This window comes from Coffea arabica, chromosome 5e (assembly GCF_036785885.1).
Source record: "Coffea arabica cultivar ET-39 chromosome 5e, Coffea Arabica ET-39 HiFi, whole genome shotgun sequence".
Classification (NCBI taxonomy): Eukaryota; Viridiplantae; Streptophyta; class Magnoliopsida; order Gentianales; family Rubiaceae; genus Coffea; species Coffea arabica.
Window position 1 is genome coordinate 1,061,829 of NC_092318.1, and position 72,089 is coordinate 1,133,917.

Here is a 72,089-nt window from a genome sequence, read left to right on the forward strand (position 1 = left end):
TAAGACATCAAGATACATTGCATCAGAAGACACCAACATCCAAATCCAAAACAATTCCAGTCAAAACAGACGATTACAAGCGCAGTTCGCACATTCTGATCACCCAGAACAGCAACAGTAAAATCGACATATCTCACTCTACACTACTCCAAATGACCTGAAATTTTGTAGGCACCTCAAACACATCAATACCTACAACTTTCATGTTTTGAGCCAAGGCCAATTCGGCCTCTATCTATGACCTAAAATTTCGGACAGAATGAAGAACCAAGAACCCTAATTTTCCAGAATTCCTTCCAAATCCAAAATTGATTGCAATTGCCAATCATTTACATCCACTAGAGTCATAACCCCTTATTACCAACCATCATAAACAACCACAATATCAAGATCACATTAAACCAGAAAATTCCTCAAAAAAAATAAAAACTTCACCATATCATCCATAAGCAAGCAATAAACCACAATTTCCAACTCTATAGCCACCATTAGGCATAAATTCAACATCATTAGGTGTAAGAGTAAATTCACACACCACTCACCTAGTAACAAGAGAGGTAGAGATGTTGGCCACCTTAGCTCTTCAAACAAGCTTCACTAAACCACTCACTAGCACCAAAGGGATAGAGTTTATGGAGTAGAAACTTGATCAAGCACTTGGTTGGATGATTTGAGCTAGGTAGTTACCAAGATTTTGAAGAGTTTTCTCTTCCTTTTTAGCTCAAGAGGGCCGGCCACCAAGAAGGTAAGAAATGAATGAATTTTGGTTCATTTTAGGATATTTAACCAATTGGTCAAAATGTCAACAAAAATGAATAGTAAATCTTAAGTTACTTCCAATACAATGGTGACACTTGTCACCTCCATTAATGCACTCCTATCTTTTCTTTTTCCTCTCACATCAATCAAATCACCTCCTCTACTTATCTCCTAACACCCGATAAATTTTACACAGTATCCGAAACTTAACCTTATTGGCCGAATTTTTCCGAACTTTTCGCACTAGTGGGTCCCACGTCCAATATATATTCTTAATTTCTCAAAAACTCTCCAATACTAGAAAAATCATTTGAAAACGATATTTGCTCATAAACTTTATCTGGAAAATTTTCTAATCAAGAAAATGTAGAAAATGCGGGCGTTTCAAACTCATTTTTTTTCGGGGCGTCACAATCTCCCCTCCTTAAAAGAATGTCGTCCTCGACATTCCCTCTTGTACCAATCAAGTCAAGACATCCCGCAAAAATCTCTCAAGAGTCAATTCAAACCCACAGTCCGGCATCCTAAACTTCAAGCCTAGGATACACTACAGAGATATGAAGCCTAAGCTCTGATACCACCTGTAACGACCCCACCTCCCCCTAAGGCGAACCAAAGGGTTCGGCGGGCCGCCTGCCCAGCTCTCGCCGGGACTCAGTCGTTCATTACAATCCTCAATTGAATTTCAAGATACAATCTCAAATATAAATCAAATATTCCAACATTTACATATCAAAAGCGAAGCGTCCACGCTTCCACTGCGCCACTCTGATCCTTGATCACAACTATTATACAGGAGGAAGTCCAAATCTAGACTATTACACATCCAAGCAATTCTAAACGTTCAAAACGTTCAATACAATCCCAATATGAACGATTACACAAAAGGAAATCCAAATTTAGTCCATACATGAGATAATCCATGATTAAGCACTACAAGCCCTTCCTTCGCTTTGAGCCCTGTGGAGGGGAATAAAACATTTTTGGGGTGAGCTAGAAGCTCAGCGAGTAACCAGTAAAATCAGTAATCAAATCGGTTGAACTATAGTTCATTTCAATGATGTTCAATTCAAATCAAATGATAAGTCCAGAAACAATTTCAACATTTACAAAACATTAAATATGGAGTATCAATAATTCAAGAAACATGTACAATGAAAAGCGATAGTAACATTCATGAGAAGGATACGTTCGTTCTCCTGCCATTTCATTGCATTTTTGGTTTCATTCGTGCATTCATTCACCCCGTCCCTGGCTTTTGGCCAGGCTCCACCAACCTACAAGGTAATACTCGAGTATACCGAAACGTTCACCCAAGTTCCTAGTCGCCCGACCGAGTCCGCTTCTGGCTCGAGACGACCGGTAACAAGGGGCAATGGCCAGTTCAGCCCATAAGGCTTACATTCATGCGCAAGTAGCATTTAATCATTTATCATGAAAATTTCACATTGATTTAGGTCGAGTGCGATAAAATACACACTCGCCTAGAAAGCTCGTTTTGGAAATCATTCAATGCACGTAACACGGTATCAATCAATAATACAAGTCATGAAGTCAAGGAAATATATCAAACAAGGAACACTTTCATATAAACACGCATGATATGCAAGAAAACAGTTCAAAAGTAAATAATGTAAGAAATATTTCACAAGTACTTTGGAAATAGTTTAGGGTCACTCACCTCCATGGCTCAGAAATCATCCAGCATATAACATTGCCTTGCTCAAATCCAAGTCTTAAATCACAAACTCAATGCAAACGAGTTCCTTCAAAGTTCGGACAGCACTTCCCCTGAATTTCTTTACTTTTCCAGCCATCATGGCTTCATTATTTCCTTAGCCAGTCCCAAAGGTACACACACAACAACAAGTTCATCCAATAGCCATTCAGCAAGCTCCAAGTAGTACAAAGACAGGTCAAGCTAGGGAAAAGTCCGGAAATGAAAGTTAAGCTCAAAACCAGAAAACAGTTTTGACGTCATTTTGCGGTAATGGCACAACTTGCACTACGATTATAGGATTAGGGTGTAAGACCCACCATTTTGAAGCTAAGAGATAGGGCTACAACAATGTAGAAGGTCACTCAGTCCAAATCCTAGCACAACTAGGTCAAATATGCAAAATACCAAACCAGAACCGTAATTGCAGGTTTACAAATCACACTATGCTGTAATTAGTCCAACTCAGTCTATACAGGTCCAAATGCAGAAATTCCAAAGGCATGCGGTAGCTAAGACATCAAGATACATTGCATCAGAAGACACCAACATCCAAATCCAAAACAATTCCAGTCAAAACAGACGATTACAAGCGCAGTTCGCACATTCTGATCACCCAGAACAGCAACAGTAAAATCGACATATCTCACTCTACACTACTCCAAATGACCTGAAATTTTGTAGGCACCTCAAACACATCAATACCTACAACTTTCATGTTTTGAGCCAAGGCCAATTCGGCCTCTATCTATGACCTAAAATTTCGGACAGAATGAAGAACCAAGAACCCTAATTTTCCAGAATTCCTTCCAAATCCAAAATTGATTGCAATTGCCAATCATTTACATCCACTAGAGTCATAACCCCTTATTACCAACCATCATAAACAACCACAATATCAAGATCACATTAAACCAGAAAATTCCTCAAAAAAAATAAAAACTTCACCATATCATCCATAAGCAAGCAATAAACCACAATTTCCAACTCTATAGCCACCATTAGGCATAAATTCAACATCATTAGGTGTAAGAGTAAATTCACACACCACTCACCTAGTAACAAGAGAGGTAGAGATGTTGGCCACCTTAGCTCTTCAAACAAGCTTCACTAAACCACTCACTAGCACCAAAGGGATAGAGTTTATGGAGTAGAAACTTGATCAAGCACTTGGTTGGATGATTTGAGCTAGGTAGTTACCAAGATTTTGAAGAGTTTTCTCTTCCTTTTTAGCTCAAGAGGGCCGGCCACCAAGAAGGTAAGAAATGAATGAATTTTGGTTCATTTTAGGATATTTAACCAATTGGTCAAAATGTCAACAAAAATGAATAGTAAATCTTAAGTTACTTCCAATACAATGGTGACACTTGTCACCTCCATTAATGCACTCCTATCTTTTCTTTTTCCTCTCACATCAATCAAATCACCTCCTCTACTTATCTCCTAACACCCGATAAATTTTACACAGTATCCGAAACTTAACCTTATTGGCCGAATTTTTCCGAACTTTTCGCACTAGTGGGTCCCACGTCCAATATATATTCTTAATTTCTCAAAAACTCTCCAATACTAGAAAAATCATTTGAAAACGATATTTGCTCATAAACTTTATCTGGAAAATTTTCTAATCAAGAAAATGTAGAAAATGCGGGCGTTTCAAACTCATTTTTTTTCGGGGCGTCACAATCTCCCCTCCTTAAAAGAATGTCGTCCTCGACATTCCCTCTTGTACCAATCAAGTCAAGACATCCCGCAAAAATCTCTCAAGAGTCAATTCAAACCCACAGTCCGGCATCCTAAACTTCAAGCCTAGGATACACTACAGAGATATGAAGCCTAAGCTCTGATACCACCTGTAACGACCCCACCTCCCCCTAAGGCGAACCAAAGGGTTCGGCGGGCCGCCTGCCCAGCTCTCGCCGGGACTCAGTCGTTCATTACAATCCTCAATTGAATTTCAAGATACAATCTCAAATATAAATCAAATATTCCAACATTTACATATCAAAAGCGAAGCGTCCACGCTTCCACTGCGCCACTCTGATCCTTGATCACAACTATTATACAGGAGGAAGTCCAAATCTAGACTATTACACATCCAAGCAATTCTAAACGTTCAAAACGTTCAATACAATCCCAATATGAACGATTACACAAAAGGAAATCCAAATTTAGTCCATACATGAGATAATCCATGATTAAGCACTACAAGCCCTTCCTTCGCTTTGAGCCCTGTGGAGGGGAATAAAACATTTTTGGGGTGAGCTAGAAGCTCAGCGAGTAACCAGTAAAATCAGTAATCAAATCGGTTGAACTATAGTTCATTTCAATGATGTTCAATTCAAATCAAATGATAAGTCCAGAAACAATTTCAACATTTACAAAACATTAAATATGGAGTATCAATAATTCAAGAAACATGTACAATGAAAAGCGATAGTAACATTCATGAGAAGGATACGTTCGTTCTCCTGCCATTTCATTGCATTTTTGGTTTCATTCGTGCATTCATTCACCCCGTCCCTGGCTTTTGGCCAGGCTCCACCAACCTACAAGGTAATACTCGAGTATACCGAAACGTTCACCCAAGTTCCTAGTCGCCCGACCGAGTCCGCTTCTGGCTCGAGACGACCGGTAACAAGGGGCAATGGCCAGTTCAGCCCATAAGGCTTACATTCATGCGCAAGTAGCATTTAATCATTTATCATGAAAATTTCACATTGATTTAGGTCGAGTGCGATAAAATACACACTCGCCTAGAAAGCTCGTTTTGGAAATCATTCAATGCACGTAACACGGTATCAATCAATAATACAAGTCATGAAGTCAAGGAAATATATCAAACAAGGAACACTTTCATATAAACACGCATGATATGCAAGAAAACAGTTCAAAAGTAAATAATGTAAGAAATATTTCACAAGTACTTTGGAAATAGTTTAGGGTCACTCACCTCCATGGCTCAGAAATCATCCAGCATATAACATTGCCTTGCTCAAATCCAAGTCTTAAATCACAAACTCAATGCAAACGAGTTCCTTCAAAGTTCGGACAGCACTTCCCCTGAATTTCTTTACTTTTCCAGCCATCATGGCTTCATTATTTCCTTAGCCAGTCCCAAAGGTACACACACAACAACAAGTTCATCCAATAGCCATTCAGCAAGCTCCAAGTAGTACAAAGACAAGTCAAGCTAGGGAAAAGTCCGGAAATGAAAGTTAAGCTCAAAACCAGAAAATAGTTTTGACGTCATTTTGCGGTAATGGTACAACTTGCACTACGATTATCGGATTAGGGTGTAAGACCCACCATTTTGAAGCTAAGAGATAGGGCTACAACAATGTAGAAGGTCACTCAGTCCAAATCCTAGCACAACTAGGTCAAATATGCAAAATACCAAACCAGAACCGTAATTGCAGGTTTACAAATCACACTATGCTGTAATTAGTCCAACTCAGTCTATACAGGTCCAAATGCAGAAATTCCAAAGGCATGCGGTAGCTAAGACATCAAGATACATTGCATCAGAAGACACCAACATCCAAATCCAAAACAATTCCAGTCAAAACAGACGATTACAAGCGCAGTTCGCACATTCTGATCACCCAGAACAGCAACAGTAAAATCGACATATCTCACTCTACACTACTCCAAATGACATGAAATTTTGTAGGCACCTCAAACACATCAATACCTACAACTTTCATGTTTTGAGCCAAGGCCAATTCGGCCTCTATCTATGACCTAAAATTTCGGACAGAATGAAGAACCAAGAACCCTAATTTTCCAGAATTCCTTCCAAATCCAAAATTGATTGCAATTGCCAATCATTTACATCCACTAGAGTCATAACCCCTTATTACCAACCATCATAAACAACCACAATATCAAGATCACATTAAACCAGAAAATTCCTCAAAAAAAATAAAAACTTCACCATATCATCCATAAGCAAGCAATAAACCACAATTTCCAACTCTATAGCCACCATTAGGCATAAATTCAACATCATTAGGTGTAAGAGTAAATTCACACATCACTCACCTAGTAACAAGAGAGGTAGAGATGTTGGCCACCTTAGCTCTTCAAACAAGCTTCACTAAACCACTCACTAGCACCAAAGGGATAGAGTTTATGGAGTAGAAACTTGATCAAGCACTTGGTTGGATGATTTGAGCTAGGTAGTTACCAAGATTTTGAAGAGTTTTCTCTTCCTTTTTAGCTCAAGAGGGCCGGCCACCAAGAAGGTAAGAAATGAATGAATTTTGGTTCATTTTAGGATATTTAACCAATTGGTCAAAATGTCAACAAAAATGAATAGTAAATCTTAAGTTACTTCCAATACAATGGTGACACTTGTCACCTCCATTAATGCACTCCTATCTTTTCTTTTTCCTCTCACATCAATCAAATCACCTCCTCTACTTATCTCCTAACACCCGATAAATTTTACACAGTATCCGAAACTTAACCTTATTGGCCGAATTTTTCCGAACTTTTCGCACTAGTGGGTCCCACGTCCAATATATATTCTTAATTTCTCAAAAACTCTCCAATACTAGAAAAATCATTTGAAAACGATATTTGCTCATAAACTTTATCTGGAAAATTTTCTAATCAAGAAAATGTAGAAAATGCGGGCGTTTCAAACTCATTTTTTTTCGGGGCGTCACAGAAACGGTCTCAATGGTAAGAAGGATTTTCAACCAAAATAGGCTCAAAAAAACTTTGAAAAGCAAATGGGAAATAAAAAATCAAGCCCAAAAAGGAAGACTTAGGAGACTGAGGGACCATGGGGTCTAAAGTCAAATATTGTTGTGCTTTCATGTGTAAAGACAGATGTAGTAGACATACGACCTCAACCTCAAGAGAAACAAGGTTGCCTTCTTGATGTAGAGAACATGAACTCTTTCCAAATCCTACAAATAGAGGATTCACAAATTAAGGAAGGATCGAAAATAGAGGTTCATAAGGGGATTCAGAAGGATACATCAACAGGGAAATACAGTGCAAAAAGACCAAGGAAGAATGGATTTCAACTTTTTATCGAGGAATAAAAACTCCTTTACTCAGAATTGCAAGGATAAATGAAAGGAGAAACTTACTGAGCCATATCCTTCCAATTCTCCAAAGTTCAATCACAATGTCTTATCTACACCGATACCAATCATACATGGAAGCAGCCCTTTACAGAGAATGTAGCCTACATATGGGATACATAATGAGAATGTAGCCAATGTTGGATGCATCTAGACACAAGTAGAACTTGACAAATTCCTTGAACCACAGGAAAATGGGAAGGATAATGAGGAGACAGGCAGTGTACCTACCCAGGTTAAATCACTGGATGAAATTTAGCCAGATGAAAATTATCTCATGGAACATGAGAGGAGCTACCAGCTCTGTTTTCAGAAACCACTTGTTGGATTTATGTGATATTCACAATCCATCAATGGTTATTATTGCTGAAACTAAGATTGGAGGTTAGGCAACAGTGAATATGTGCCACTGCTTGCCCTTCAATGGCTTTGAAATTGTAGATACAGAAGGAAGGAAAGAGGGGCTCTGGCTGCTCTGGAAGCTTCAGGATGTCAAAATCAACATCATAACCAAAACCAGTCAGGAAATACATGAGTAGTTCAAGTATCTTTAAACTCACCTGCTTAGTTCTTATTTGCCATTTATGCTAGTCCTTGTTTCAATAATAGATTTGTTCTATGGGATAATCTCAAAAGAGTTGCGGCCAACTCAAATCTCCCCTGGATCTGTTTAGGTTATTTTAATGAAAAACTTTCCAATTTGGATAAGTTGGGGGGGGGAGAGGAATATGATAAATCAAAGGCATGCCATGATATTTAAGGATTATATAGATGAGTGTTATCTTATGGATATGGAACTCTTAGAACCTAGATTCACGTGGGTTAACAAAAGATACAGAGAGGGAGGCAGAGACCTTATCTTTAAAAGGGTCGATAGGGCCTTCTATACTCCTAGTTGGAGTAACTGTTTCCCTAATATGTCTATCTTGCACTTGCCTAGGTTCAAATCTGACCATTGCCCTATTATGGTCAACTTAATCCATTCGGCCAGGAATGAAAAAATCTTTCACTTTGAGAAATTCTGGCTAAGTCACCCTTCTCTAAAAGAAGTAGTCAAAAACTCTTGGGAACCCTCTACTCCTTTAGTCTCAACCATTAAAAAATTCACCAAAGTTATCACCATGTGGAGTAGAGCCACTTTTAAACATTTTTGATGAAAAGAGACATATTCTAACAAGACAACTAGGCATCCAAAAAGCCCGATAGAGAAATTTCTCCCACCAACTGTCTTGTTTAGAGTCTTAACTTCAAGAGAACTACAATGCCATTCTGAAAAATGAAAAGGATCGTTGTGCTATGAAATCAAGAGTGGATAGCTTGATTGGGAATGATATGAATATAAAAGTCCTCCAAACTATCACCATTTATAGGAGAAAGAATAATAGAATCTTTTCTCTCACAAATTCTTCTGGTGTTTGGATGAATGATCCTGCGGCTCTAAGGAAACATATCAAACTATATTTTGAGAACCTCTATACTTCTGGCAATGTTTTATCCTATCTTGATCCAGAGAAATTTCCTGCTCTTGCAAAAAGCCTTGAGCCCTCCCTCTTGAATGCTCTCCAAGAGGCTCCAAATTTAAAAAGAAGTTGAGCAAACTATCTTAGATTTAAAACCTTTAAAATCCCTTGGACCTGATGAATTGCCTCCTGCATTCTTCCAATCTTTTTGGATTGAAGTGAAAAAACCTATTTTCCAGTGGATTGAGAGTGTCTTTAAAGGAGAGAAAATTCCAGAAGGTATCAAATGATACCTTCATTTGTCTCATTCCAAAAACCAACCATCTTGAAACCATCAAGCAATATAGACCCATCAGCTTGTGCAATCCATCCTTTAAAATCTTGTCTAAATTACTAGTTAATAGGATCAGGCCTATAATGGATTCTTTGATCTCCCCTACCCAAACTAGTTTCATTCTAGGTAGGAGAGGAGCTGATAATTTATTCATTGTTCAGGAAACTATTTTCAAACTCAGGACAATGACTGGAAAAATGGGCTTTTGTGCATTGAAAATAGAAGAAGCTTATGATAAGTTGGAATGGAGCTTCATCAGAGAAGTTTTAATCCACTTTGGTTTTCCCCCAATCCTCATTAATGTGATCATGAACTATGTGGCATCCACTAGATTAGCCATTCTAGTTAACGGAGCTCCATCATAATTGATTTTGCCTTCAAGAGATCTAAGATAAGGGGACTCCATTTCTCCACACCTGTTCTTAATCTGCATGGAGTACTTTTCTCTCAGTATTGAAAAAGAAATCTTGAGAAAGAAGTGGATCCTTAAAAAAATTGGTAGAAATGAACCTTTTTTGTCCCACTGTATGTTCGCAGATGACATCCTTCTCTTTACTGGCTGTAAACACTTTTCCATAGATGCAGCTAGGAATACTTTGGATGATTTTTGTCTGACGTCTGGTCTATTTGTTAACTTCGAGATGTCTAGAATTTTCTTTTCCAAAAATACTTCCTTCCATCTTCAAAATGAGATAGTCTCCAAACTGGGTATTGCCAGGACAGAGAACTTAGGTAAGTACCTAGGAATTTCTTTGTACCACTCCAAGATATCCAAGAGTTCCTACTTCTTTATCATTGATAAAATCCAAACCAAATTGATTGGACGGAAAGCTAACTTTCTCTCTTTCACTGGTCGAAGAACCATCATCCAACAAGTTACAGCTGCTATCACTTCCTCTTATGCTCAAAATATTGCCTTGTCCAAAGCCACATGCAAGGAAATAGACAGAGTCCAAAGGGACTTTGTGTGGGGGTCTACTGAGAGTAAAAGGAAACTTCATCTAGTAGGATGGGAGACAGTTACCAAACCTAAATCTAAGAGTGGACTTGGAATTAAGAAAACAAGTGACATGAATAGTGCTGCCATGAGTGGGCACTATTGGAGGGCCATGAAAAATAAAAACCAATTATGGTCTCAAACCTTGAGCTCTAATTATGTTAATGAGAAGGCGACAAAAAGCAAAGACAATTGATGTTAAGAAATACTCAAGGCTTTGTAAATAAGAGGTGGCTACAATTGGGGAAGGTTTTGTACAACAAAGGAGTAACCTGGACAATAAATAATGGCAAAACTGTGAGGTTTTGGTTTGATGACTACACAGGACTAGGAGCTTTAAGGAAGGTAATAGCTGGCCCATTACAAGAGGATGAATATGATATGCTGGTCTGCCAAAATTTTGGAGACCAACTGACCTTGGATCTAAATGGGATATCTATGACCCTTCTCGAAGACGTGGTAAATGCTATTAAAGCTAATCCAAGATCAAACTCTTGTGAGCAAGAGGATACTATTTAGATGGAAGTTGAATTCTAATGGCCAATTCTCTATGAAATCCTCAATTCAATTCGTCTACAATGAGAATGAGGCATTTCAAAATGAAGTTAATCAAAAATGGACCTGGAAAGTCCAAGCAAATAATAGAATGCATCACTTCCTTTGGCTGGCATGTCTAGATAGACTGGCAAATAACCAAAATCTCAAGAGAAGAAACATCCTTTAGGATGACTCCTGCCCTAGATGTAGAAACCAAATAGAGGACACTCTTCATGTCCTTCTCTGCTGAGTACCTCTGGTGCCAACTAGGAGTTCCTCCTTTGCTCCTGGGAAGAGAAGACTAGAGCCTTAATTTTCGACTAAAAGAGGCTTGCACAAACTCTAACACTTCTCCCTACTTCCACTGTCCATGGGCTATGGTGATAGCTTTTGCCTGCTGGTCCCTGTGGAAACTAAGAAATTAGGGAATTTTGACCCTCTACTTCCACCTACAGATCCATTAAAAGAAACTCTCAAAGTAATTTCAGAGTACTTATTTATAGGACCAGTAAATAACTGATCTTACAGTTAAATCAAAGCAGTAGATAAATATCCACTGGATACCTCCGAAAGTTGGCTTCTATGAGCTAAACATAGATGGTTCATCCCTAGGGAACCCCGGAAAAGCAGGAGCGGGTGGATTAATTAGAAACCACTAGGGGGAATGGATAGGAGGTTTCTACAGAAATCTAGGAGTCACAACTAATCTTGTTGCTAAACTTTGGGCTTTGAGGGGTGGACTGATGCTAACAAGGTCTCTAAACATCACTCACTTGCTAGTAGAACTGGATGCCAAAGTGGTTGTTGAACTTATGCAACAACAATCTAACACTTCTCACTAATTCTTTCCTATCATTTCTGATTGCAGGACCGTCTTGCAGAGCTTCTAGATGGCCGTTATTAATCATGTCTTTAGGGAGGCTAATAGGTACGTTGATCTTTTGGCAAAAAGGGAACAATGGCTAAGCAAGACTTCATCTTCCAAGATTGTAAACCTGATGTTATTTCTAAACTCTTAGAAGATGATTTTACAGCCTTTTGCTTACCTCGTTTTGTAATTGCGAACTAACATTATTGCTTTTATCTATTAATCAAACTATCTTTCTTACGAAAAAAAAGATGTTATTGCTCATGTGATATTGTAATTTTTGAAGCTTAGATTTTTAATTTTGTTTTCAGCAGTAAATTCACTAAAACAAATATAATGTGGTAGCACATATGTTTTTTGGAAGCATTGGAATTACAATTCAATTCTATGTGTATGGTCTTCAAAAAATTTTTTTACAAATAATTTAGCGAAATATGCATTAAATAAATAACTTTAGTAAGCTATATACATAAAAGCACAATAACTAACATTAAGCTTAACATATGCCATGCATTGGGTTTAAAAATCTTTTTTAGAGACTAGGAATGTAGATATCTTTAATTTAAAAATTTTTAAGTTGAATTATATGCACGTGTGTGTATATATTCATTCATATATTTATACATATTTTTTAAAAAAAAGTATAATAAGTTCTTCTTAAAGATTTATATCCTACTAGTACGTATTTGTATTGGAAATGTTCAAACAATGTAAACTTTTAATTTCCTTGAGAAATAGTGCATTGCTAAAAACAATCACCAATAAAGAAAACGTATCCATCTTCAATAAAATATGTACAGAACCTTGGTAGTTTGTGCACATATTGTGCACATAGATTAATACTAGGTATTCTGCCCTGACGCTATGTGTCAGGTAGGTAGGACCTGGTATTTTATTATAATGAGTATGAGTTTGAAAAATTGGAGGGAAGAAAGAATTATTTAACCGACAGGAAAAGCAAGCAGGGAAAAGTTAGGGCCCGTTTGGATTTTCTGGATTTTTTGTAGAAAAATTACTGTAGCGATTTGATATATGTGAGGTAAAAAGGTGATAGAGAAATGTGTTCACAGAAAATGTAACAATTTTTCTGAGGAAAATTGCAATCCAAACGGGGCCTTAAATTTCTATTGAAACCAAGTATACATTTGTTAACAATGTTTCACCAGAACAAGCCAGTGACCATCACAGAAATAGTTCCGATATAGAAGCAACTATGATGCTCTGTAAGATATGCTTCATAAACACTAATTCCACGAGAAATTCAGATCCACGAAAAAATCAATCCAATTACCTATATAAAAACAACTCACCTTTTTTTTTTTTTTTTTATAAATCCGGCTAACCTCGAACACGAGGGGGGACGCCACTCCCAAATTTATTCAAAAATAGACACAAGAGATGTTCTGTTTTGAGATGTTCGCCAGAAGGGCTAAGACAACCGTACATAAGGCATTCGCATCTTATCTAGGCGGGCTAGCCCCTGTATGTAGTCCGGGAGGGTGGAGGCCCCAAAGCTGTGATCGACACCCGTGGAACTTGCTAGATTTGCCAGGGCGTCAGCCACCCCGTTTGCCTCCCGATAGACATGAGAGAAGGTAACCTGGCGGCCCAGCGCTAAGGCTTGGATGCGTGAGATAGTCTTCCATAGCTTCCAAGGTACTCGTCCATTGTCATTCACCATAGCCATCAGAACCTGAGAGTCCATTTCAACTTGCAGAGAGTGGTAACCTGTGGAGAGCAACATAGCCTCCAGTAATGCCGAGGCCTCCGCTTCCATGTTTGTCCTTGAGCCCAAAAAATAGGAGAAACCACGGAGGACATTACCCCCCGAGTCACGAAACACACCTCCCGCACCAGATGAGCCTGGATTCCCTAGAGATGAGCCATCAACATTCAATTTTACAAACCCCTCAGGTGGTGATTCCCAAAGGACCCAGCGTGGGGCCATCCGCTTCGGTGACGTCAGTCGGAGAAACAAGCCCGAGCGGACCAGCTCCCCGTCATCCTGCGTCACTCGAGCGAAAGGCCGGACCTGGGACAAGTGATGCAGCAGCGTTTGAATATTCCAGCAAACCTGAGTTGGGGTTAAAACAACGCCCTCAAACACCGCCATGTTCCTAGCTTTCCAAAGGCCCCAACAGATTAGCGACGGCAATACCTTGCACAGCTTACCCCGTGCAGAGCCTGGAGGATGACATAGCCACCATTGCTGTAAACGGGAGATAGTGTCGGCCGTAGGCGACTGAGGAACCCACATGGCCCTGGCGAAAAAACTCCAAACCTGAGATGCTAGAACGCATTCCGAGAAGACGTGATCTTGAGACTCTCCATTCAAGCAAAACGAGCACTTTGAGGGGAGTTGGAGGCCAAACCGCTGAAGGGCATCAGGGAAAGGGAGATACCGATTGAGCAGCTTCCACATAAAGACAGCAATCTTGCAAGGAGCACTGGCACTCCATACACACTTCCTAGATCCAAGGCAAGCTCTTTTGGGCCGCAAAGCGTCCCAAGCTGAAGAAATGGTGAAATCGCCAGAAGATGTGAGGGTCCAAGCTGGTCTAGCTCTGTCGTCTAACTCAATTAAGCGGGTGGACTGCGTCACCATATCAGAAACGGACAGCATTCGTCGCCAGACTCTGGATGCTCCACAGACTACCCCATTGTCCTCACTATAACGGGATCGCATGAATAGTGCCCACAAGGAGGAAGAATGGCGGAACTGCCACCACAGTTTGCAGCTGAAAGCCCCTTGTATGCTTTTAAAAGAACGTATGCCAAGGCCATCCTCCTCCACTGGATAACATAGGTTTTTCCAGGAACGCCAATGATGTTTAGGGCCCAGCTCCGTCTGCCCCCAGAAAAAATTGGCCATAAGGCGTTCCAGCTCCTTTAGCACCCCGGATGGCGGGTCCATGACGGCTAACACGTGCGTAGGTATGGCAGAGAGCACATGCTTAATAAGTATGAGTCGCCCCCCCTGGGAGAGGATCTTTTTCTGCCAGCCCGCAAGTTTAGCAATGAATTTATCGATTAGAAATTGGAAGTATTCTTTTTTCCTACGTCCTGCATATAGGTTGCATCCCAAATAAGGAAGCGGCAGAGTTCCATGCCTGAAACCAGTCATCTGTTGAATACGACGAATCTGGCCAGTTCCACACCGCCTCGATGCTATGAATAAACTCTTGTGATTGTTAATCCGCTGGCCTGTTGCAGTTTGGTATAAATTTAAGAACCGAACCAAATTCCCGACCGACCTTCTATCTCCGCGCGAAAAAATGATGATGTCGTCAGCAAAGGACAAGTGAGTGACCCGAACGCAACCACGTGACGTTGCATAGGGAACCACTCTGCCCCCCTCGACCTGTGCATTCAGTCCCCTACTTAGAGCCTCAGATGCCAGAATGAAGAGGAGGGGGGACAGAGGATCGCCTTGCTTAATCCCACGGGAGGCCTGGAAAAAACCTTTGGACCTGCCATTGACCAACACAGAGAACCAGCTGTGGGAGAGGTTATTTAAAATAGGCAAAATGAATCGGTAGTCAAAACCAAACTTGCAAAGTAGCTGCCGTAGGAACCACCATGACACCCTATCAAAAGCCTTCATCATGTCCAGCTTGAAGATGCAGTTATTTCCCCGTGCCCTCTTGTCAATGGAGGCAATCATTTCTTGCGCCAAGAGCACGTTTTCAGCAATATCACGACCAGGGCAGAAAGCGGATTGCTCCGCAGAAACAATGCCCGAGAGGATTGGCTGCAAACGATTAGCAAGGACCTTTGTAAAAATCTTGTTTACAAAGGTGCATAGGCTAATGGGCCTAAAATCGGCAAACGTAGATGGGTTTGGCTTCTTCGGGATTAGGACAATCAAAGTGCTAGCAATTCCTTTTGGGATCGGAGTCCCAGCTAAAAAATCCTTAGTCGCTGCTAAGATGTCAAGAGCTACGATATTCCAGCAGTGACGGAAAAAAATGCCAGTGAATCCATCCACACCCGGGGCACTATCCTTATCGAGGTCGAAAACCACCCTCTTGACCTCCTCCATGGTTACCTCCCCCAATAAGACATCGTTTTGATGCTCAGTCACGAGCCGCGGAACGTGTACCAGCAGATCATCCACGTCGCTAACCTCCTCAGCTGTAAGAAGACTCTGGAAAAAATCAACCGCTTCCTGGCCAATGCTGTCTTCATCCTCAAGCCAACTCCCCCCCGCATCCTTAATGCGATGTATAGCCATCTTCGAGCGCTTCTCCCTCACTAAAGCATGGAAGTAGCGTGTATTGCAATCCCCATCCTTTAACCACCGTAGGCGGGCCTTTTGACGCCAGTAGTCCTCTTCCACCCGAAGACTGCGCAATAGGATGCCTTTGGCCCGATGGAGCTCAGCTCTCGCCTCGTCCGTCGGGGCAGCCTCGAACAAAATTTCCTTTTGCTGGACCTCAAACTCGTTCTGCCGAACAGCTTGAAATATGTTGCCAAAATGTTGCCTGCTCCAGTGGCGTAAGCATGCCTTCAAGCGTTTTAGCTTGAAAGCCAACCGGTACATACCATATCCCTGCGTAGGAAGTTCCCAATTGCTCTGCACCGTCGATTGAAACTCCGAGCTAGAAACCCAGAAATTTTGAAACTTAAAAGGCTTGGGAGCACTAGCATCAGCCCCCCGCAGATGCACCAATAAGGGCGTATGATCAGAGGTGGCCCGATTTAGATGCTGGACCGAAGTATTTGGTAGGAAACTGAGCCATTGGTGATTGGCCAGGACCCTATCCAACCGCTTCCATATCCTAGATCCTGACCGAACGCCAGACCAAGTATATGAGCTTCCAGAGTAAGGCAACTCCTGAAGATGACAGTCTGAGATTGCTGTGTTAAAATCAGAAATGGCTCCCAGGTCCTGATGTGCTCGACCCGTATACTCTGTCAGCGTACGGATAGCATTGAAGTCCCCCTACCAACCACGGCCTTGTGATCGAGCTAGCAAGAGCGCGGAGTTCCGACCACAGAGCATGCCTTCCCACCCTTGTACATTTAGCATAAATGAAAGAGGCAAAGAAAGTCCCGGTCCAAGAGTCATGACCCGCCATGACATGGAGGACTTGCTCTGAGTTGTGCATGACATTAAAATGAAAACCACACCGCCAAAAGACCCAGATCTTATTTGAGGGATTAAATAAACAAAAATCAAAAGATAACTTCAACCGCAAGCTTTCAATATTGAAAGCTTCAGCCATAGGCTCTAAGAGTACTAAAACAGCAACTTGATGAACACGAATTAATAAACGCAAGCGACTTACAGAGAGTCTGTTCGTCGCTCCCCTAATATTCCAAATAAGCAAATTATTCATTGGAGGTAGAGTGAAAAGGTACCGTAATGGCTTTAGCAGCTTGCCGTGTCAAGACCTGTCGGGTCAGAGGGATGGTAGCTCGCTTCTTCCTTGCCTTTCGCGAGAGTACCATGGTGAAACCATCTGCCTCCCGTTCAGCAAACTTCTGCTGAACCCGAGGCCCCAGTGCCTTGCTGAACTGCTGAAAAGAGGCAACCAGTGTCTTCCTATCACGCGCACCCACCTCTGGCAAATCCTCTCCATCCGAAAGGGAGCCTTGGGGGGATAGCTTCTCATGCGCAACTTGCTGGATTTGCGAATCATCGCAGATACGACCCAAGACTGGAGAGGTTGCAGAAACTTTCAAGACAGGAGCGGGAGCACCGCTATCCTCAACCTGGCCCGCCGCAACCTGCCCACCATCTAGGCACACGCAACTAGAGCACTCAACCTGACCGCTGCCCACCTGCGCCTGTCGAGCCATAGAGACATGTGATGGCTGCCCCAGTTCTTCATTCTTCTGGTTTGGGCCAGTTCTGGTGATGAGATACGCTAGTTGTGGAGCTTTGGATTGCTTTGCACCAGTCGTGTCTTCGTGGGTCTGGGCTACCGCCGCCGCCGTCAGAGGAGTGCCCCTGGATCCATTCCTGCGATGTTTGTGCTATCGACAGCCATCACTGGAGTGCCCCTGTCTATTGCAAAGAGGGCAATACAGCGGCAGGTTCTCGTAGAGGAGGCGTTGCCAGATGCCAGAGTTGCATGTCCCAATCCAGATACGCTCGGGTAGGTCCTGTGAGACATCAAGATCCACGCAGATGCGTGCCACACTGGGCCTCGACAAAGATGCAGTTGCGGTATCAATTTGTAGTGGGTTGCCAATGGTGTTGGCAATAGAGAAAAGTGACACCTTATCAAAAAAATGGATTGGTAAATGCTCTAACGCAATCCAGACAGGGGCTTGTGAAGATTCACTTGAAACTGTAAAATCTAGGCTCCATTTAAAAACACGCATTGGGAATTCTGCAACGTTCCAGAACCCCTTTGTCCAGCACCGAAGGAAATCTTCCTCCAAGCAAAACCGTATGAGGATATGCCTCTGATCTAGCAAACCGACAGTGAAAGTGGACTTGAAACCGATCGCCAGGAGTGACTTACGAGTGACATCTAGACTTGGCCTGCCATGGGAAAATTTTCCGACCACAGCAAAAGTGAAAGGAGCAGAAAGCTTTGCAATATCCTCTGCCGAGAAAAGGACGGCCGGCTCTCCACGGTATTGTGCAGCAGTCTTGATCTTGCAAGGAGATGATGAGGGTGAAGGCTGCGCCTGGAGCACAGCCGCAAAGGAGCGGCCAGCCCCCCTCCAGGCGGCTGAAAGCCAGCCATGCAGAAAACCTAAACTACCAAAAATAGACGCACGGCAACCCTATGCTAGAGAGAACTCTAGTGTAATATTTTAAAACAACTCACCTAACAATATCAACTTATGGTTGTATATGTGTGTGAGAGAGAGGGAGAGAGAGAGAGACAGAGAGAGAGAGAGAGTTTGTTCTTCTCAGAGGGAGCAAATTCAAAAGAAAAAACCCACACCTCAACAGTTCTTGATTTCTGTAGCCAAACATAGATGGGGAAGGAAACAAACTATGAGTAGTTCTTCACCAAATTCTGGATCCTGGTTGGCTCAGAGAATTCATACTTATCTTCCTCCTGCAATAATAAACAACAGTTTCAGATTGCTTTTGATGTTTTACCAAGTGTGCATTAATTGGCGGATTCTACTCACTTTTGAAAATTTGTATTGATTGCAGGGAGTTGAGATAAAATATGGTAAAAAGGCACAAACAAGGCATAAATAAGGGAATTTGAGTAGCAGTCAACAAGATGGAGACTAATTCAGTTCCGTTTCCTTATCTATTGGAGAATATGCATCAGACTTGGAGTAAAAGGAGGACACTTCCTTTCTTTTGGTAGTTTCCAAAGAAGGAGGAAGTCAAAAAACACTAGAACTCCCTTTGTTTTTCTTAGGCTGGCAGCCGTATGAGAGTAGGCAACTAGGTAGATAGGAATTAGATAGGAGAATAGCATACCATCTTTATTACTTTGACTTTTTGACTTTTTGTCTTATTCGGGCTATTGTTCTTATTCCATCGTTTTTGTTTATCTCAATGGGAGACATTGGATGCACCAATTTTCTCTGCAAATCTGCGTGCGATTGACTCAACAGGGATGAACTAACTCCCTTTTTCTAGTCAAGGAATCACGGAGGTTTTGGTTCATCTAAAAATTGTGAGATCGAATTAATTTTATTTGTTCCTCTTATTTACTAGTATTTGTATATTCTCTGTTTGTAATGTTTATGGTTATTTTGTTAATTAAATATCCTGGGTCCGAACGTTGAATTAATTTAGCAACCTGATGTCAATTGGAGAATTAAATCCGTAATTGCTTAATTGTTCTGAAATAGTGACAACTGACATGATTGAATTTGTGTCAGGGGAATACACGAGCTAATCTAAAATAACACTGATAGTGTGTTATTTGGTTATAATAGGGCTCCTCTAATACGTAAGGCAATTGGAGAATTAAATCTTATGGGCGTACCTAAGGTTATTTCCCGATTAGAATAGTGATTGACGGGCGTACCTCAGTCATCGAAATAATAAGGAGGAGTTGACTGTCATCGCTTGTTTGACAGTTATAACTTATTTATTAGTTAATAATTGGAATTATCTCTGCATCGATGATCAATTAGTTGAACCATTGCTGAAGTTATTTCTTGACTAGAGCTTAGCTATTGTTAATTTGGTTTTAGTAATTTGTCATTTAATCTTTTGTTGGCTATTTATTTTTATTCAAATCGTTTACTTATTGCCATTGCTATAAAAAATTTCCCATAACCTGAGCTTGAGTAGAAACGAATTACTCCCAGTCCGTGAGAATATGACCTTACTTGCCCTGTATACAAATTATAGATTTTTTGTAAATAAATTCTGATATATCGGGTTAAGCAAATTCTTCGGAATCAGGGTGAATCAAGTAACCCATTGCACATTTAGAGTCCCTGCTCCAGTACTAGAATTGACACGAAACTACTTTGTTGGCACTTAGGATAAATATTATTATTGTTGCATAGGCATCGACAACCTATCAATTTTTTGCGCCGTTGTCGGAGACTGGCGTTAGTTGTTTGTTTCTTTTTAAGTTCATTTTCGTTCTAATTTTCTGGTACTTTTCTAGTGTATGCCTCGTTCTTCTCATACAGGTGAATTAATTAACAATCCTCAGATAGAGAAGACTGCGCGAAGAACACGAAAAGAGACCGGACAGCTCAGAGAGGAGCAATCTAGTGCTGCATCTCAGAGACGTGATCCGAAAGTTGAAGCAACAAATTCGCTTGGTGATACTTCGAGTGACTTGGATCAAGAAGAAATCACTATGGCAAATGCACAAACACTAAGGGAGTTGGCTGCTCCTGATTTAAATCAGCAGCCCGTATGCATTACTTTTTCGCATTTAAATGATAACACACCTTTCGAGTTAAAATCTGGTCTAATTCATCTTCTATCATCTTTTCATGGTTCATCAGTTGAGGAGTCTCATAAGCACTTACAGGAGTTCGATGTTATTTGCAGCAGTATGAAACTCCTGGGAATCACGGAAGAGCAGATAAAAATGTGAGCATTTCCCTTCTCTCTCAAAGACTCAGCAAAAGACTGGCTTTACTACCTACCTCCAGGTAGTATCACCACTTGGGAGCAGTTGAAGAAAAAATTCTTGGAAAAATATTTTCCTGCGTCTCGAGCTGCAAGTCTGAGAAAGGAGATATGCAGTATCAAGCAAAATCCAGGAGAATCGCTCTATGACTATTGGGAACGATTCAAGAAGTTATGCATCTAGTGCCCTCGACACCAAATAAGTGAGCAATTGCTCATCCAGTATTTTTACGAGGGGCTATTTTTTTAGAGACATGAGTATTATTGATGCTGCAAGTGGAGGAGCGTTGGTGAACAAGACTTTTCAAGAAGCGTGAGAGTTGATTGAAGGGATGGCTAAGAATTCATAGCAGTTCAGCACAAGAGAGGATGTCTCAATACGCAGAGTGAATGAGTTAGAAACATCCTTCATTCAACAACAGTTGTCCGATTAACATTCTTTGTTAGGTAATTAGCTGTAAGAAATACACCACAAGCCAAGGTGTATGGGATTTGTACTGCCATGGATCATTCTACAGAGATGTGCCCAATGATTCAAGAAGAGAGTGCAGAGTAAATAAACATGGTTGGTCATGCGCTCGCACCAAGGCAGCCATACGACCCGTACTCGAACACGTACAATCCGGGTTGGAGAGATCAACCTAACCTCAGCTATGAAGGAAATAGACAATTGAATTTTGTGCCGAATAGACCACAAGGGTACCAACAGCAATATCAATCTCGCTCGCCACCACCTCCTCCAAGCTCAAGCCCGTCTTTAGAAGAAATGATGAAGCAACTAATTGCTAGTAATACGCAATTAATTACTAGTCAACAAAAGACGGAATCTGACCTACAAAATATAAGAAATTAGATGGGTCAGATGCAAGCGATGCAAGCGATGCAAAGTCAGATAAGTCAGATGGCAATATCAATCAACCGTCTGGAGTCTCAAGTAAGTGGAAAATTGCCGCCCCAACCTGAATTGAACCTGAAAACGTAAGTGCAATGATCTTAAGGAACGGGAAGGAGATTCAGGGGCCCGAACTTGCGACTTCAAAGGACAAGGATGAGGAAAAGATCGAGAAAGAGGTTGAAGAGGAGGACAGAAACAGTAAAAATCAAGTAGTACTCCCTAACCTAATCATTGAGGTTAAAACTAATTCGCCTCCCTTTTCTAGCAGGTTGGAGAAACCGAAAAAACAGGACAAGAAGAAAGAGATTTTGGAGGTATTCCACAAGGTGACAATCAATATCCCTTTGTTGGATGCGATCAAGCAAGTGCTAAAATACACTAAATTCTTAAAAAACTTGTGCATCAACAAGAAGGAGTTGAGGAGGGATGAGCATATTGTGGTAGGTGAGAACGTTTTAGCGATTTTACAAAGAAAACTACCACTTAAATGCAGAGATCCAGGTATATTTACTATCCCCTGTAAGATTGGACATTCTAAGATTAAAAATGCCATGCTCGATTTAGGGGTTTCTATTCATGTAATGCCTAAATCAATCTGTGATTCCCTAAATTTAGAACCTTTAAAAGAAACAGGGATAATAATTCAATTGGCTGATCGTACATTTGCTTATTCGGATGGGGTAGGTAAGGATGTTTTAGTGCAAGTAGATGGATTAATTTTTCCTGCTGATTTTTATGTGTTTTACATGAATGATAGAAGTGCCCCAAATCCATCACCTTTGTTGTTAGGTAGAACCTTCTTGAGTATTGCCCAGACTAAGATTGATATTAGTAAGGGTACTCTAATAATGAAATTTGATGGAGAAATAGTCTATTTTAACATTTTTGATACAATGGAACATCCTGTTAACTCTCATTCTGTGTTTGCCATTCATGCTACTAATCCCTCTGTGCAAGAATTTTCTGAATTCGATTGTAAGGATAAATTCAAAATTGCTGCGAACAAGTATCATGGGATGAAAGCACTTTATGAGGTGAAAAAGAGTAGAAAATTAAAAAAGATGGTTGCATTCAATGACTATTTGGATCCCAGAGAAATGTCGCTGAATGCAAGAAAATCTGAATTACATCCAGATTGAGGAGTGGTGTTTAATGTCTAGCAAAACACGTTAAAGAAAGGCGCTTTTTGGGAGGCAACCCAAATATTATTTTGTTTATTTTTCGTTATTCAATGCGTTAAATTTGCCCTTTCTCACTTGGTTACTGATTGATTTCGATATTTTCATCCACTGTGACCAGGACAAGGAACAAGGCGTGCCCACGTCACAAGGGCACTCGTTAATTTGTAAGTCCCAACCTCATGGTCAGGAGACTTTTGCAAAACATGGCGTGCCCGCGCCATGTTAGTAAAACCTCAACATTTCACAACATTGGCAGGACGTGGAAACTTGGCATGCCCCCACGCAAGGAGTGCACGCGTTGATTTACAAAAAGTCATCCCCAGGATTAGAATACTTTTACAAAACTTGGCGTGCCCACGCCATATTTGAACAACCACATTTAAAAGAACAAAAAAGAAACTATTCTTTTTCTCTTTTTTCTTTATTTTTCTTTCTTTTCTCCTCTTTTCCTTCTTTCTTCTTCCCCTTTTCCCCTGCTCTCCCTTGTTTCTCCTTCTCTTTCGGCCGCAAACCCTTTTGCCCACCGCCGCTCATCGCCCTCTTCACTCGACCATCGTTCCCACCTATCCCATAGTCGATGGAGACCCTCCACCACTTATTCGGGGAAGTTTCATTGTTCTCTTTATTTTATTTGCTCTATTACCTCCATTGAGAACAATGTCGGATTTAGGTGTGGAGGGGACAACTGTGGTACTAGTATTTCTAGTTTTTAGTTTTTAGAGGTTTTTCCTCTATTTTTCTTTCTTTGTTATTTGTTCTATTTTTCATTAATTTTTTTTTTACTTTTATTAGTGATTGGCTCTTCTGTGACTACTAAGGTTTGATAATAGTTGTTGACTCTAATTCTACTATTGTCAAATTTTAGTAATAAAAGTATATCAAGTTAATTTGGTTGAATCCAAAAATATCTCTTTGGTGAATATCGATAATTTTGTGTCTCTTATAATTTTTGGTTAACTTTTCTAGGCATAGGGAATAACTGGTTGGCACTTTTATGTGAGTTGGTCCAATTATTAACTTTAGTTCTCCATGTTTGAAGAAATGAGGCTAGTTGCTGCTGTTTTATGTGATAGTTTGAGTTATGTTGCCTGGCTGTGATTAAAAGTTGGTTGTACTCCGCTAGTTATTACTGCTGAATAACCGGGGATTTTCACCAAAAGTGTTGATTCTCGCATCAAAAAGTGATAATTTCTATGAGTACGTGGTCATGTACCGATGGGAGTTGAGTAACCGGGTTCCTTCATCTGACAAATGTTGGAGTTCGCATCAAAAGGTTCTAATGGCTAGAGACTAAATCTATTATTACTATTGAAAAGAAAAAAAAAGAAAAAAATAGAAAAGCGTGATAAAAAGGTGTGAAAGTTGTATAGATATGTGCTTAAAGTCAATTTGCCGATCTATAGATTCAATGTTGAGATTTTGGTTAATAGTTGGACCATTTGCTGATAAATGCTGATCTACCATTCTTTTTTCTTAGAATAGTTAGCCATAAATTGGAGGAGTCTACGGTTTAGAAGCTAACCAGGGAGATTTTTTTGGATTTTAACCATTGATGCTTGATATGTGTTTTTCATGATATCTTGGCAATAAAGTAGATGGAGCAATAGCCATTATCAGGAATTGGAGTTTGTTGGCTATTCTCATGCTTGAGGACAAGCATGATTTAGGTGTGGGGGGAATTGATAAGTCGCAATTTTATCATTTATTTTATAATTAATTTCCTCCTATTATATTACCACGTGTGCATTAATTGACGGATTCTACTCACTTTTGAAAATTTGTATTAATTGCAGGGAGTTGGGATAAAATATTGTAAAAAGGCACAAACAAGGCGTAAACAAGGGAATTTGAGTAGCAGTTAACAAGATGGAGACTAATTCAATTCAGTTTCCTTATCTATTAGAGAATATGCGTCAGACTTGGAGTAAAAGGAGGACACTTCCTTTCTTTTGGTAGTTTCCAAAGAAGGAGGAAGTCAAAAAAGACTAGAACTTCCTTTGTTTTTCTTTGGCTGGCAGCCGTATGAGGTTAGACAGCTAGGTAGATAGGAATTAGATAGGAGAATAGTAGACCATCTTTATTACTTTGACTTTTTGACTTTTCGTCTTATTCGGACTATTGTTCTTATTCCATCGTTTTTGTTTATCTCAATGGGAGACAATGGATGCGCCAATTTTCTCTACAAATCTGCGTGAGATTGACTTAACAGGGATGAACTAAATCCCTTTTTCTAGTCAAGGAACAACGGAGGTTTTGGTTAGGGATGGCAACGGGGCGGGGTTGGGGCGGGGGACCTGGCCTATTAATCCCCCCCGACCCCCGCCCCGTCCCCTGCCTCCCACTCCCCCCGCCCGCCCCCGCCCAGCCCTGCTTCCTCCGCGGGGGCACCCGCGGGGTTAATAAAATTTTGTTATAGTTAAATTTTAATAAATAATCAAATACTAAAATATCAACACATCATCAAGTTATTATTCATTGTAATTTTACAATTGAAATTCATAAAAACAATCAAACAAAAGTTATTTGAATACAATCCAACATGATGAAATAAATACAACTAAAATAGTCAAGTTTTCACTTTTGGTACAAATACAATCACTAATTCATTATTGTGTTTATGCTTTTTTTTTTGAGAAAAAAGTGTTATTCTATTAAGTGTAATTAGAAATTTAGTATAAATGTATTAGTAAATTTAGTATAAATAATTAATAAATTCTATTAGTAGACATGTCTAATTATTCGTATCATTGATAATATCAATTATATTACATACACTAATATACATTATATAATACATCTAACTAATAATATCATTATCATAATTTTATAACTAATTAAATTACATATTATATATAATTGTATATATATATACTTTTTTTTTTGCGGGTGGCTACCCCCGCCCCGTTACTAAACGGGGGGAAAAAATTTCCCCTCGCCCCCGCCCCACCCCTCGCCCCAACTCCCGCCTCGAGAGCCCCCCGCGAGGCGGGCAACCGCGGGCACCCGCCTCCATTGCCATTCCTAGTTTTGGTTCATCTAAAAATTGTGAAATCGAATTAATTTTATTTGTTTCTCTTATTTACTAGTATTTGCATATTCTCTGTTTGTAATGTTTATGGTTGTTTTGTTAATTAAATAATCTGGGCCCGGACTTGAATTAATTTAACAACCTGATGTCAATTGAAGCATTAAATTCGTAATTGTTTAATTGCTGTGAAATAGTGACAACTGGCATGATTGGATTTGTGTCAAGGGAATATGCGGGCTAATCTAAAATAACCCTTGTAGTGTGTTATTTAGTTAGAATATGACTCCTCTAATATATAAGGCAATTGGAGAATTAAATCTTACGGGCGTACCTAAGGTTATTTCCCGATTAGAGTAATGATTGACGAGCGTACCTCAGTCATCGAAATAGTAAGGAGAAGTTGACTGTCATCGCTTGTTTGGCAGTTATAACTTATTTATTAGTTAATAATTGGAATTATCTCTGCATCGACGATCAATTAGTTGAACCATTGCTCAAATTATTTCTTGACTAGAGCTTAGCTATTGTTAATTTGGTTTTAGTAATTTGTCATTTAATCTTTTGTTGGCTATTTATTTTTATTCAAATCGTTTACTTATTGCCATTGCTATAAAAAATCCCCTATAACCTGAACTTGAGTAGAAACGAATTACTTCCAGTCCCTGAGGATACGACCTTGCTTGCCCTGTATACAAATTATAGATTTCTCGTGAATAAATTCTGGTATATCCGGTTAAGCAAACTCTTCGGAACCAGGGTGAATCAAGTAACTCATTGCACATCTAGAGTCCCTGCTCCAGTACTAGAATTGACACGAAACTACTTTATTGGCAGTCAGAGTTCCAAATGCCATGACAATAGAAGTGGAAAGATTTAGATAAGATCACCTCACAGGTTCTCGAAAAAAAACTTTCTTGTGGCTGTAAAGACTATGAACAATCAAGTCCAGCAGGCGACTAACCTGCAATTTGTCCAAAGTTATCAACTTTCAATACCCACATACAATCTCCAAACTTAACAAACCAAGCGACACTCAAACAGAGACCCATCAGACAATAGAATACAGAGTTGTCCAAACAGCCTACCAATCGAGTTGCTATCAAGACCAATAATCAAATCTTTAAAATTCATTCAATTTTTTTTTTCAGTCCAAGAATCAATATTTTCTTCAACAAACTAATAAATTGCTATGCACAACATTGCTCAACATCGCAAAATTCAAACTTTCTTATAATTTCAATCAATTCATTCTTTGTTGTATCAAATAGAAGAAAATCCACAGTCCAAAATCCCAAAAAAAAAAAAAAACTTTACGCCAAAAAAGAATAACAATCAAATTCAGAAAGATAAGTAGGGAAAAAAAACCACCTCAGCCTGGTATTCATGGATTTCCCCAGAGACCTCAGGAGCCTCCTTTTCAGCCATAGTAGCTCCCCCTTCACACTTAACCACCACTCTGCTTTCTCTCCTCTCTAGCTAGCTTCCACTTAAGCCCAGATGATTTTAACAAACTATTTCTCAACCCATTTCTAGGCAAAAAAGCACTTCCCAATACCCCTACTCTACTGTTCTTAGTCTCCACTGATGAAAACGGGGCCTTTTGATAAGGAAGTGAAGCCACAGAAGCAGATGTAACACTTCTGCTCAATACAGAGGCCATTATTTCAAAAACCCAGATGGGATTTTCACCTTCAACGTGTTTTCTTGCTTGTAGAAAGAATCAACAGCTTATTGACTACTGTTTACTCGTTAGTTAAGGGGCGTGAATTGCGACGGATGAGGCTAATACGTGACTGTGTGTTAAAACCCTTCCATATACTCTATTCCTAGACTCAATTATCTGCAATCTAGTAGAAAATTCAATAGGAAAACAAGGGAAAGAAAAAGCACTGGACAGAGAAAGCTAAGAAGAAGAATGAGGAATGGGAAAAACACATCTGGTAAAGAAGGCGAAGAAACAAGACCGACAAAAGAATAAGAAAAAGTAGCAGCTGCCAAAACTCTGAATCGGTGCTCTCAAAACCAAGAACAGAACGAAGAAGAGAACGAGAGGAAATTGCTGACCTCCAAAACGTACCCATCCAAGAGGGCCACGCGGACAGAAGCGAATTTCCAGCAGAGCCATTGCCACTGAATGACAAAAGACCAAAACGCCCCTCAAAGTCACAGCAATCATAGTATAACTGGTCCATTGTCCACTATTCATAAGCGATTCACGCTTTATATATGTACTAGTTTTTTAAGCCTCGCGCTACGCGCGAGGTTGCCCCAAATTTGTGTTACTCTAATGTAATTGATAGTAGGTAGTTTGGTGTTAACGATTTGTGTTGTCAAAATGTGATGGACTGTGTCAGGTTTCCGTGTGCGGTGGCAGGATTGACGTTGTTTGTGTTGCATGGGTGCCATATATTTGCATTGAAGTTGACACTTGGCAGTTTGGGCTGTAGTTGTGTGGCAACTATTTGCCTTTTTTTGTGTATCAGAGTGGAGGTTCTTGCTGGAAATCGCGTGTAGTAGTAAGAATTTGAGAAGGTGCACTTACCGCTGCATCTGCGAAGATATATTTCTGATATGGAGTGCCAGTGTCTTTGCCATAACGGATAGGGCTCTTTTCTATAATAACAAGCTTTGCAAACCTGTTTCTGTTCGTATCTGTTAGCTCGGGAATGAGAATGCATTTGGTTTCTATGCTTGATCTGAAATTTTCATGGTTCATAAAAAGCAAAACTGATAAAATATCGCATATTGTAATTTGTAGATTTCTAGATAGGTCAAGTAAATAACTGACTTAAGGACTATAAAATCATGAGATACCTGGCAGTAGTCATTGCAAGTGTTTTCGCAATGCTTATCAATAACAGATCGTAGTAAGTTGCTTATTTTGAAGTCTGGAAGATATTAAGCAGAATTTCATATAAATGGCAGTGAGATGAAGAAAATAACGAGAAATCAAATGTTCATGGTAGATGTTTTTATATTTTATATATAAGCATTAGCTTGAAATATACTTCGAAGATGAACACAATTCTTGTGTTTTAATCAGCTACCCATATAGGTAGCTGCGAAGGATTAGCAGTAGGTCTGATCTATGACGACATACAAAGTAGTAGTTTGGACGAAGTGTTTCACAAGAATACAAGTTCTGCAATTATCCTCTTTTGAAAGCAAAGGTTCAATATAGTCATCAGAGCTGCGTTTTCGTACTTGGATAACGTGGAAGAGCTACCTATTGTCTTGCGTTTAACACGATCATTTAACAGTCTGATTTGATTCAGATATGCATTGATGCCTCTCGCATTGGAACTATCTTCACATTCTTGTAGAACAGGGGAATATGTTTTCTAAACACTGGGAGGAAAAGATTGAAACCAGTAATATATCTCATTCTAGGGATATATAATAACCTTTCAGCTGTCACAATATGGCCAGCCTGTTTTTGTTGAAATTCTAAACTTTTTTGTTTTTTCTTCACAATTACTACTAAATGCTGTGTGGGAAATCACGTGACCGGTTAAAGTTTTAAGATAAGTCTAAACATCTGGCTCACAAGATTTTTCTAGCGAAAGTTTTTCGTCCCAACCTTTCAACATCTTCATTAGGTTATCTAATATTCTCAATTTAGCATTAATCAGTAAGTCATGATAACAATTAAGTAGAATTATCAGGCATGGTTATCTAACCTTTTCAATGTAGTCTTAATTACTAAATAATGTCTAAAATTATAAAATGGTTTTATCATTTTCCATTGTTTGCTATATTGGATGAGCTCTTAAACATATTTAAAAACTATTTTTAGAATAATGTAAAAATATATTAATTTTTTTTGTATAGTTAATAGCCTTTTTTTTTCATTAATAGGTCTGGATGCGTGACATATAATTTTTATTTAACTTTATCCTACTATGAGTTTGGTTCATACATAAGAATGAAGAAAGCAAAAATGGTTCATCATTAATTGAAAATAAGTCTCGGACTTTTAATATCGAATGGTTCCAGCTTGCAAGGATAAATATACATATTTTCTTATTTTTTTTCTTTCTTTCCCTTTTTTGGTTGAACTAATTCCTTGGTTAGGGAAAGCAGTTTTTTCAACTAAAACAAAAGGCATTGCCGCTTATACCACAATACCAATAACAGGATAGGGAAATGGTGCCCCAAACCTTACCCTGGCTTTTGAAGGTTCCGTCCATTAGTTCGATGATTTTTCTTCGCCTTAAATTAAAGGCTTGTTCAATCAATCTCATAGATTCTTATGGCTCGTCCTATAGGAAAGGGGATATAGCATAACCATAGAGAAGCAAAGGTGCGATAAATAAGCTTTTTCTGAGCGTATAGTCCTTAATGCGCAACAAGGGAGCAAGAAAACAGATGCGCCTTACTAAGCCAGAAAGGGGCTGCGCTTCTTTGTTCGCTAGGCTTTCGTGCTAGTAGCTTATGAGTCAGATGCCTCTTCTATTCTTTTCCCTGGTGCAGCTGGGCCAGCCATTAGTTCTTGTTGGCGTGTCCTGAAGATCTTTGCAACAAAAGGAAGTTCCAAAGCCAGGCCACGCGGACAGCATCGAAGTTCCAAAGCCATGCAGACAGCTGATAGCAACAAACTTACATTTCCAGCAAAGCCACCACCACTGAATGGCAAAAGATCAAACTGCCCCTCAAGCTCACACAAATCACGCTATAACCTGCCCATTTTCACTGTAGCAAAGCCAACTGACGCTTTTAGTATAGTAAAGATAAGATATATGTATTAAAAAGGATAAATATAATATATTATCATGCATCCTACTTCATTAGGAAAATTACTTAAATAGCACGACAAGTGGATAACATGGTTTTTTTTTGGCCTACTTATCTATAGGTAATCGCAGTAATAAGATCTTTTTGTACAACAAATGGTACATCTACCGTAAAAAAGTACTTGCATTGTCATAGACTTCATATATCAGATAGTACTTCTTATAAACTATACAAGTTCATTTAGTACGCTATGCAAGTACTTTCATGAACTATATGTAAGTAAATTGAATAGATCACACAAGCATAATTTCATACAAAGTAAATTATGGACAAAAGAGTAGATAGCAAGCTCAACTATTGAAAATTTTCTAGCATTAAAAAATAAAAAAGAATTTTCAAAATCTAGCAACTTATGGACTTCCACTGTACATGCATGTTTGTGAACCACACAAAAGGTGGTAAATATATTAATACTCTTTCAAGCCATGAACTGGCAATTAGGCACCTAAAAGAAGTGCAATTGCTCAAGTTAAATAGGATAAAGAAATAGCCAACAACGCAATCTAAGAGTATTCATGACAAATAAAATTACCTGAAATTACTTATCATACCTGTGCATGTTATGGTTTATCCCATTTTATATGAAATCGTTGAACAAATAATTGTAAACCCACGGGAAAAATTGGCTTGATACTCAAGTTTGAAAATAGAAAATAGTGGTGCAAATGTCGTTTGAAACTTGTTTGTAAAAACAGCATCTATTAACTTGAATGTCTAAGAGCCGCTTGTGATCAACTAGCCAGAACAATAGTGGGTTAAACTAAGTTGAAAGAATGATATATATTTTCTTAACCCCCAACCCTCCCCATTCCCCTCCTTTTTCCTCCCCAATTCACAGACCTCGAGTTCGAACCTGAGACCTACCAGGCTGAAGCAAGGTTCCTGGCGGGTGAGGATGATAACTAATAGTGTAAATCTCCAATAACTAGTTATAAACTAAAGATATCAGTGTTGAATTGACATTTAGATGTATAAATGATATTCAGTGGTGTGAACGTCTAATAACATATTATAAATTAACAAGAATCGATTTAGCAGTTAACAAGTCTCTTCCAATGTTGCGCCCCTAAAAGTGGTACACACTAAGATCATATAGTCCTTACACACCTTTTCCAACCATTAGGTGTGAATCATAAAATTTGTAATGCATGATTTTTGTGATCATGGGATACAAATGCATGTTAGATGTTTGGATTGCCTCTACTTGTTTAATTCAATGCCTTGCTGAGCTTAATTTTGCTCTAAATTTGTGGAACATGAGTTATACAGTAGGGGTTTATTAAAACCAAATCCAATCTATGAAAGACAATCGAATAGGATGATATCTATCTAGAGCTTATATAGTCATGCACAGAAAGAGGCTGAAAAATTGTAATAACTAAGTTTTCATTCTATTTCTTCCATATGTACTCAATTGGTTCTGAACTTGGGTTTGCATTTCTTCAATTTGTAAAATTTGTAAGAATAGACTGAAACGGATTAGAAGGGTGCGGTGAGTCCAAATATTAGAGCTTGGGGATGCAAAATGGGAGGTGACGTAAGATGACTGTCGGAAAACCTTAATATCTCAATCCGTTACATATTCAACGCTTTAACTTCAAATGGAAAAGGGGGGAAAAAAGAAACTGCATGAACCAGGTATGAAAATTGATATATGCCCTACAATTAGATCTTTATTTATAGGATCTTGACCTTATTTCTTGGAAACTTTAATGTGACTCCCATCTCCAAAATTTGGTAGTGGGGTACAAGTAACATCGGTGGCTTTCAGCAATTTCCACCTAGAATAAGGAGCCTAAAAAAAATTATTGTTAGAAATAACTATATACATAACTCACCATTTTCTTTTTGCAGAGGAGAGATGTGATTTAAGAAGTGGAAGAGAGAGAGAGGGGTGAAGTTGAACTCATGACCTCAAATTCCTGAACTATGAACTTTTAACTATTAAACAAAGGATTCTTCAACATGTAGTTTAACAAATTCATCTTTTGATATTTTCTTGAGAATAAAATGAGAAACTAGAAAGGAAAGAGGAAAATTCAAAATTAAAAGAATTGAAAGGTTAAAAAAATTGTATTTTAGGAAAGTGATTTGAATATTTTTTTAATCATTTAAGGAGAAGATAAATCTCTGCAATTCCTCTTTTTTAATTTCAATCATTAAGGTGAAGATTTTTGTGGGAAAGAGGAAGAATTAAATAAAGAAGAAAGAAAAAAATAAATAAAAGAAAGAAAAACAAGGTAAATGAAAAGTCAAAATAATGCAAGGGCAATTTTGTCCTAAAGGGGGTTAAGTGAGCAAAATTAAATGTTAGGGGGTAAACTGAGAAATGGGGTATTCTTTAAGGAGATAAAATGTGATTAACCCAAATAAGAAAGTGCACTGGGGTTTTTTAATCTGGAACATTGGAACAAATGATTAGAGTGCGGAGAAGAATCTTGATGCTAAGTTCTGAAATTCAACCTTTTATTAGGTACCAGATTGGTAGTGGGGAAGACACTAACTTCTTAGTATGATTCCTGACATCCTATTGATCCACTATATCAGTACTTTTTTGAGAACCTCTTACACAATTTTGGGCTGGCTAAGAATGCAAGGTTGTTAGCACTATACAAAAAATAATCAGTGGAAATGGTGTAAACCTATTGGGAGGAAAGTGGATTGGTATAAATTAGTATGAGGTAAAGGAACTGTACCACGGTTCTCCTTTGCTCTGTGCCTGTTGTGTAAAAAAAACTACCAAGCAAAGATAGATTAACGGCTTGGGGACTTCAGCACACTTCAGATCAATGTGAGCTATGTCATAGAGCAGTGGAAACCGTGGACCATATCTACTTTGACCGTCTAACAACTAGTAGAGTTTGGCAGAAATTGCAGAGGCTGTGTTTAATGAGTAAGGAACGCATGCAGTGTGGGATGCAGAACTAAAGTGGCTACATGAGCACTGTAGTCTACTCTTTTCCTGATCAGGTCAGAAGGCTAGTGTTTGTTGCTGCATTATATCAGCTATGCAAGTGAGAAACCAAGTAATCTTTCAGCAGAGACGTGTCTCTGCTTTGGTGGATATTGTAGAAGATGTGCTAGCAAGTTGGAGAAGAATCCCTTGGACTAAGTTGAATTAGGAAGTAGTTATATGAAACTTGGCATGACCAATGATAGTTTTAGTTGGTAACTGGGAACTGGTTATGGAACTTGGCTTGACTAATGATTGTTTTAGATGGTAATTGTTTTGTGTCTTGTATTTTGATAGGGTTATTCTAATGCAATTGGAATGTTAAATTTCTGATGTATATGCCTTACTTCTGTCATCAACAAGATGGTTATATTGCCCCAAGGAAAAAAAAAACTTTCTACACACTTGCCCATCTCAATTAGTTTTTTTTTTTTTTTTTTTCTAAAAGGTGACCAAGTTCTTTTATGGATTAATATATCCTTTGTCATTCTTTTATTGAAAAAATTACAAGTAATAGCTATTAATTTGTCACGTCCTATAAACCTGTTAAATCACTTAAGTCTCAACAGTTAAGTCCAACTATTTGCCAATAAAATTACAAGGAATAGCTATTAATTTGTCACGTCCTATAAACCAGTTAAATCACCTAAGTCTCAACAGTTAAGTCCAACTCTTTGAATTCTGTTCTCGCTGGTCGAAAATAAATATTCCAAATTGGACTTCAATTAATGCTCCGGTTTTATTTTATACTAGTGCTTGAAATACACCCTTACGTGTGTGTAGTTTAATAAAAAGATATATTTATCAAAATTATCTCTTTGTAATATTTTTTTATTGGTCAAATTCTTTTATAATGTAGATAATTGTATAAAAAGATGATGAAAGTTAAGCTAATAATGTGAGAGTTGAAAGTTACAGTAAAAAACTCCCGCTAATTCAAATAGTTCCCTGCTAATTGTTGGGAAGTTTTTTTTTAATGAACTGGGACAAATTTAACCTTATCATTATACCTGGCAATTGGGCGGGTTGGGCGGATTGATATTGAGTTTTTACTTAAATGGGTAATATCCAACCCGCCCAAGTTTAGATTGGGTCAATTTTGGGTGGGATCATATTGGGTCATTTCAAACCCATGACTTAAATATGACCCAATATATTAATTAATAGATTTTTATATATAAATTCTCTTTAATACATTTTTACATACAAATTTTTTTTCACACACATAAAATACATTTTCACACACTAAAACATCTTCACAAATACAAACACACACTCACTTCTTAAGCTCTTTAGAAATAAATTATTTTTACACACTAAAATACACACTAATATACTTTCACAAATACACACACAAACTAACTGTTTAAACTATTTGGATGAACTCATTATTTTTTATACAAGTAAGGATTTTCAAATGGACAGTGGATATAGCTTTGATCCAAACTAAGAGATTGAAGCACCAATTTTGGTCCAAGTTGGATATAGCATGAAAAAATGGTATGCCAATATACGATTTTCCAAGTCTTGTTACTTGATTTAGCATTAGTTGTACCAAACATTTTTCTAGTCTCATAAAAAATCCAATCACGTCTTAATTAAATTGAAATTTTGATGAGAGAGATACAATTTTCAACCAATTAGTTCAAATATCACTATCTATAGTAGAGCCAAAGACCATACCAGGTCTGCTTTATCCTCAAATATATTTAAGTACCTACATTTTTTTCTTGCACTACAGTCATGGAATAAGAATGCGATGTTGGAGACCTTCGGGGATAATGCCATTCTGCTTCATGTGTATGCATACAGACCATCCTCCAATGCACAAAATGCTAGATTGCAGCTAACAAGGCTACAATACAGCTTACGTCGACACGAAAAGGATTATGACCAGCAGCTTCTCTTATCCAAGATGTATCAACCCAAGAGATCTTGATTGTTTCTTTATGCGAGATTATATCAACCCAAGAAATTTAATTTCTTTATTTATTTTTAAAATTTAAGTTGGATAATGGGTGCGCAACATAAATACCCAAACCGCCCAAAATATATCTGGATTTTTATTACCCAATCCAAAATTGACTCAACACCTAAATTACCCAACCCAACTTCTCAAATTAGTGGGTGAGTTGGGTGGGTTGTTGGGTTTTGGGCATAATTGCCAGGTGTACTTATCATTAATGGTAGATTTGAAATTTTAAAAGATGACGGTATGTGCTTACACCATACAGAGTGATGCTCTCGCTTTATATATTGTATAGATATTGGTCTATAGCACTTAACTGTTCCAATGTACAAGGTATCACAATATCAACTGCAAAGAGCTACTCATAGGCCAAACCTCAGTTGTGAGTTGTGCTCATATATTTACAAATCTGCCTTAAAATTACTGGGAATAACGTAATATGTTGGTTTATCTTTCGGTAGTTGTAACTAATATGCTGTCTTATTTTTTGATAATTGTTTGTTGTATGAAAAAAAAATCAAAATGATCAAGACTGCTTCTACATGTTTTCTTATGCAGAGAGTCATTTGTTTCACCATGCCATTTCAAATATCAAAAGGTCCTTTAAGCTTAGTTTGGCCCATTCTGTGACATTATTCCATGTACATGACAGGAGCTCCCATTTGCTTCTGAAAATGGAAATCCTTTTTCGGTAATACTTCTTTATCCTAAATCTCTAATGTCATCTTATCTAGTATATTATACTTCATTCCCAATTCTCTGGACTAGACTTCTTGATCAATTTATAAAAAGGCGACCTATCAATTAGGGATATATTTGTTAAAATAAGTATTTTCAAAAATTACTTAACTGAAAAAAAATGTCCAAAGTATCAAAAAAGGATGCTTTCAAAACATGATTCAAAGTTTTTTGCAAAAAACTAACTTGAAAATTTCACTTAATGGGAAATGGAGATAGTTGACTTTTTTAGCATTTAATTTGTTTTATACATCAGAGAGGGGTAACATGGAATATTCATTAATTTTTTTTGCTTACATCACCAATTGTTACCAAGACATGCTCTCTAAGGAGGTTTTCATAATTTGTCAAACCTTAGAAGAGGTGGCTGCAATTGTCCAAAACCTCAGGAGAGGTTTTTGAAATTATCCCAAAAATAATGACATGGTCAAGAAAGTCAAAATACTTGGATAGAGATCCCCTTCCCCCTCCCCCCAGCGGGCAGAAACGGTCATACAATTATTAAGAATAATTGTGCATGCTTAAAAAGAATCAATTATTTTAGGTAGAATGGATAGACAACTTTGTCCTTCCTTAACTAAGGAAGAAGGTAGATATTTTGATTGAGGAAGAAAATTTAAGATCAAATTCTGACCGGCGCAATCTATGAATGGTACAAGAGTATTGCGTTAATGGTATGATTGGCTAACATTTCATTTCTTTGTTAGTCAACAACTCATCAATGGTGCAAACCACCCTAGCTATATGGGAACATCAACAAGGGTGGTTTGTACCATTGATGACTACCATAAGAACTTAAAGAGAGAGAGAGGGAGTTACATATATCAGGTGTGCAAATAACAATGTGCCAATTAAAATTCTTAAGTATTTCTCAATCTATCTTCGAAGAACGGTACGTGTTTATGTTAAAGTTATATTCAAATATCTGATATTGGGATTCTAAAAAATTCCACAAGTGATAACCAATATCAGATTCTAAATCGTCAAGTTTTTGAATCTATAATTTGTAGTCTTTTAAAGTTTTTCTAAAAATTGCAATTATGAGCGGTTTACTACCATGCTGTTTGTATTGGATCTTTTGGTTTTTGTTTTTTGTCTTGACCATAGAAGGAATTGAATTCGTCCTAAAGAAGAAGCAATTGATGTAAATCATCTATTCTGGTTCTAGCATCACGAGTCTCGCATCAGATTTGAAATTTACATATTGTAAATATGATCCGTCACAGTTTGACCATAGTAAACTAGCCATGTTAGATTCCATGACCGCGAGAAAGTGGTCTCGGGAAGTGTTAAGAGGGGTGAGGTCTTGGTCAGTGATAGGGGGGGGTTTTTCCCTTTGAGGTTTTGTTGAACACACTTCTTTCCACCCGACTGAGTCCGACCGAGTTATTTGCCGTGTTCTTGCCTTGTACAGGCTGTCCTCTCCTCTCCCGAGTTGGTGAAGGAGTTTGAGTTTCTCTCTTCATCTGGTCGGAGTCTTCTCCCTGCATAAACTTGTCGGTTCTCAACCAAAGCTCATTCAAAGTAATTGGATAATCTCTATGCAACTCTATATTGAAGGTCTCGACTTTAACCCATGAATGAAGGCGGGCATAGTGACTTGATCCACTGGATCAGGAATTTGAATGCTTTCTTAATTGAGGCGAGCCAGATAAGAACGCAGAGATTCATCCGGCTGTTGTTTAATGTTCATTAGATATGCTGAAGTCTTGGTGATGGGCCGAGAAGAGATGAAACGGTGGACGAACTAGTGATATACTCTCCAATTCCAATATCCAGAACCATTTTCAAGCATTACTCTGCAAAAAATGAGGAAATGCCGATACATCACGGCATCAGAGATCCCATACAGTCCGAATGCTGATAAGAACACATCGATATGGTCTTCAGAATCTCCCTTTCCATCGTAAAATGGAACATTGAGCAACTTTAAGTTAGCCGGAAAAACTTCTTCGTTAATGTCTGGGGTAAAGGGGGAGGCCCTCATAAAGTCCCCATAAAGGGCCGATCTATGTCTAAACCCTTCACCATTGTCCTTTCTTCAAAATGGGTTCCTAAGCAACGCTCGCAAAACTGAGGACACCTTAGAATGAACCTTACATTTCAATTTCATAAGGTTTTCTTTTTCTTTCTTCCTCTTAGGATGATGATCATCCGAGTCATCCTCGGAAAAAGAAGATGGAGGGGTATCTTCAAGGCGTCTCTTAGAAGACTCGGCCCTCTTCATCCCTTTCATATGCCTAACAATCTCTTCGACAAAGCCATGGATTGGACGCTACGAACTCGGCCACCTAAGCTATAGCCTTTCCATGAGGCTGGGAGTTCTTAGGAATTCCCTGGTCCCTCAAATCAGCCGCATGACCTTCAGATGTCTGAGGGTTTTGATTTCCATGATTAGAGCGAGTCTTAGCCATTGGAAAGTAGAGCACTCGGATTCAACTTTGTTCCCACAGACGGAGCCAATTGTAGAAACCCAAAGTCAGACTCCTGAGAAAGGTTGAGATCGGCAAGTCCGAGCCTGGAATCCCGGCATAAAACCAAAGGCAAAGACGAGGCTGAGCCCCTTGTTTGACTCCAACGGTTAAGTTAGCAAAAAGAGCGAGCTTGGTAATAAGCTTGTCAATCGGGCCTAATGAGCTGGACTTTCATAAGTTCGAAATCAGTTTATTTAATTTGTAATACCTTCAGGTTTTGGGCTATGAGTTTCGGATTATTAAATGTGAAACTCATATTCAACTCACATAATATTCGGATTATAAACCTTATTCGAGTTTAGCCCAAACTCACTTATTATTAATTTTCTTAGTATAAGTGCTATAACTATTAAGTTGTAAAACTAATTTGACATTCACAAGAATACAACATTAAAACTAAATATGAACGAGTAATAGTTCTTAAAAAGTATACAAATGAAGAATTTTTTCAACAATATTTATATTTAATTCGTTCAAAGTACATAGAAAATAGTAATAAAATATGTGATCATAAACCAATATATTTTCAAATATTGGAACTTCTTCATAGTCTTGTGACTTGAATCCAAACATGTCAACACAAAAAGAAATCAATCAATATTATGCCAACACAAAAATTTACTCAATTAATAAGAAACAATTTACTCAACATAAATTTACTCAATGAAAATATTATATAATTGGATATAGAATTGATTAATTGTATATAATCTAATATCAAAACATAAATATTATATATAATAGCTATATATATAATTATATTACCAAAATATAAATATTATAAATATTACCTATTTATATTAATATATTATACATATAGGGCTGGGCCTACATCGGGCTTGAGCCTAGTGAAGCCCAAGTTCAGCTCATATTTAATGTGAGTCTAGTTTTGAGACGCAAACTCAGCCCAACTCACTGATATTATAGGATCATTGGGCTTTTTATCGAGTCGAACAAATCAGGCTCGAGCTGGCCCAACCCTATTGACAGTCTACGTGGTAATAAATAACTAAATAGGAGTATTAAGAAGCGGTTAGCTTTGGAGATCCAAGAGGAGGGGTATTTATAGTAGAGAAAGAGGTGGGTCATTGGACTTTGGATCACTTTAATGAGGTAGGATGTGGTGGTAGGTTGGCTATAGGCCTGGCTGCACGAGGGGTAAGTCTGCAAAAGCCTATTTGGATATCATGTCAATTACTTCCGGTCAGCCAAGTACTCAGCTCGCAAGACATCCTGAGCAAAATGGTGATGGTTACAGATGATCAGTAAGAGTTCGTCTCGAGAGGAGGTTCTCAGGAGGATCTTGGGTACCTCAGACAGAAAATTAGCCATTGGTAACCATGGCGCTAACTCTAGCATGTATTAAGCGGTAGAAATTAAAAGATGGGAATAACTACAAAAATCGAGCCTAGCCCTAAGAAACCTTAAAGCCAGGCAATTAAGAAGCAATAAATAAAAGTGAGAGGAACTTCAAAGATAATCGCACCTGACCTCTTAATTAGATTGTCAAATCTGGATAGAAATAACTTAAATTTCTCTACTGAGGATGTCATCTCGGGGTTCGTCTTACCCGAGGTTATGTCACCTCGTCCGTCACGGTGATCGAGAACGTGTCCGGCATCCCATCTCAGCTCCACGCGGGTGATGTCAGACCACCTGACACCACACTCAAAGCCGTTGCTTTATCTGAAAAGCTGCTGATACTCTTAATGGCGGCGGCACAGTGCCGCCTGTCAGGAGGCCCAGACTGCTGCTGTGTCAGAGACAGACCTCCAGGCGCAGAACAGAGCCGTAGTATTCAAGACATGGGACCCGCTAGCATGAACCCATCGTTCTGTACTGTCTATTCCCACTCTATAAATACCCCATGTTCGCTCCTCACAAGTAAGCACACTGTTGCACTCATACTGTTCATTACTCTTCATTTTCCCTCAATATACTGACTTGATTGTCGGAGTGATCCCAGGGGACGAAGCCCCGCCTCTCACTCCGGAATATCAACCCTATCTCCGCATCACAGCACCGAAAGAGGGAGCTGAATTAGGTCAGCTCGACTACCTAACCAGAAATCACCTCTTCAATTGGCGCCGTCTGTGGGAACGATATTACTTTCAAGATGAGACCTACGCGCTCTAGAAGTAGGAAGGTTCCCTCAACCGGAGCTGAGCCCAGTTCGGTTGCTCAGCAAGATCATGTTTCCGAGGGGCAGGAGTCCCCGAGGACTCGGCCTGCAAATGAAGACGCCATCGCCAAGATGGCCAAGTTTGTAGCAGACAATCCCAACATCTTTGAGGAATTGGGAAGGTACTTCAAGAGGCAGGGAAAAGAAAAAACTGAATCTTCCAAAAGGAGATCAGCAAAATCACCCGAGATGCCCTCTGGAGAGGACTCCGATGACGACGCTCATCTTGCCCGGAGTTCCTCAAAGTGCTCCCCCTCTAAGGCAACCTCCACAATTGCCTCCATCTCCAGAGCGTTTTTCCGGGGCTTACTGGGGAGATGAACTGAGGATACACGCCGACGGCCAGAGGGTCTGGCAGCCGACTACATGAGGGCTCTACCCTTCACCAATGACATAAACAGGGAGATGGTTCCCCCAAACTTTAAACTCCCGGCGCTGCTACCTTACGATGGCCGGATCACCTCCGTGCTTTCATCTCGGCCTTCCGGTTGTACTGCGTCCCTGATGCCGTCATCTGCCGAGCCTTCCCTATTTTCCTGCAACGAACTGCCCGAAAATGGTTTTGGAACTTAGAACCTAGGAGCATTTTGACGGGTGCATGGTATACATATAACAGTAAGCTCATCCTAATCAAGTTTTACATTTATAAACTCCTAAATACCCCACACGCGATTTATCGCAAGTATACGAATCGTGAGCGAGTATAGGGTATTAAGGATCGATCCCACAAGGAAGATTGCAATTACCGGCACTACTAAAGTTTCTCTATTATTTAGACTATCAATGAATTATAACAAGTAAAACCTACTGAACTTATGCAAGAAAATAACAAATGAAAGCTCCTTAGGTTGTGGTATCCCTAACTACTCATGCAATTGCCATTTTTGGATCATTGAGTACTACTATCTAGGCTAGTTATGGTGTAATTTCCTTAAACATGTGAAACCTACTTTCGTAGTGAATCAACTATACTCATAACTAATCCATACCTATTCTAATGGTTATGAAATTAGCTACAAGTTCATTTCTTCAATGAAATTACATGAAATTAATCACTGAAACCACATAGGTGCACCTCTACTCTCGTGAGTGTACTCCCTATGTTTAGCACTTCTTGAACTAGTGTTAAATCTCAATTTTCATTGCAGAAACAACACCTTAGACAGTCACAATTAATGGTACCAGATTAATCATGATTTAAAGGGCCAAAGTGCTAAATAACTTGCTCAAATAATAGCAATCAAATAACCAAATAATAAATATTAACAATTATAGAAAGTTCAACCAAACCCAAGGCATAAACTTTAGAGACACATATTGAACACAAAATCCAGAACTTGCATATCAACTAAACTTAGAATCCAATACAAAAGATAAATAGTTGGAAAAGAGATAACCCTTGTCACATGAGTATCAACTCCTCCTTCTTCATCTCCATTTTCATCATAATCTAGCTAATATACAAGAATGGAAGAGCTACACTATTCTAAACTAAACTATCCTACTACTCAGAAAATGCAAGAGCTACATCTCTGCACTCCAAGTTTCTCCCGTACGTCTCTCTATTCCCCCTTCAATCTTGCAAGTTTTGGCTATATAAAGGTGAAAGTTGGTCAAGAAGTGAGGTTTACACCTCCCTTTTACAGCTGGGAATGTTTCTCACATAGCATCACATGTGACTTAGTGGAGGTGAAATTGAGTTTTTCGCGTAAAGAGCAGCCTGCTCTGACCACAATCCGGCCAGAAATCCGGCCAAGTTCCGGCCGGATTGTTACAGTGACATTTTGGTGCACTTTTGTTCAATTTCCAGCTCTGCTCCGATTTTGCGTCAACTTCAACTGAACTTTTCTTGATGATAAAAGCTGATTTAGCTCTTGACCAAAACATAAAACTTGTAGCCCTTTGAGTTATCTTTCCAATCATCAAGAATCACCTCATTTGGATCTGTGTAGGCTGCGAAATGACTGAAATACCCTTTACTGCTCACTGCCCTGTTTCAACTTCGACCAATAGAAATTAGCTACTGTAATTCGGCTTTTTGACCTGGAAAACCTTCAAACTGGATTCAGATGTTTTCACCAAAGTTGTAGATCTATCTCTTATCTTCAAATTGGTTTAAGAATCATCTCAATCCGATCATTATAACTCAAGTTATAGCCGAAATATGAAAATGTGTCAAAACTATGAAAATACACAAAATCCAAGTAAAAAGTGATAAAAACATCATTTAACCACTTAAAAGCATTTTTCACCAATTATAGCCAAAATGATTCATTTTCTTCCAATAATATGCCCAAAGTGACTAAAAATAATATAAAATGTCATACAATTAAAACGTAGGTTAGTCACTTATCAAACTCCCCCACACTTAAATCATTGCTTGTCCTCAAGCAATCCATACATAATCAACTACAATGATTCAAGAGGTGAAACAATATATGCACTTTTGTCAAATTTAATTCCTCAAGACTTGGAAAATAATCATTATACAATTGTTCAAATTACACTAAATACTCATAATATCAAGTAAAGGAAAGATAATTATATCCTAATTTAACAAGTTAAACTTAATCTCTCACCCTAACCTAATTTCACAAATAGGCAAATCACATAGTCAATTTATAGCCTTTCTCCTCCTATAATCATCTTTTTCTCAAAATTTTACAACTAAGAGGGACTTATTCTTATTTGATTTTATTTAAATAGTGAAAATGGCTTTTGACGCGAAAATCGACACTTTTATGTGAAAATCCCCGGTTACTCAACATTTCACTTATTTAAATTGCTAGCATACTCTTAATTCAATTACCTTTTTATTCGAAAATCGATATTTGTGGATGCCAACTCCCGATTATTCGGTACAAAAATCATTGGAGTAGAATAATTTTTACTTTCTTTTCTTTTTTTTTTATAAGACAATAAATAGATTCTTCTCTCATAGAAAATTATATAAAAATAATCAAAGGAGGAGTATAACCTTTATCGACTATATCAATCACTTACTTGTAAAATTAAGTAAAGAGAAGAAATCTCATTAAACATGTAAAATTTATAGACATAATTTTCCTCACTTTACCAAATATACTTTCTAAAATGCAAAAATCCTAATTGCATAATAATCATTTCCAAGTTAAATGAGAACTAAACCTTCCAAAATACACATAAAGTTTCAACAATCGGAAGAATCAAACACTTAAGGTTGGAACAAATTAGCCCTTTTTGAATGAAAATGCAAAAATTTGAAGAACTTTTGGGCCATAGTGAAATATTGAAAAAGATTTTAGAAAATTTTTTACAGAGTTTCTCCTTATAAATGGATGAAAACTCCCTGCCAACAAACCCATTTTCAAGCAAATTATCCGCATGGCATTATTTCTATGCACAATTCCAACATTTCTAAGCATTTATATCTACAAAATATCATCACATAGCATTTAAAATGCAAATTCAAATATTTCCTCCCCCACACTTAAACATCACATTGTCCTCAATGTGAGAAAAGAAAAATAAATAAAGAGTAAAAGAAAATACTCCCCTTATGACTTGTGCGATCCAAATCCATGGCAATATGATGAATTTCCAACCGTATTTGAGAAAGAATGAAGAGTTCACTTATTGCACCCTGAAAAAGGCAAAATCAAAATAAATAAATTTCTTAAAAATAAAAGGTTGCAATCAACAAGAAAAAAACATGCAAGTCAAGGTAAAAGGAAAAATGATCAAGCATGTGGAACCATACAATATTCATGGGATAAAAACATGAAATGAGCTAATCTTTGCTAATCAAATATATGCATTAGTATCCAAAGCAAAGGGAAGCTAATTTCACACAATAAATCCACAATCATGAACAAAATAAGTTCCATTTATATATTTTGTCATCAATGATCAAGTCCCATCAAGTACAAAAGTAATCTCAAAATGGAGGCAAACACACCAAACCAAAATATAAATGACCTTCATGAGAATACTAAAAACTATTGAACCACAGAGATTATAAGTGCATTTATGAATTTCATAAATTAAGGCCATCTTCAATTCACCTCTTCTTTTAGAATTACCTAAGAATTCAAGAAATCATTCAATCAATCACCTTTTCATTTATTAGGTAATCTAAATTACTTACATGAATATCAAAAACTCCCACTAAGCTAATTAAAATGCTACATTTGGCTACTTAATATGCAACTTTGTCATCAAGCCAAATTAAGCATAAAATTAGCAAAAATTCACCAAATAATCACGAACTCATGAGTTAAACATCACCAATAATCATCAATAAGCTCAATAACCATAATAAAAAGCATCAAACTTCACAAAATGAGAAAAAATCCGAAATTGCCCAAAATTAGAAAAAAAAATGATAAATGGCAAAATTCAAATGACAACATTTGGTGAAGATTTGTTACCTCAAACTTGTTTGTTGATGATTATGGATGCAAATGTTGAAGAAACCCCTAAAAATTTCACTCTAATTTGGCCTCAAATGAAGAGTTCAAAAATGTAAAACCCTTGTTCTTCTAAAACTCAATTCCGAATTAAAACTTTTTTTTGAAGAAGTTTTAGCTATGAAATCATCTCTCAAGTGAAAGGGGAGTGTTTTGGTATAGTTGGTTTGAAGATTAGATGGTGAAAAGAGTGAGTTTAGTGAGTAGTGTGTGTTTTAGGTGTGAGTGTGTGTGAACGGATTCCTCTTGAATCTGAAGAGCTGCCAGAATCCGGCCAGATTCTGGCAGGATATCCGGCCGGATTGTCGGTCGGATTCTGGCCAGTGAGTAAAATAATTTTTTTTACGAAGTCCCCTGTCAATCCAGCCGTAAATCCGGCCGAAACTTGGCCGGATTTCTGGCCGGATTTTGCTGTAAAAAATTTTCTGATTGCAGAAGTGGATCCGAGCTCGGATCCATTGAATCTGCACTTATTGCACAAGTTTCTGCAATTTTCAGTTTGACTTCGAATCACACTCTCCAATTCGTGCTCTACAATGATATTTTTAACAATTCAATACTTCACACACATGGAAAGTGACTTAAACATGAATCTCAACACCTCAAAACAAATAAAAAACATGTAGAATGGAAATTGAAGGTTGAGGTTCTTGGATCAAATAGTCCCCTCGACACTTCCAATGCATATGATGGTGCTCAAATGGTTCAAAAGAGTGCAAATAGGTCATGAACACAATTAAACACTTGAATGCGCTTCAATTTCATGCAAATAATTAACTTAACCTCATAACATGAAATTAAGCATTGTAAACTCAAAAATGAAGGTTAAGTTTCCTTTTTTCACATCGGTCTCCACTCCTTATAAACTCTTTTGCACTTGAAATAATTTGCATGAACCCTTGCCATTGCCACCTATAAAACACACAAAAACACTAGTTTAAACAACTTAAAAGCTACTAAAAACAAGAAATTGTTGGGTTGCCTTCCAACAAGCGCTTCTTTATAGTCATTAGCTTGACTGTATCACCTCATTTTTCAAGGAGGTTTAGTTAACGAATAATCCACCATTTTAGGCCTTGGTGGATCAATAAATGGTGACTTTATAGCAAAAGTCACATGATCTAATAATGTGAGAAATGAAAGTGACTTACCTATGCCAAGTGTTTCATAGATATTATCTTGAATATGCACCACTTGAGAATTTACCAAAGGAAATGCCATGAGAGTATCTTGGGCAGGAATACCTTTAAAACCTGTACTTTTTATACACTCCTCAAGAGGGGTGAAAAATGAGTCATTAAACCTCATCTCTTGAGATTCAAAGTTAGCTCCAAAGATATTATTATGTGAAATGGACATTTCCTCATTAAAACACACTTGAGATTTATCATTTTCATCAAAATGCAACCCATTTTCACATACAACATTCCCACCATTCATGCTAGGATCATGTTGCAAATTATTAGAGGAAATAACTTCACACAATGCATTCAATTGCTCATGTATTCTACCAAAGTGAGAAGCTAATTCATCTATTCTTTTCTCAATCCTATCAAAACGGTCGGAAGTTGCATTTGTTAATTTTTCTATTGTTAAATCAAATTGATTAGAAAAATTTTCTACAACTAGCTCCCAAGATGCATTAGAATCATTAGCTAATGGTTCACTTTCTAACTCCCAAGGTAGAGATGCATTAGCTAACTTCTCTATTGCCAATTCCCAAGATGGTTTTGATTCATATTGGACACTTTCAGGTTGGTAATCATAAAAATATGAATAATCACTATAAGTACATTGATTATCCCAACCATAAGCAGGAGAATTGCTCCAATTAGCACTATATCGATCAAAACAGGGATTGTAATGCTCTAATTCATCATAATAATCCACATTTTGTGCTTGCATACATGTATTAGTAGCATGATAACTTCCACACAAGTCACAAATCACATGATAAGAATTAAAAGCATTAACATTCCTCCCTTGCTCAATTTCATGCATAATTGTGTCAATCATAACATCAAATTTAGCCTTTAAGCATCTTAAACCATCTTCACAAGACATATATTCAGTAAATTCTTGGTTACCTCTGTTGAAGGAGCTTTGCACTTGATAACCATCCATTGCCAATATTCCATTTCTCAAGCATTGTCCTCCAAATTGACCTACCCTCCTCATTTTAAACAGTTTAATAGCAAGATTAGTAAGAAAAATAGGTGATAAAATACATATACACATAAAACACAAAATAACAGAAAATAACATTCACACTATAACTAATAAAATGTCTAAACTAATAAAGTTACTTTTCACACCGATATTGCCAAATCTTCCCCGGTAACGGCGCCAAAAACTTGACGGGTGCAGGGTATACATATAACATTAAACTCATCTTAATCAAGTTTTACATTTATAAACTCCTAAATACCCCACACGCGATTTATCGCAAGTATACGAATCGTGAGCGAGTATAGGGTATTAAGGGTCGATCCCACAAGGAAGATTGCAATTATCGGTACTACTAAAGCTTCTCTATTATTTAGACTATCAATGAATTATAACAAGTAAAACCTATTGAACTTATGCAAGAAAATAACAAATGAAAACTCCTTAGGTTGTGGTATCCCTAACTACTCATGCAATTGCCATTTTTAGATCATTGAGTACTACTATCTAGGCTAGTTATGGAGTAATTTCCTTAAACATGTGAAATCTACTTTCGTAGTGAATCAACTATACTCATAACTAATCCATACCTATTCTCATAGTTATGAAATTAGCTACAAGTTCATTTCTTCAATGAAATTACATGAAATTAATCACTAAAATCACATAGGTGCACTTCTACTCTCGTGAGTGTACTCCCTATGTTTAGCACTTCTTGAACTAGTGTTAAATCTCAATTTTCATTGTAGAAACAACATCTTAGATAATCACAATTAATGATACCAGATTAATCATGATTTAAAGGGCCAAAGTCCTAAATAACTTGCTCAAATAATAGCAATCAAATAACCAAATAATAAACATTAACAATTAAAGAAAGTTCAACCAAACCCAATGCATAAACTTTGGAGACACATATTGAACACAAAATCCAGAACTTGCATATCAACTAAACTTAGAATCCAATACAAAAGATAAAGAGTTGGAAAAGAGATAACCCTTGTCACATGAGCTTCAACTCATCCTTTTTCATCTCCATTTTCATCATAATCTAGCTAATATACAAGAATGGAAGAGCTACACTATTCTAAACTAAACTATCCTACTACTCAGAAAATGCAAGAGCTACATCTCTGCACTCCAAATTTCTCCCGTACGTCTCTCTATTCCCCCTTGAATCTTGCAAGTTTTGGCTATATAAAAGTGAAAGTTGGTCAAGAAGTGAGGTTTACACCTCCCTTTTACAGCTGGGAATGTTTCTTACATAGCATCACATGTGACTTAATGGAGGTGAAATTGAATTTTTCGCGTAAAGAGCAGCCTTCTCTGACCACAATCCGGCCAGAAATCCGGCCACCGGCCGGATTGTTACATTGACATTTTGATGCATTTTGTTCAATTTCCAGCTCTGCTCCGATTTTACGTCAACTTCAACCGAACTTTTTTTGATGATAAAAACTGATTTAGCTCTTGACCAAAACATAAAACTTGTAGCCCTTTGAGTTAGCTTTCCAATGCATCAAAAATCACCTCATTTGGATCTGTGTAGGCTGAGAAATGACTGAAATATCCTTGACTACTCACTGCCCTGTTTCAGCTTCGACCAATAGAAATTAGCTACTGTAATTCGGCCTTTTGACCTAGAAAACCTTCAAATTGGATTCAGATGTCTTCACCAAAGTTGTAGATCTATCTCTTATCTTCAAATTGGTTTAAAAATTTTCTCAATCCGATCATTTTAGCTCAAGTTATAGTCGAAATATAAAAATGTGTCAAAACTGTCAAAATACACAAAATTCAAGTCAAAAGTGATAAAAACCTCATTTAACCACTTAAAAGCATTTTTCACCAATTATAGTTAAAATGATTCATTTTCTTCCAATAATATGCCCAAAATGACTAAAAATAATATAAAATGTCTTACAATTAAAATGTAAAATAGTCACTTATCGCATTTCCTTGCTGGACGAGCTGGTGGACAGGTTCATCCACCGCTTCGTGTCATCTCGCCTGGTGACGAAGACCTCAGCCTATCTTCTGAATATACAACAGGCTCCCGGGGAGTCCCTACGTTCGTACGTAAAAAGGTTCCACGATGAGAATGTACAGATACCCGACCAGAATGAGCAGGGGACCATAACTGCCTTTACTAATGGGTTAATTGCGGGGACCTTCAACACCGAGATACATCGAGAATATCCCCGAACGCTTCGAGAACTATGGGAACGGGTGGACCGAGGTATCCAAAGCGAAGATCTAAACCGCATGAACAGGGAAGCTTAGGCAGCTCGCACAGGATAGGAGTCCCGAAAGAAGAAAGAGGCTGGCCGAGGTGAACAGGGTTCTAACAGCACGACCAATCCCTTTCAGGATCGCTGTAGTGTTTTCGACAGAATCTCCAAGAGGAGACCATCCGTCTTGGACGCCGAGTTCACTCCCCTCAACACCAGTTGGTCCCACATTCTTGCCGTTATGGAGCAACATTACTCGGCCGAGCCCCCCCGAAGATAGCCGGAAGAAGGGAAAAAAGGAATTCCAGTCTTTATTGCGCCTACCATAGAGACATCAGACACGAGACTGAAGATTACAACGACTTGAAGAAAGAGATTGAGAACTTGATCAAATAAGAGCACCCGAGACAGTTTATTCGCAAGGATGGAGGATTCAACCGAAGTAACTCCCGCCGTAATAGTCGAAACGACTTCCGTCGAGAGGATAGGCGGGAAACGAAAAGCAATTGCCGTGGACCTGGAGACCATAGGGAGTCTGAATGGCCTCCCAGAGACGGATCCTCGGACTACGGCTCAAACATCGCCGGGGTCATAAATACGACCGAGGGTGGTCCGACGGGAAGAGACAACCAGAATTTTTGGAAGAGGACTTACCGCCAAACCAGCCTAGACCCTGCCGAGCTGAGCTCCAGGCTCACCGAAGTGATCACATATGATCCCAGCGACCCCGTCTCTGCTGCCTCCAGCAACCATGAGACCCTTGTGATCGAAGTCTTCACTAACCATTACATTGTGAAGAAAGTATATGTAGACCCAAGAAACTCAGTGGATGTTCTGTACTATCGAACCTTCGAAAACCTGAAGCTGACCAGAGAGCAACTCACTCCTGTTAGGACCCTACTCGTTGGCTCGGGGGACACGTGGTCCACCCTGAAGGGATGATATCCCTGATGGTGACTGTTGGCCGTCACTTTCGCTGCCGAACTATACCCGCTAGTTTTGCGGTTGTCAAAGCAGATTCCCCATATAACATGTTGATAGGTCGGCCCATACTCAACGCCTTGAAGGCCGTATATTCCACCTACCACCTGAGCTTCAAGTTCTCGACGCCGGCTGGAGTGGCCGAGGTGTGTAGTGATGTGAATGCGGCCCGAAAATGTTATCTCGCCACCATCCAAGCCGCAGTCTCCCCTCGAGCTAGATCAAAAGTTGAGGGGAAAAGGCCGAATGTCCTCTCCATAGGCTGCATTAGCCCTCAGGAAGCCGGGAAGCCCTGCAGGCTCAAGTCCGGAGATGAGGTGGAAAAGGTAACGATGGACGAGGTGAGACTCGACCGAGTGATTCACATAGAGACGAGTCTCTTCTCGCCCCTCAAAGAAGAAATGATCAACCTGATAAAGGAGCACCGAGACGTCTTCGCTTGGACTGCCGATGAAGTGATCGGCGTGCCCCCGAGCTTATGACTTACCGACTTAACGTCGATCCGCAGGCCCGTCCAGTGAAACAAAAACGGAGGCACTTCGGCCCAGAGCGCAACCAAGCCATTTTGGGAAAGATTGACAAACTCTTGCCCGTCAAGATGATCCGAGAAGTCCAATGCCCCACCTGACTGTCTAATCCTGTCATGGTCAAGAAGGACACCGATGGGTGGAGAATGTGCGTGGATTTCACTGATCTCAATAAGGCCTGACCCAAAGACTGTTACCCATTGCCGAGGATAGATGCCCTCGTGGATTCGGCCATGGGACATGAGATCCTCTGCTTCCTGGATGTCTTTAAAGGATACCACCAAATAGGAATGAGTGAAGAGGATCAGGAGAATACAGTGTTCTACACTGACCGAGGTGTCTATTGTTACACAACAATTCCTTTTGGACTCAAGAACGTTGGGGCAACCTACCAGAGGCTGGTCAACCGTATTTTCAAAGATCAGATCGGCCACAACGTAGAGGCTTATGTGGACGACATCCTTCTCAAAAGTCTGACTACTTCGACCTTCTTGTCAGATATGAGGGAGGTCTTCGGGATTCTCCGAAATTCCAGGATGATGCTGAATCCTAAAAAATACGTCTTTGGCATCATCTCGAAAAAATTCTTGGGATATCTTGTTTCCCGCCCGGAGATCGAGGCCAACCCAGACAAAGTGAAGGCCATCCAGGACATGTCCCTACCTCGGAATGTCCAGGAAGTTCAAAGGTTAAAAGATCTCCTGGCCGCCGGAATCGCTTTCTGTCTCAATCTGCTAAGAAGGCTTTATTATTTTTCAAGGTGTTGAAGAAAGCCGACCAGTTCACCTGAACCGAGGAGTGCCAGCAAGCTTTTGACCAGTTAAAAGAATACTTGCACCACCTTCCTACCCTTGTTTCACCTCGTCCCGAGGAAAAGCTGTATCTCTATCTGTCCGCGACGGATGAAGCAGTGAGCGCAGTGCTGGTTCGAGATGAGGGTACTCAAGCGCCCGTTTATTACGTCAGCCGCGCACTTTGCCGGCCAAAAATTCGGTACACCCAAGTAAAGAAGTTGGTGCTAGGGTTGGTTTATACTGCAAGACGGCTAAAGCCTTACTTTCTAGCTCATCCTATTTCCGTCAAAACAGATCAACCCGTTTGGCAGATATTGATGCATCCCGAGACTTCCGATCGCCTTACCAAGTGGGCTGTCGAACTAGGAGAATATAACCTGTCGTATGAATCTCGTACGGCAATTAAGGCTCAAGTGTTATCGGATTTACTGGTCGAGCTCACGTTCTTTGTGAGCCAAGACGCCACCCCAGAATCATCCGAGCCTCAAAACTGGACGCTGTATGTGGATGGATCTTCCAACAGTGATGGCAGTGGAGCAGGATTGCTCTTGGAAGACCCCCATGGAGAGGTATGTTCATACGCCCTCCGATTTAACTTCTTTGCAACCAATAATGAGGCCGAGTATGAGGCTTTGATTGCGGGACATCAACTAGCCCGCAAACTCTGTTCTTGACGAATCCAAATCTACAGTGACTCCCAACTTGTAGTATGCCAAGTGCTTGGCGAATACGAAACCAAGGAAGAGACTATGCAACGGTATCTCTCTAAAGTTCACCAATTCACTGCGTACTTTGAGTTATTTCAAATCTAAAGAATACATCGGTCGCAAAATAGGTGGGCCGACACTGTCCCGGTTGGCATCCACTTCTTTTTTGGCTCTTAACGAGACAGTTCTTGTAAAAGTGGTGACCGAACCCGGGTACCTAGAGGAGGTGGCCTGCCCTGTGCATTTGGGGGACACATGGATGAGCTCTCTCATCCTGTTTTTGAGCCAAGGGACCTCCCTGAAGATCGAACTGAGGCCAGGAGAGTGCAACGCAAGGCCGCACGCTACACCCTCCGGGAGGGCGAGTTGTATAAACGATCCTATCTTGGCCCATGACTGCGATACATTACACCCGAGGAAGGACACCGCATCCTTCAAGAAATACACGAAAGCCTGTGTGGGGCCCACGTCGGCCACAGGATGTTGGCAAAAAGGCTTTATTGCTCGGGTATTTTTGGCTCACTGTTCGACAAGATACTCAAGACTTTGTTCTTGGCCGCCCTTCCTACCAGGTCTATACCCCCGAACACCAACAGCTCGCAAATCTCATGGTTCCTATCACCTCACCCTGGCTGTTCGAGCAGTGGGAGACAGATATTATCGGGTCCTTCCCCAAGACCGTTGGAAAGTATACTTTCCTTGTGACCGCGGTAGACTACTTCTCCAAGTAGGTTGAGACCAAGCCTCTAAGGATCATCACGGGGTTGGCAGTCCAAAAATTCTTTTGAAAATGCATAATTTGCCGTTTCAGCGTACCTCGAGTTATCATCTCGGATAATGGGAAGCAGTTCGCTGATAATTCGTTTAAAGCTTGGTGCGAGGGTCTCGGCATCAAGCAACACTTCACTTCGGTAAGTCACCCTCAAGCCAACGGGCAAGCGGAGAATTTTAACCGAACTCTCTTGCATGGCCTTAAGACCCGACTACACCGAGCTGGATTATCATGGGTGGAGGAACTCTCCAGTGTCCTGTGGTCTTACCGAATCACGCCGAGGTCGGCCACATAAGAGACCCCATTCTCCTTGACCTACGGTTTCGAGGCAGTCATTCTTGCCGAAATTCTTACACCTAGTCCCCGAATCGCAGTCTACGCGGTCGAGGCAAATGAAGAAGAAAGACGAATGATCTTGATCTCGTCGAAGAAAAAAGGGACGTCGCCTCGGCCCGAATTGTTCATACAAGAACACCTTGACCCGTTACTATAATGCCCGCATGAAACATCACCGATTCCAGCCAGGAGACTTGGTCCTTCGAAAAAACTCAGTTAGCCGAGCTGAACCGCAAGGAAAATTAGCTCCAAAATGGGAAGGCCCCTACCAAATTATGGAATCTAACCTAAATAGGTGCTGTAAGTTAGGCTACCAAAATGGCTCTCTCGCGCCGAGAACTTGGCATGCTGAGAACTTGAGATTGTATTATCCTTGAGAATTTTAACGAATTGTTGTCAATTGAGTCACTTCGTTATTTTTTAATATCTTGATGCCATGTGCTTGCTATTAAAAAAATAAGAGGGACAAGCCAAGGGACGAAGTGAAAAAGAAAAAAAACCAATATGAGAAAAAAACTTCTATTCATTTCATTGATGATTACAAAAGTTTAAAGATACAAGAACCGAGGTCAGGAATGCTCCTAAGCATTTCTCACCTCGGTATTACCGTCACCCCCCACGATCTCCTGGGTCCCTCCTTGACCGATCTCTTCTCGACCTTCACCTCCTTCGCCGACCTGGCCCCCCTCTTCGGCACCCTTTTCCCCTTCCAGCTCCTGGACGAGCTCGGACAGCCACCGGTTGAACTCGTCTCGAATCTCGGTCAAGTTCTTCCCTGATTGGATGCCTTCGGTCATCCGGTCACACAGTTTCTTGGAGTTTTCATTATAATTGGCCTTGTTCTTGAAAGACTCCAAGTCTTCGGAAGAGAGATGAGAGACGATCTCGTCTATTGCCGAGATATACCCGAACATGAAGCTTTGCAAGGTCAGCTTCCCCAGATCCTTGGTGAAGGTTTCGGACCTCCTAAAGGCCTCCACAGCTGAGGCCCCGGCACCCTGGAGTGCCTGCTGGTGGGACTTCTTCTCTTCCTCCTCCATCTTCTACTCTTTCTCCAAGGCCGACCTGAGACTGTTGATTGTGGCCTCACTCTCTTCTTCCTTGGTCGCGGCTTGATCGAGTAGCTCTTGGAGGTGGGTCTTCTCGGACTTGGCAATAGCAAGCTGCTTCTCCAGTTTTGAGATTTTATCCTACAGCTTGCCGGAATTTTGCCCCTCAAGTGCATCGCTGTATCGACGTGCCATCTCAGCCACGAAGGCCGTAGAAGAAGCTGTTGCCACCATTAGGCTCTGGATCACCTTGTGAGAAGTCAGCTTCTCCGTAAACTCTGCATCCCTCGACAAGTTGGTGAACATAACCAGCTCCTGTGCCGCACGAGAGTGGGTACACCGGTCATTGATTGAGAGCTGCCAGTTCGGACACCAGTGCTCGCCGGGGTGCATCTTGTCCCCCCGGGAAACCGAGGTGCGCTATGGAAACGGTTCCACAGCGAAAACCCCATGATTGGCATGACCGATGACCTCAGTTGCTTGCCTCGGCCATGAGGAAGAAGTGCGACTGTGACCCCTTAAGTGGCCAACCCTTCTGGAACAGACGAGGTGGATTCGGTGGCCGCCGCAGCCAAAGCGCTCTTTGTCACCGAGGTCTTGATAGTTGACGCTTGGGTTGCCTTCTTCTTCGGTGGTGGTACCGAGGTTTCCCTCGAAATCTTTCTTTTCGATCTCTTGACCACGGCCGCCGAGCCCGAGGTGATAATGTTAGAAACTTTCACCACTGCACCAGAAACAAACATTATTATTTAGAATAGTCGAAGCAAAGACCCAGACTATGAAAGAAAGTTTACAAGACTTCTGAAGTCTAATAGAAAAGAAGGGTGTCTTCTCGGGATCAATGACAGCTCGACTGATTCCCCCGTCAACTAATACCACCTAAGGATAGTCCCAACTATAGATTCTGAGGCCCGACCCCATTATCCTCTGAAAGCTCTCCTCGTCCAAATCTCTCGGGGAAGGATCATTTTTTGTGTTCACGAGCCTCCACCAGAAGGCCTATTGGAAGTCCCCGGCTGAAACGAACATGAAGTCACGTTTCCAGTTCTTTATCGAGGTGGGGGAGCCGACAACAAGTTTCGACATGGTGTTGTTCCGATTGCAGAAGTAGAACCACCTCTTTTCGCTTCCGTGCCTCTTGATGGTGTAGCATCGGTGGAAGAGGTTGACCGTGGGGGCCACCTCTTGTTCTCAGCAGAGCATTTCAAACCCCACCAATATTCGGATCGCGTTCGGGACGAGCTAAGTTATCCGAACTACGAAATACAGAAGTACGTCTCGAAAAAACCTCGTGGTGGGGATCCTGAGCCCAGCCTCTAGCTGCTCCGCGTAGATGGTTACGGAGCCCATTGGGGGCCTCTCGGCTGTGTGGTTCGGCCCAGGAGTCTCAATGCTGTACCCCTCTTTGAAGGGGTACCTCCGCAATATCCTATTAGCCTTCACTATGCTGATCCGGCTTTGATACGATGGAAGATGGCCGAAGTCAATGGCGGAGAGATCCTTGAGAGCAACTGGCTCCGCCACTCCCTCATCACGAGGGACTTCAGTTCCAAGTTCATCGTTGCAGAGAACCTCCGAGCTCCCCTCGCTCGCCTCGGGAGACTCCCCCACTTGGGAGTTCTCGATGGATTCTCTCCCTGAGCTGGACGTTTCTCCCTCGAAACTGGATGAAGTGCTCTCCTCCGGTGGGTCGGGCACCTCGTCGGCTTGGAAGCTCGGTTTCACAGTCTCCTTGTGCGTCTTAGCCACTTTAGCCATGGCGAAGATGAGATAGAGGGAGAGTACTTACTGTTGGTTAAGAAGATGTGGTCGAACGAAAAGGAGATGTCAGCTATCTCACAGTGCCTTGGCCGAACAAACTGATCTCGACAATGCTCTCAAGTATGCAAGAGTCTGGCTGCTAAGAAGGAAAATGGTGAAAAATAGTGCGGTGAAAAGGACCCCCTATTTATAGGGGTTGGTGGGAATGCGAAGAGCCGACAAGAATCCGAAGGGGCGGTAACATTAAATTTCAAAAAGACGTGCCCCTCTCTCCTCATTAATGATCCGTCCTTTCCACTGACGCATTCCCTGCATGTAACCTCTCACTACATCACGTCGCACCAGTTACCCGTAACCGCCTTGTCTATCAGGTCCCTTCAACCGACTCGCCCACGGGTCACACCCTATCATTATCCGGAACAAGTTCAGATCCTCGGATCTGATCGATCTCGGCACACGGAAGCCTTGGAACCTCACAGACCTCTGCGCTCCCGAGACTTGGGTGGCTTATTGAGGAAGTCACCTCGGGGTTCGTCTTACCCGAGGTTATGCCACCTCCTCCATCACGGTGACCGAGAACGTGTCCGGCATCCCATCTCAGCACTCAAAGCCGTTGCTTTATCTGAAAAGCGACTGATACTCTTAATGGCGGCCACACAGTGCCACCTGTCAGGAGGCCCAGACTGCTGTTGTGTCAGAGACAGACCTTCAGGCGCAGAATAGAGCCATAGTATTCAGGACATGGGACCCGCTAGCATGAATCCATTGATAAGTGAATATTTAACATCCATTTTGTATAAATTTGGTATGAACTTTTAGTATGTTTTGAGAAGATTAAAGCCATATTTGAACTCTTTTGGTGATAATTGCTTAAATATTGTTTAAGTGTTCAAAACTTGATAAATGAGTGGATTATTGCGTTAATTTTGTGAAATTGTGAAGGATATTGATGGATGAAATTCATGCACGAGCTGAAAGAAATATAAGGATCGTCCAGACGATAAAGTACAAGAGAAACTAGGAGCAAAAATGAAGGAAAAAGGAAAGAAGTGAAAAACTGAAAATTCAATGACACGGATCCTCGGATCCGTAAGATCAAAAGAGTGATCCGAACCCTCGTCTGTACTTCTGGAGCAATGTATCCGAGGTCAGACGATCCGACCTCAGATCCAGCATAGGAAGCCCTCGGAACCATTTTCACCCCTCGGATCCGAGCCTCGGATCTGTCTCTCTTTTCAGCAAGTGGCACAGCTATTTTTCTTTACCTTTCTCACAGTTTTTTCAGTTATTTTGAGGGATAGAAATCGGTGCTACATGCTTCTGCAACAAAAGAGAAGACCAAATGAGTTGTAGACAAAAGGAAACGTCATATCTCTGACTTCTTTTTACAAAATCTGAGTGGAGGAAATTATGAAGTGAGAGGAAAAGGACTTTCTACCACCTTTTATGCAGAAACACAGGGGAGAAGCCAGAAGCACCATACGTAGCTAGTTTTCCTTCTTGTAACTAGTTTCTCTCTAGCTAAGAGTTCTTGGAGAAGTATTTGGAGTTTTCACTTGTAATCATCTTGTACAAGAACATAGCAAAAATTGGAGGGCTTCACCATCAATTGGCTAAGCTTTCTATTATCTTTCTTGTACTTATACTTTATGATATTTTGCATTAATAAATTTGTGAGTTTGATTGTTAACTCATTCATGAGTAGCTAAACTTCTTAATTTAGGGAGTAGATGAAACTTATGGCTACATAATACTAATTGAAGGTGATTTACACTTGTTATATTTTGTATTAACTTGTCTACTTGTGTAGCTGTGATTACTTGTTATTGATTGATCACCAATAGCATATTTATAGTTGTTATTGTTCAATGAGAATTGGTAGTAACAATGGAAACACATGAGTAGAGATTAAGTTGTATGTTCATGAAAATAGAGATACACTTAAGTGGATTACTTAGCATTTCATGAAAGAAAATAGAGTAGAACCAGTATTTCACCATGAAAATAGGGAGAACTGAACTACTTTAGGCCAATTCATCATGAGAATGAGACTTGGTAATTTTGGAAATGAATCTCTGGTTAAACAAGAATAATAACAAGAGGTAAATCCATTCATTTGTATTGTTTATGCCATAAGTGGAATCTACATTCCTAAAGTCTTCCTTAAGTGAAATTTCTCCATTTGAATTTAGCATTTGTTAAAATAGAATTGCATATCAGATTTGTAGACATTTGTATTACATTTCTTTGCTCAAATTCATTCAATAGTCTAAATAATAGAGAAAATAAGGATCTAGTAATTGGTTAATTTGCTCCTTGTGGGATCGACCCAATACACACCTTGTATTACAATTTCGACCTGTATACTTGCAATCCAATGGGTGTAAAATCGGATTTAAACTTGCATTGATATAAAAGTCCCGTCAAATTTTTGGCGCCATTGCCAGGGAGCGGCAATATTAGGGTCTAATCATCTCTATTAATTTAGATATTTTCATTGTTTTTATTCAATTTGTTTATAGTTAATTTTAACAATTAGAACTGTAAAATTTCTTTTGTTTTTGTTTGTAGTGTATGCTCCGATCAAATCGTGAAGTTGCACTTTTCGATCTTGAAATTGAGAGGACACTACGGAGACAAAGAAGGAATACACCAAATCAAGAGAAACAAGAGGTTTGGCAGTCGATAGAGGAAATCTTGATAGAATTACCATTTGAGAAAGAAATAGCGAAAAATGAACAAAATAGGCGAATTCTACGAGATTTTGCTTTACCGGGAGCACAAGGTTCTCAAACTAGCATTGTAAGGCCAATGGTAAATGCCAATAATTTTGAGATTAAATCATCACTGATTCAAATAGTACAACAATCTCAATATGGAGGTAATGCTACCGAAAATCCAAATTCTCACTTGTCAACATTTCTTGAAATCTGTGATACAATTAAGTTTAATGGTGTTAGTGATGATGCAATTAAACTTCGATTGTTTCCATTCTCACTAAGGGACAAGGCCAAGGTTTGGTTAGAATCTGATCCTCCTAACACTTTTATAACTTGGGCTGAATTAGCTAAGGCTTTTCTTAATAAATTCTTTTCACCTGGAAAAACTGCTAAACTCAGAATGGACATAACTAGTTTCTCTCAACAGGAAGGAGAGACATTGTATGAATCTTGGGAGCGCTATCGGGAATTGCAACGAAGTGTCCTCATCATGGTCTACCAGATTGGCTAGTAGTCCAAACATTTTATAATGATCTCACCTATCCAACAAAGACGCATGTAGATGCTGTAGACACCAAATTTTTGGTGTAATTTCGTTTACTGTTTATTTTTAGTTTTTTATTTGTCGTGTTAGTTTTATTCGATTTTTAGTTTTTAGTTTTTAGTTTCTAGTTTTATTTTTATTTTTAAGTTTTTAGCATAGAGTTTCTTGGAAAAAAGGAAAAAATAGAAATTTTGTTTTATTCAGCTTTATTTATCTATTTTAGTCATTTCTGCTTAATTTATCTTTTATTTGGTTCATTTAGGAAAAAAGAGGAAAAGTGAAAAATGAGAAAAATGGAAAAAGGGAAAATGGAAAGTTGCATTTTGTTGCTTCTAGTTTATTTATTTTTTTTATCCAATGTTAATTAAGTTGCTTGTGTTATTATTATTATCATTATTATCAATTTTGTTTAATTAATTAATTAGTTGAGAAGTTAAAAAAAAGAAAAAAAAAAAAAGATGTCGCATGCATGCTGCATTTTTTTGCAGCTTTGCAAGAGAGGACCGAGCGGCTCCTTTAGCTGCAATTTCAGGAAAGATGTGTAGGGGCTTAGGGTTATGATACCCCATATAAATAGAAAAGAAAAGGCAGCCGCAAAGGGGAGAGGATAGGATCGGAAAGAAAGAAAAACGGAGGAAGGAAAAACAACGGCTGAGAGCAGGGGGGTTTGGTGGTAACAATTGCTGAGAGGAGGCTGTGAAAGAGTGAGGAACCGAGACACAGAAGGGAGCCATTTTGAGAGATAGAAAACAGGGAGGTTCTGGAGGGTAACGGCGGAAACAAAAGTGGAGGAGAGCTTCGGCAGCTAACGGCAGGAGAAGGATAGAGAGAAAGGAGCAGCCGAAAAGGAGAGATTAAGAGTGACGGTTGCTGGAGGAAGAAAAACGGAGAAAGCAAGGAAGAAGAGGGTCGGGGGGAGAGAAAAACAGAAAAAGGAAAGAAAACAAAAGGGAGAGCTAACGGAGGGAAAAGAAAAAGCAAGAGGGAACCGAGAAAGGTAAGCGGCGGCTGAACAAGAAGAAACGTTGCTGTGTTCCAGAAATTTCTTCACCAGAAATCTGTGGTGTTGAAGTCGGCGTCCTCACGCAATTTCTTCGTTTCTGCTTTGTTCACGGAATCCCATAAGGTGCTAAAGGTAATCCCTTTACTTCATATCTTCAAACAAGCCCAGCAGGTTCGAGATTTATGTAGGTTTGGAATTGGTTTTTGACTCATTCTTGCCGTTTACTCTTGCCGTTTCTGTTTGTTTCTATTTGTCGTGTTCTTCCATTTCTGTTTGCCGCATGACCTTCAATGGTTTGTCTCCTGTATTTTTGTGTTGTGTTTGGGAGTTTTGATGGATTTGGATGACTAGTTTTCTGATTTGGTTTGAAGGTCCGAGAGAATGAAATGGTTGCTTCATGGTCCGAGAATGAAATGTTTGGTGTTTTCCTTGCTGCATTTTGTTTTGGTTTCTTCACTGCTAAAACAGATATCTGGAAAACGTGTGTGCCTTTGCTGAATGAATGGTTGGGTTTAATGAAATGTTTTGGCACCTTAACCTGCGCATTCACAATAAAAATCCAGAAACCAGCAATAGAAAAGCAAAATTTGAAACCTGCTGCATTTTTTCTTTACCGTGTTTCCTTGTCCTTAGTTACTAGTTGAGCATAAGCACCTTCAGTCTCATGTTCAATCTTGTGTTAAGGGGAGGAAATGGAAGGTTGGGTGTTTGAGTTTGAATGTTTAAACATCTGAAATGCTTGAGCTGTACAAAGAATTTCAGAAGTGTCGAACCAGTTTTGCATGTATCCAGAATTTTCTTGCTAAGTTTTTCTGCTTGTTTGAATGGTGGTGGCTATGACATCGTTTGTTTAATCTGAATCTATGATGTTGATTTGGAGGCATCTAATTAAAGTTATGCTCAAGAAATCTGGGTTAAAGGAAATGAAATGCAGCAGCAACATTGCCAAACGACATGGCTGGCAATTGACGCAAGTTCCAATCTTTCTTTGCTGCATTTGTATACCGTTGTTTGGACTGAATTTTCAGTGATAATTTGAAGTCTTGCATTAGTTTTTGGTTGTTGAATTGGTAGAGTCCGTTTGAGCGGCTTCATCATAGGCTTTTTTGTGGAATGGTGAAGCTTGTTTTCATTCCAAGAAGTTACAAGGCTGGTCTTGCTTTTCCGCTGCTGCACACATTTTCTATTTGATTTTTCATTTTTCTCTATTTGATCTGTAATGGTTTAGTCGTGATTAATCAAAGTGTTTAGTTGTGAAGTGATGATTAATGATGGTCTTTGTTGGTTTTGTTTGAGAGCCCATGTGAAAATCAGCATTTCAAAGGCTTACAAGTTATAGAAAACTTTGCATGAATGTTGCAGAAAATTGTTTTCCAACGTATGCATGCATGAACTAATTCTTCAAAATTGCCTCTTAAACCCCCCAAGTCTCTCCTTGTTCCACTAGGGCCCAAGTAATTAAAAATTTTCATCAATTGGTCCTTGGTAATTTTAATTTGTGCAACTTCATTGCTCGTCGGCTTCAATTAACTACTATGCTTTGTTTAAATTGCACTTCATGCATGAATTTAAGAGCTTTATGATCATGTGAGCCCGTGTTCGCATGTTTTTTTTAATTTTTACAAATAAATTGGTACCTTGACCTTTTTATTATTTTGAAGCTAATATCTCATTTACTCGATTTCCATTGCAAGGGAGGTAACTTCTATATTCTTGAGTTTATTTTTTCCTACGTGCTCCTACGTGTTATGTGAATATGCATGCCTACTCCGCTTTCCTTACCTCCTTGCATGCATTTACTTGCTTTTACTTTTATTTAAGTTTTATGGGGTATGTGTACACCTCTTGGCTTGTAATAGATAGGGCTCGGAGAGCATCTGGACCATTTCCCCTTCCCCTTTATGTTTTTATGGGGTATGTGTACACCTCTTGGCTTGTAATAGATAGGGCTCGGAGAGCATCTGGTCCATTTCCCCTTCCCCTTGGTTGCTTGTTTTTGTTGCTACATGTTTAATTGCTTTAGTAGGCTCTTGCATCTAGTCGAGCATGCTAAGTGCTACGTGTTATGTGTTTACGAGCGTTTTGGCATGTCTACTTGCTTTCATAACCATGAATGAATGGAATGGATGAATGTACGTCACCACACTAGTCCAACGCTAGTTGTGGCTCATTATTTCATTAGGAATTCATAAAAAGGGCTAGTCCAATGCTAGACCCAATAGGATTTTTCCTTTGTTTTTCATTAATGCATTATTTGCCTGTTCACTACATATCATGCATTTTTTCTTAGTTTTATCATCTGGCATGCTCCCCGATTCCCCTTTCCCCTCACTTTAGGTCTTGCATCTCATGCTAGGTAGGGTACATTTGCCTGGAGAGTCCCCTTTCGATAAGGGAAACGAGCGAGTGTGGTTACTCGATAGCCTTAGCACGCTAGTTTTGCCTTCTAATCAAAGGGAAGATTAAGTCACAAAGTTAGGACTCCTCGTTCCCGTCTTGATGCATTCCTATAGGATTCATGCATTCTATTCATTCACTATCATATACACTTACTTTATATTCTAACCCTTTTTCCACATTCTCACTTCACACTACTTTTGGACGTTTTCACTTAACTACTCACACTTTACACTTTTTTTTGCACACGTGCACCTTTATATCCCTTCACTTGCACACGAACACTTTTTATCTTCATTTGCACACCTCCACTTACATCCTATTATTTTTATCATTTTTCTCATTTCACACAAACTCACATTTTCACATGGCATGCATTCCACTCATTTGTACGTCATTTAGATTTATGTGTGACCTCTCCAAAGGATCATTACTGGGCTTCACAATTAATGTGATTGACACCACTCAACCTTTGAAGAGAAATTTCCCCCATGTCCCCCTAGGTCTAGGTTTTTGCATTCATATAGACATATCCAATACGCGATACATACCTTGGGTAGAAAAATTAGGAAAAATTGGTTTAAATCACGCAACTAGCCTTGGCTAGGTCGAAGGGGTGCCTTGGATTTTTATCCTTGCCTTCCCCTTCGTCAAATGTGACCCCCGATCCCTCTTTTGGTTACGTAGACCCAAAAGTTCTCTAAAAGGGTTTATTTACTTTTTTCAGTCAAAAACAAAAAATCATTTTTGGGTGACTTGGTACACCCTAACTCGATACCAAGTGGCGACTCCATTTTCATTAAAAAAAACCCTTTTTGAACTTCACTTGGCCAAATCGTCGCATTCTTAAGTCCCATGGCCTTTTACTTTTCATTTTGCACACGTTTACACACACACTACACACTCACATCTCACACCACTACCCACACAACACATCACCAAACACACCATCAAAAAGTGGGGCGCGACAGATGCTGCAGTGGGAGGAGCTTTGATGGGAAAGACAGCTGAGGAAGCTCAACAATTGATTGAAGAAATGGCTGCTAATAACTACCAATGAGCAAACGAACGAGGTAATTCAAGGAGAACAGCAGGTATGCTTGAAGTAGATACCTTGAATATATTAAGTGCAAAGATGGATAATATGGTTAAGATGCTTAATAGGCAAGTTGGTTCTAACTCTAATCAAGGAGTAGTTGTTGCATGTTGTACTACTTGCGGCGGAGATCATGATGATTCTATGTGTTCTAGCAGCGAACAGGTTCAATATCTCAATAATTACAACCGTCCAACCCAAAATAATCTATACTCCAATACCTATAATCCAGGATGGCATAATCACCCGAATTTTGGATGGAAGGATCAAGGGAACCAAAAAAAGACCAGTTAATCCACCGGGTTTTCAATCGAAGCAACCACTTTCGGAGTCTAAACCAGCTTGGAAATTGACAATTGAGAAGCTGGCAAATGTGTCAAATGATAAAATTGAAAAGCTAGCTAGTACCACTACTCAACGGTTTGAAAGAATTGAAGGAAGGATGGACCAACTCACCAATATGTATAGAAATGTAGAGGTCCAATTAGGGCAAATAGCAAATGCGTTTAACAATCGCAACCAAGGGGATTTACCTAGCAAGACTGAAGTAAATCTGAGAGAGCATGTCAATGCAATCATTCTTAGAAGCGGTAAAACAGTTGAAGGACCTAATTGTGGAAATTCAGGTGGTAAAAAAGACTAGCAATCAATCGAAGGGGAGAAAGAAAGCCGAAATGATCATGTTGTCATTGATATTGATGCACTTTCTCCCAAATTAAATTTTCAGTTAAATTCTAATGTGATTCCTTTTTCTTACAGGTTGAAGAAAGATGGACAGGATCGGGAGTTTGAAAAGTTCTTCAAAATGTTTAAACAATTGCACATTAACATTCCTTTCATTGATGCTATAACACAGATTACCTCTTATGCACGTTTCTTGAAAGACATTATGTCAAGGAAGAGAACAATTGTAGATAATGAGATGATAGCATTAACGGAAGAGTGTACTGCATTGATTAAAAACAAACTCCCTCCTAAATTGAAAGATCCGGGAAGCTTTTCTATTCCTTGCACAATTGGTCAATTGCATTTTTCTAATGCTTTATGTGATTTAGGTGCAAGTGTGTCACTCTTGCCACTATCGGTTGCCCGGAGGCTGGGATTTCAAGAGCTAAAAGCTACCAATATTACATTGTAATTGGCGGATCGGTCAATCACACATCCAATGGGTATTTTGGAAAATGTGCTCATAAAGGTAAGACAATCTATAATACATGTGAATTTTGTTGTCTTAGATATTGAGGAAGATGTGAGAATGCCAATTATTCTAGAACGACCGTTTTTAGCCACTGCACGAACTATAATTGATGTGGAAAAAGGTAAACTTATATTACGGGTTAATGGTGAGGAATTGGAATTCAATTTAGATAATAAAGAAGGGAGTATAGAGCCTACTACTCTTGTTTCTAATATGCCATGTGATGAAAAGGTTAACCAAGAAAGGAACGAAGAAGTTAAATATATAAATGTCCTTGGTACTAACTTTCATGGTGTAGGAGCAAGGGAGGGGAAGATAAGGATGGAAGTTGGCTTAATAAATTCGCCACTCCATGAAGAAAGTGGAGAAAAGTTGAGCCAACTCGAAAAAGACAAGCAAACTCCACTCGAAGGTGAAGTAGAGCCTTTATATGATAAGTCTAATACTCCTTCTTGGCATTTGAGGAAATTGGACTATGGAGATCAATACATGGCTCACCACATGGTAGATTGGCTTGGGAGTTTCGACCCATGGGGAGAAAATCGCTCCCTAATGTTCTAACATGATTCAATTTTTTGAGTAGAGCCAACGACTATACACAAAAGCGCTTGTTGGGAGGCAACCCAATAATAATATTGTGGTTGTATGTTTTTATGTATTTCTTACATTTTGGTGTGATTTAATTGACTAATTAGATGTATTTCACTTGTTTGTAGGAGGTACCGGAGTTTCATCATCCATTTTGGAGGTACAATTGAAGAACAAGTATAAAAAGGGAGGTTTTCTTATCAAATTGTGTTTTAAGTGCTTAAAATTCCCATGCATATGTGCAATGTTGCATTTCCAGTATATTCAAGTAAGTTTTGGTGATAACATGTTTATAAATGCTCATGGACCCATTTGATGTGCATTTAATGCCCAAAAGTGCCATTTTGGTGTAAAAGTGCAAAAACGATCAAAGAACCTCACCCCTCGATTTGCAATGTAGATGTGTTTGATGTGTTTTGAAAGGTTGGATATTGTATTTATGGTATATTACATGTGTGTGGAAGGTTGGGATTGATAAAAAGTTTGTCCAAAGTGTGTTTTGGAATTGGCCGGAAAAGGGAGAAAAAGTTTGAAAAATTGCAGTTTCTGCAATTAGTGCAGAGGAATACAGATCCGAGCTTGGATCCGAAAAACCCAGACTGATCCGAGCTCGGATCATAGACCCAGACGGATCCGACCGCGGATCCTATGATCCGAGCTCGAATCCAACAAAACCCAGTTGGATCCGAGGGCTCGGCTAAATTTCTGGAGTGACGGATCCGAGCTCTGTAGGATCCGAAGGCTTTCAGAATCCGGTTCGCGGATATAGCAGAAACGAAGCCTCGGTTCTGCCATTTTCCAGTTTTTCCTATTCCTCTTCACTGAAACCCTAATCCTCCTTTACCAATCTTCCATTTTGTCCGTTAATCCTCTGATTTTTCAGAACAAAAACATCGCAAATACTCTTGTGAGCATTAACCCTCAACAATTTCGAATCAAAAACATCAATTTCGAGGGTTTTGATCGTCAAAACTGAAATTCGGGCCGCACTAAAATTTTGCTATTTGTGGTTGGATTTGGGCTTGTTTCTTCATCACTTTTGCATCATTATCATCCTCCATCCTCACTTTACCCAGTTAAGGTAACAATTTGCGAGTTTCTTTGATCTTATATAATTTCTAATTTTACATTTTTCTAGTTTTTGGGCATATTGTGATAAATGCATATTTGTTGGAATTTCTTAATACAATTGTGCTACATTGTGCTAAAATAAGTTGTTACAACAATTGTTATGCTTAGTATTGAGTGAATTGCAGATTTGGTGATATTTCTTATTTTTTTATTTTATTTCTCAAATATTAGCTTGAGCAATTTGGTTCTTTAGACTTGTGAATGTTTGCTTTCATTGAATATATGAACTTGTTCTGAGGAGTATAAGTCACTGCTGTACCAATTGAAAATGATATGCGATTAATAGAACAAATTCCATTGGGTAAAAGAGTGTGTTTATGATTAAGTTAAGCACATTCAACCTTTTTGCTTGAAATCTATTTTCTCTTTGAGTTAGTTTGCAATTGTTTTGGTAAATTTGGAGCTCATTCGTATGCACTTTATTAAGAATGTGTATAGCCAATTGTGGTGTGATTCTTGGATAAAGTTATGAATATATTGGCATGTACATTCTTGAAATAATGGTTAAAGTTCAAATGATTGAACTCTTTGATGAGATTCTACCTGAAAATATGCATTTGAGTTTGAAATGAGTTAAGTAGGATCTTTGGTTGCTTTTTGGTACATGTTGGCAGGGAGTTTAACCCTTTTATAAGGGGAAACTCTGCTGAAATTTTCTTAAATTTCTATTTATCATTTGAGAGCAAGTTTATATTGTTTCTAATGAATATTCATCTTGTTTGTGTATAGGTACTATGACTCGCACAAGGAGGGCTCGTATTCGTACTCCTACACCATCGTCAAGTGAAGAACATACACCTTCTTTGCATGAGGAGTCGCTTGAGGAAGAATCTCCTTCACCTGAGCCGCCGCCTCGCTCCATGCGTAAGATAGCTTCCACTAGCCGTGACGAGCCACTTGCGGACTATGATGCCACGCGATTCACTTCGCTTGAAAACCAACAGTGGTATGAAGCCAGATTGGACAAGGAGATCATAATTGAGAAGCATCTGGCACCGGAGGTGGACGATCATTACAAAATCTCCACGGCATTCAAGCGACTTGGATGGGAGAACATTTTACAATTGCCGAAGCATTACTATCCCAATTTGGTCCGGGAGTTCTACGCCAATGTAGAAAACAAACAGAGCCACAGTGGCAACCTCATCGTCTTGTGGGTTCGAGGCAAGAGAGTGGCTCTCAATCGAGATACACTGAGAAACTTCATCAAATTCAAAGACGAAGGAGTTGATGTCACGTTGACCAAGGAGTTCAAGGCACATGATCCATGGCAAGTCAGAGAGGCCGTGGCACGTCTTAAGGGTCAGTATCATGAGCGAGGAAGTGCGAAAAAACTCACGGTATACGCCGACTCCTTCGAGCATCGATACCACCTGATTTTCTATCTTTTTTTCCTTTAATGTGGTGCCGAAAAGGAATGAAAAATGGCAGCTCCGCAATAGTGACCTATACTTTCTGGATAAGATGATGTATAGAGTGGGTAGACAGTTGACCGGTATTCCTCTACCCAGCATCATCATCAGCTACATGCGGACCACCGCTCGAATGAGGGCCGGCGAAACCTGCTTTGGGTTCCCTCGTCTTCTCTCCCTTCTTTTTGAGAAGCTCAAGGTTCCTCTTGGAACTGACCGGGCCATTGTCACTAGGTCCGCCGAGGAGGTCAGTGCCTCGATACTAAAATCATTGAGTATCACTACTGATTTTGGAGCTCCTCTGGTTCGAGCCACTGGAGAAGCTTCGACTTCTTCTCAGCCCCCACCTCACACTGAGCCACAACAGGAAGCTCAACAAATGGAGGCACATCAAGCTCTTCCTCCTCCCGTTCCATGACCTCCACCTCTGCCGCGATCCAAGTGGCAAGAGCTCCTCAATGCCATTTGCTGTATGGGGACACGAGTCGTCGAGCGCATTGACCAGACGGAGCGGATGATGACAGAGCGACTCGACAGACATGATCATCGTCTTTGGGCGATGGAAGATCATTTCAACATATGCCGGTCACCTACTCTGACGCCTCAGCAGGAGGAGGGCCATATTGGTACATCACATGGTCCTCATGGAGCCGAGGAGGCTGTAGACCCTCGTTCCGAGCAGCCATGACGCTCCTTAGCTGATTGGATCTTTTATTTCTTTATTTTTCTTTTCTTCTGTTAACATTAACTTTGTAGATTTTATTTTTCTTTTATTTTTGGATCATCTTGTGCTACTTATGTTTCTTCGTACCTTTTGTTTCACTTTGGCCAGAATTGGGATGATCGTGAGGATTAAGGGCTTCAAATTGCATCACCACCTATTTGAGAGAAGTTTCAGTTTATTTTACCTTCCTCTACAATGAGGACATTTTAGATTTTAAGTGTGGGGGAGGGATTACTTTATCTTATGGGTAATTATGTCTTGAAGTGCATGATTTTAGTTGTTTGTGGCTTAGAAATGTCAAAATTATATTTGGAAATATTGTCATGAGAATAATTTTCGTGAAATTGAGGTTGTTGGCAGGGAGTTTTGTCCATTTTTATGGGGAAACTCTGTCAAAATTTTTTCTAAAATATTTTCCAAATATTTCAAATTAATGGCCAAAATGTTCAATTTTAAGTACCTAATTCTTTCATTGGATAAAATATTATATGTATTTTGGGAAGATTTAGTCCTCATTTTGTTTGGAATGAATTATTATGCAATTAGGATTTTTACATTTTAGAAAGTATATTCGGTTAAATAAGAAAAAATATGCTTAGAATTTTGCATGATTAATGATATTTCTCATTTTTACTTAATTTTATATGTAAGTGATTGATATAGTCAAGACAAGGTCAAATTCTTCCTTTAATTATGTTAGAGGGAAAAGAAATTATATGTTAGATCTTGAAAAAAAAGAAAAAAAAAGAAAAAAAAATTATTAATTTTCTACTCCAATGATTCACATACTGAGTAACCGGGGGTTGGCATCTACAAAGGTCAACATTCGCGTAAAAAGGTATTGGAATTAAGAGTATGCTTAGCAATTTGAATAAGTGAAATATTGAGTAACCGGGAATCTTCACCTAAAAGTGTCGATTTTCGCGTAAAAAGACGTTTTCACTATTTAAGTAAAATAAAGTTGAATAAATCCCTCTCAATTGTTAAAGTTTGATGATCATAGGATGAGGAAGGCCATAGAATTGACTATGTGATTTACTTATTTGTGAAAATAGGATAAAATGAGGGATGGAGTTGAATTTGTTGAATTTAAGGCATAATTATTTTTCTTTAATTGAATATTATGAGTATTTAGTGTAATCTGAGAAATGGCATAATAAGTAATTTCTAGGTTTTGAGGAATTAAATTTGACAAAAGTATATATATTGTTTTATCTCTTGAATCATTGTGGTAATTTATGTGTGAAATTGCTTGAGGACAAGCAATGATTCAAGTGTGGGGGAATTTGATAAGTGAATATTTAACATGCATTTTGTATAAATTTGGTATGAACTTTTGGTATGTTTTGAGAAGATTAAAACCATATTTGAACTCTTTTGGTGATAATTGCTTAAATATTGTTTAAGTGTTCAAAACTTGATAAATGAGTGGATTAATACGTTAATCTTGTGAAATTGTGAAGGATATTGATGGATGAAATTCATGCACGAGTTGAAAGAAATGTAAGGATCGTCCAGAGGATAAAGTACAAGAGAAACTAGGAGCAAAAATGAAGGAAAAAGGAAAGAAGTGAAAAACTGAAAATTCAATGGCACGGATCCGAACTCGAATCCGTGAGATCAAAAGAGTGATCCGAACCCTCGTCTGTACTTCTGGAGCAATGTATCCGAGGTCAGACGATCCGACCTTGGATCCAGCATAGGAAGTTCTCGGATCCTGAAGATCCGAGTTCGGATCCATTTTCACCCCTCGGATCCGAGCCTCGGATCTGTCTCTCTCTTTAGCAAGTGGCACAGCCGTTTTTCTTTACCTTTCTCACAACTTTTCCAGCTATTTTAAGGGACAAAAATCGGTGGCACATACTTCTGCAACAAAAGAGAAGACTAAATGAGTTGTAGACAAAAGGAAACATCATATCTTTGACTTCTTTTTACAAAATTTGAGTGGAGGAAATTATGAAGTGAGAGGAAAAGAACTTTCTACCACCTTTTATGCAGAAACACATGGGAGAAGCCAGAAGCACCATACATAGCTAGTTTTCCTTCTTGTAACTAGTTTCTCTTTAGCTAAGAGTTCTTGGAGAAGCATTTGGAGTTTTCACTTGTAATCATCTTATACAAGAACATAGCAGAAATTGGAGGGATTCACCATCAATTGGCTAAGCTTTCTATTATCTTTCTTGTACTTATACTTTATGATATTTTGCATTAATAAATTTGTGAGTTTGATTGTTAACTCATTCATGAGTAGCTAAACTTCTTAATTTAGGGAGTAGATGAAACTTATGGCTACATAATACTAATTGAAGGTGATTTACACTTGTTATATTTTGTATTAACTTGTCTACTTGTGTAGCTGTGATTACTTGTTATTGATTGATCACCAATAGCATGTTTATAGTTGTTATTGTTCAATGAGAATTGGTAGTAACAATGGAAACACATGAGTAGAGATTAAGTTGTATGTTCATGAAAATAGAGATACACT

At 39.3% G+C, this 72,089-nt stretch overlaps 2 protein-coding genes, 2 long non-coding RNA genes and 2 other non-coding genes across 6 annotated transcripts; 2 read left to right on the forward strand and 4 right to left on the reverse strand.

Annotated features, from left to right (window-relative positions):
- Positions 1–13,200: 13,200 nt before the first annotated feature.
- LOC140006355 (uncharacterized) lies at positions 13,201–19,741 on the reverse strand. The gene is made up of 5 exons (XM_072048166.1): positions 19,733–19,741; positions 18,732–18,796; positions 17,806–18,489; positions 17,136–17,739; positions 13,201–16,608 (listed from the first exon to the last, which is right to left on the reverse strand). Exons 1-5 carry the CDS (start codon positions 19,739–19,741, stop codon positions 13,201–13,203), a joined length of 4,770 nt encoding a protein of 1,589 aa, XP_071904267.1.
- Positions 19,742–20,896: 1,155 nt separating this feature from the next.
- On the reverse strand, positions 20,897–21,003 carry LOC113688700 (small nucleolar RNA R71). Its single transcript, XR_003448063.1, has one exon. It is a non-coding gene; the product is annotated as a small nucleolar RNA R71 (small nucleolar RNA).
- A 786-nt stretch (positions 21,004–21,789) lies between these two features.
- Positions 21,790–22,836, forward strand: LOC113688399 (uncharacterized). The gene has a single exon (XM_027206207.1). It carries the CDS (start codon positions 21,790–21,792, stop codon positions 22,834–22,836), a length of 1,047 nt encoding a protein of 348 aa, XP_027062008.1.
- Positions 22,837–23,227: 391 nt separating this feature from the next.
- On the forward strand, positions 23,228–25,008 carry LOC140006176 (uncharacterized). The gene is made up of 2 exons (XR_011813811.1): positions 23,228–23,568; positions 24,672–25,008. It is a non-coding gene; the product is annotated as an uncharacterized lncRNA (long non-coding RNA).
- A 1,578-nt stretch (positions 25,009–26,586) lies between these two features.
- LOC140006410 (uncharacterized) lies at positions 26,587–28,557 on the reverse strand. Its single transcript, XR_011814007.1, has 2 exons — positions 27,275–28,557; positions 26,587–26,867 (listed from the first exon to the last, which is right to left on the reverse strand). It is a non-coding gene; the product is annotated as an uncharacterized lncRNA (long non-coding RNA).
- A 31,342-nt stretch (positions 28,558–59,899) lies between these two features.
- LOC113688654 (small nucleolar RNA R71) lies at positions 59,900–60,005 on the reverse strand. Its single transcript, XR_003448022.1, has one exon. It is a non-coding gene; the product is annotated as a small nucleolar RNA R71 (small nucleolar RNA).
- Positions 60,006–72,089: the final 12,084 nt, after the last annotated feature.

Excerpts from the sequence above, each read along its gene's own strand:
- LOC140006355 (XM_072048166.1), bottom strand. Across the intron at positions 18,490-18,731 it reads TTGGTGAAGAACTACTCATA|TTTAGGTTTTCTGCATGGCT; the intron begins GTTTGTTTCCTT and ends TATTTTTGGTAG. Across the intron at positions 16,609-17,135 it reads AAGCTGCTAAAGCCATTACG|GAGTTGCCTTACTCTGGAAG; the intron begins GTACCTTTTCAC and ends TGTCATCTTCAG.
- LOC113688399 (XM_027206207.1), top strand. The coding sequence starts at position 21,790 with ATGATCTTAAGGAACGGGAAGGAGATTCAGGGGCCCGAACTTGCGACT.